This window comes from Vigna unguiculata, chromosome 1 (assembly GCF_037176805.1).
Source record: "Vigna unguiculata cultivar grain cowpea cultivar isolate G323 ecotype 2 chromosome 1, ASM3717680v1, whole genome shotgun sequence".
Taxonomy (NCBI): domain Eukaryota; kingdom Viridiplantae; phylum Streptophyta; class Magnoliopsida; order Fabales; family Fabaceae; genus Vigna; species Vigna unguiculata.
This window is the reverse complement of record NC_140792.1, coordinates 6,441,170-6,502,117: the sequence shown is the minus strand read 5'-3', so window position 1 is coordinate 6,502,117 and position 60,948 is coordinate 6,441,170. Positions and strand designations below refer to the sequence as shown.

The following is a 60,948-nucleotide window of genomic DNA, read 5'->3' as shown; positions in this document are numbered from 1 at the left end:
AATATAAAATGTGATACTTTTATACTGATTGGTGCCTTAACCAGTATAATAAATAATACTTTTTATACCGATTGACGTCTTAACGAGTATGAAAAGTAACTCTTTAAATAAAATTTCTCATTTACAATTAGATTTTCTACGTTGAATTTAGAATCGGTATAAAAAGTTTAAACTTTCTATATTGTCTATATCTATACTAATTCTAGAATAAATATAGAAAATCTTTTTTAACCAATCTAGAAAGACTTTCCTACAATGCATTGATAAATGTAACAAGCTATACTTAATTTACTTGAGCTAAATGATATTTCATATTAGTTATAAGCTACAAGTCAAGATTAAAAATAATTTGAATAAATTTTTTCTTCTACTTTCTACAACGACTTTTAAAGATAAAACTATAAAGGAGTTTTAGATTTTGTATAAAAAATGTCAATGATTGAAATACTTTTCATAGTTTTTATTAACTCCTGACGTTGAAACACCAACAATATATATAAAAAAATACTTTTAAAACTAATTTATTAGTTGAAGTACCTTTTATAATTTTTATCAATCTTAATAATGTTATCTCAATCGATTTCATATTAGAATATTATTAATACACTAAAAGTCATTAGAACATTACTAATATAGGAAGAGTCATTTTAAAAGTAATTTGCTGAACGAAGTACTTTTCATCTGTGTGGACCGGATGCATTTCTCAATGAATATCTGTAACAGCCAAATTAATATAAAGTATTATTAAATGGTTTGTGGCCATAAATTAGCAAACTAAGCTGAATTTCGTCTAATGATGTCTTTGACATGTGGAAAAAATAAGATTAAATTGAATGTAACTAGGCCAAATAACCTTCGGACATGTCTCTCATATTTGTTTGTTATAACTGTCATTAATGTCAATGCACAGAAACATTAAATAATGAAGAAGAAAATAACATGTGTGAGTAGGAAGGTCCCATTAATGTGTTTCTCACTTTATTATTTTATTGACAATAAATTTGGTTAGATGTTATGTCCAATCTCAGTTGCCAAAAGACAGCTTCAAGTAAACTTTGAGAATCTGCACCTTGTTTTCTTGCAGGATATAGTTCCATTATTATTATTTTTTTCTCTCTTCAGAATCAACCACTACACTGCAACTTTCTATCAGTGTTACCAAGAACACATGACAAAGCTAGAAACTTCTTCTCCAAGCTCACTATCCTCAAAGCTAAGAATCAACAGAGATTCACATGCGATCTCAAAGTTGAAGTCAGAGATTAGAATAGTTCATGTGTTTGCTCCTAAAATAATTGAAATTGATGCTGCTAATTTCAGAGAGTTAGTTCAAAGACTCACCGGAAAACCAGAAGAAGGGAGCGGTGGAAGCAAGTCCAAAACTGCACCAACCAAAGATGCCATGGATTCAAACCCGAAGGAGGCGTTGATGGTTCATGATGAAGAGGAGTTTCTGAGTCTGCAAAATGGGGTAGGGGTGAAGGATGAACATGAAGAGGAAGAAGGTAAAGATGGTCTATGGAGATCGAAGTTAAACGAGAAGTTCAGTGGTTTTCTTGATGGGTTCTCAGAATTTGATTCTTTGCTGAATGAGTTAAGCACTGCGCCGGAGGTGAATCATAGTTAAAGACAGGTTTTAATATGTTGTTGTTTGTGTTTCTTGACGATGTGTGAATTATCATGAAAATGAGTCGCTGAAGAACTGATGTTTCATAATGTTTCTGATATTTTGATCTAGTGCATGTGTGTTGATGTTATTCATTAACATCAGTTGCTATAAAACTTTGTTGTGTGTATATTAGTTGTCTTATTTCATCTCTTTCAGCTGGCAGGTCTTTCACATACCAATTTTCTACAAACAATTTTTCCTGGTGTAGGTTTTTTTTTCTCTCTAGACATGTTTTTTCCTTCTTGGAATCATTCCCAGTGGATCCATAAGGAATATATGCACTTTTGTTGACTAAATTATATCGGTCATTGGAAACAAAATTATAAATCGAGCTTTGACAATATTGGAGTAATAATTTTGTTTGTCATGTGATAAAAGGAAGATTTACTATACAACAGCGGTAAGATACGAACTAATTATATGCTGCTTAACTTTCTCATATTCATTTAATGTGAAACTTAAATTCACTTGTATTCATAACAATCGTTCCTTTAAGGACAAGTTCCTTCCACATTGGTACACTGCACAAAAACTTTTTCAATCACGAGTACCTTAGTGATGACCATTTTATACGCTTCCCTGAAAACCCTACCAGAAAGACTTTTTGATACAAGGATCTATGAGGGAAAACAACAATAGAAACTGGCAACAATAATTACAAAAGAGAATACTCATATTTTTAACATGGGAGCTCTCAAAGTGAGAAGTAAAATCTCACGGGTACAAGCCAATCAATCCAACTCCACTAAGATTAAATATGAATACAAGAGAGTCAAATCAAAAACACAAATAAGTGTATACAACCAACCAATACACCAAAACAATAATGCTCTCAAATTTGGACAAGGAAGAGAAACCTAAAATAGAACAATAGTGCAAAACTGATTTCTTTAACTATAATGACCTCCACTTGATGACTCCAACGATCAAAATGAAGAAATTGATCATGTAAACATGCTGTCGAAATTCCAACTTAATCCAATGGTGAACGAAGCAGTAATTGTAATTAGGTGGCTCTCTGAATGTGCCAACAAATGTTTTCCCTACTTTCTCACTTCCAAAGGTTGCGACTTTTACCCACTCTCTTAACCTAAAACACCCTTTCCACTTATGTTAATTGGAACTAAATGGGCTTGACTAGATTGGATTTTTTTAGACAGATGGAAGTCCAATCCAAAATCATGATCCCTATAATTTTTGTTGGAGTCCAACAAGTTTATGGGCTAAAAAACCATTAGTTCATGAGACACCTAAAGTATGAAAGGTATATGTGCGTAAAAGAAAGAAAGGAAATCTTCAAGTTTAAATGGCTCGAGTAAGTGGAGAGATTCTTACAAAATAGACACTACAAAAAATTTTGGGATTACCAACGAAATTTTACCGACGAATGTATTTCTATTAGTAAATTCGAAGTATCGACGAATTTTAATATTTTAACTACTGACTAAAAAATTCGTCGGTAATACAAATTTCAATTATTGACGGCAAAATTTGTCCACGCATCAGAAAAGAGAAGAAGAAGAAGAAGAAGAAGACGAGGAGGAGGTGGAGGACGAGGAGGAGGAGGAGGAAGAGGAGGAGGAGGAGTAAGAGGAGGAAGAGGAAGAAGATGAACCAGTTCGCACTATTTTACCGACATATTTTCGGTCAATAATTATCGATGAATTTTTCAATCAGTAATTACTGACAAATTTACTGATATTTTTTGGTTGGTAATTATCGACGATTTTTTCTAATAGATTTTTTCATCGGTAATTACCGATAGAATTTATCTTCCGTTGATAAAATTTACCAATAAGAGTTTTACCCACGAATTACCAATGAATTTGGACCGTCGGTAATATTAGTTTTTCTTGTAGTGAAAGTTGCCATAGTGGAAAGGTTATTAGGCATGGGAAAGTATTTACATTATTTAGTCATGAGGCAAAGGGGAGAGAGGGTGATGATCTAATTTTCTGTTAGAAGAGTTGTGTTCTGGACACTTGGAGGTTTCCTCTTTTTGTGGTTTTCTTTTTATGACAAATAACATACAATCCACTAGTGTCGTTATATTTGTTGTTTCTCTTTTTGCCAGTATAATTTTAGTTTCTAAGATTTCTAGTCTAGTTAGTCAAATCTTTCATCTTTAACGATGAATGCCAACGCCAAGGAAGAAAAGAGAGAAAAGGCAGTCAACATTGTCAATGGAAGAGAAAGAAATACAAAAAATCATAGAAGTGTGTGTTAAACAAGTGGGAGGCAAGCTTGTGAGGATGATAATAGCTATGCTTTATGAAACCAAACAGGAGTCAATCAATCAACGGTAGTTAGAAGCTCAATGATGTGATAATGCAAAGGTACAAACGAACTTGTTGAAAGTCAAGCAAAGCTTATTAATATATGATGTCTAAGAACTTAGGAAAATGTTCATCAATGAGGACCATGTTGGTCGGATTACATAAGAAGAGATATATTTTTAGGTACAAGAAACTAGTGATGTCATAATGATCAACACCAAACAATTATGCATGGAAGGTGGTACAATCCATTTTTTTCAACTCCTTATTTAACAATTGTGAGGATTTAACAAGGAATTAGTTGAAATCTAAGCTTCTAGAGCATTACAGTGGTTTGGGGAAGGGTAGAATCTTGGAGTATTTAATAGAATTGTGCCAAATTGGAAGCATGTAGAGGTATTTTCATCGATTTGAATGCTCGGTAATAGGCCTCATCCCAAAACTCCATGATGAGCAACATTTTGCTTGTTTCATCCATGGTTTCAAGGAAGAGATTTGAGCTTGTCCTCAAGGCTTGAATGTGGTAACACTTTTAACTCGAGATCATATGATGAACATGGCCAAAATCGTGGAGTTAAATTTGTCATCTAGAAGCAAGATAAGGTCAAGCCAGGGTCGTCATGACATTTGTTTGAGTTTGGGTCAAGCGAGTATGAAATTTAAGTCGATGTTTGCATGGCGATTGACTCATAATTCAAAGGGCATTAAAGGAGTAAATGTGCCTAGGGTTGAAAAAGGAGGAAGTGGGTAATGTTACAAGAGAATGAGATATTTGTCTTATCAAGAGTTATTGGATTGTAAGCAAAAGAAGTTATTATACCTATGTTGACACATTCAACCCTAGGCTCGGAATGACTCTGATAAACCCTTGATTCAAGTAGACTCAAATCAAACTTCGGCTCGAGTCAATAATTTTGACCTTCGGTCGAGGTTGACTCATCTCAACCTCTAGTCAAGGTCGACTTATCATGACCTTTAGATAGGGTCAACTCATCTCAACCTTCGGTCTTGGTGGATGGTTCAAACTCTAGCTTAGGACAACTCTACTTAACCTTTGATCACGATTGGCTAGGCTCGACCTTCAATTGAGGTCAACTCTACTACAACTTTGATCGAGGCCAATTTGGCTTTACCTTTAATCCAGGCCAACTATGCTCGACCTTAAAATATCATACATAAAACTCTTATTTTTGTGGTAGTCTAGCACATAAGAGGTTTTTTACATCTAATATTTTTTTTACATTTTATTTTTGTTAATAATATGGCGTCTATGTGGGTGACAAAATTTATGTCGAACAAAATCCATAATGTAAATTTACGTTGGACTGTATAATACCTAATGTAATTTTTTTGTGTTTTTAAAGAAAATAATCATTTGTTTTGGATTAGCAGAACTTGAAATACGAAAACATGTCAATAGCTATGACTTTGTTCTACATACATGAAACGCAAATGACAACATGTAAAATGAATGAGAACCATAATGGAGACTATGCATTAATATCTCCAAAAATAATCACGGAGATATAGAGCACATACTTCAATAAGACATTTGATCCAAAAATACTCCAATGTAATCAAAGCAACCACCACAAAACAATCAGAACCACCACGAAAAATCCTTCAACAATAAAGGGAGACATTATTGAGTTCTCAAAAAATAGTCATGATTTCGATGTGAACAAAGTAGAGGTTTTGACAACTAAGCTCGATGGAAGAATCACTCCCCACGTAAATCACCCACAAAAGATGAATAATCTTTATCACACTCAGGGTTGTCACTTAAAAGAAAAAAGTTACATGTAGAGATTTTCAATAAAAAAGAAAAGTTGCATGAAACATTTTAAAAGATCATTCATTTTTTACTCTTTTATGATCAAACATAAAAAGACTCATAAAAATATCAGTACATTTTTGTTAATATTTAATTTTTTATAGTTAAATATAAACCATGTTATATAATCGACCAGTTTTTCACCGGTTCACAAATCCCTAACAAAAAGTGTTGGGTTATATTTTACAAAACTTTTGACTCACACTTGGACTATTTCCAACAATCTCCCCTCAAGCCCTTGTTTTGTTATTTTTTTCATATGATATATTTCCTTTCAGGTGTATGAGTGACTCCTTTTTGGTTGTGGTTATGCAGTCAGTCACTTCGATGACCCATTTTTGTTATTGTTATGGTTATGGTTATGCGGTCAGTCACTCCGAACCATCGGCTTTGATACCATTGTTGGGTTATATATTTTTTCATATATATAGTTTATGGTTTGTAGTCATTGAGAGATTGTAGTTCTATATATATAGGACATTAGTCTTACACATATAAGACATTTGACACCACTTTTACCTCAAAACTTTAAAGCAATAGTGTTATGGGCTTTTATTTTTATATAGTGTTTAACTTTGTCTATTCTATCTAATGTGAAACTTTTGACTCATACTTGGACTATTCCTAACAAAAAGTCTATTACTCTTTACTATTGAAAAATAGGCAGATTTAGTTTAACCTCGTTATATAATAGCTATACAATAATTAATTAATGGAATAATCGTAACACGATTGTTTCTGTAGTTTTTATTTATTTATTTATTTATTTATTTATTTGAGATAATATAAATTATTACCCCTGAAAGCAAACGTGACTTTGACCTATATAGCTTTCTTTTCTTTTACTTTTTCAATATGATAACAGTTTGACTTTTGATGGTTAAAAGTCAATGTAGGATAAACCGATGGTAGTGGCAGTGATAGGTAGAAATTTAACTCAAGTTACCATTTCAGAAATTTAATGAAACCAATTGAAATGTGGGTAAGAATAAAAAACTATTGATCTATGGAACATAGTCACGTCCAATCTACATCAATCTAAATTAATTGAATTATTATAATTGAATAAAACTGTAAACTAAATTAAAATACCATTTAAACTAATTTATAAGTAACTACTAAATTAAGTTAATAATTATTTAGTTCATTTATTTTTGGATACATAATTAATAATTAATTATCATAAGTATTGACATAATTTAATGTTAGTACGATAAGAAAAATAAAATTACAAATGTATAATAAACATATAATTTAATTAGTTTTATTTGAATTTTATTAATGATTAACGTAATTAAATAATTGTTTAGTTTTTAATAATTGTTCATATATGTTTGTTAGGACAAAAATTAAGGTTAATATATAATTAGTCTTGAATGGAGTCTTGAACGCTTTACTTTTTACTTTAGAAATTTAAGATTTTTAGTGTTTTTTCAAAATTAATTACATAATAACCTTAATATTTTCTTTAATAAATATACATTCGGATATTTACTAAAAATCAAATATGCGTTTAATTATATTAACTATAAATCAAGTTTAAACAAAAATTATTAGAATTAAAGTTGTTGTACTAAAGTGAATTTCTTATTGTTAGATATGGAAATATGTGAATACTTATTATACGGAACAAAGCAATTATTCTTTATTTTTCACTTCTATTGTACTTGTCCTTCAAAGATCACAAATCTTATTGGGTATCTTGAGTGTCATTATATTAATCTAACAAATGAATGATACTCCAATGAACAAGGTTACTCTTGCTTTTTGATTTTTTTTTTCTTCTCTTTATGAATTTTGATTTGAACAACACACTTTCAACAAACTCTTCCATCTATCAACCTAAAAGCGATAATATTTACATAAAACAGTGGAAATTGAAAATTAAAATGGATAGCCTTCAATATTCATTCTAACAATATTAGATTTATGTTTGGATTTAAAAAATATGGATAGACTCAATTTATAACATAATGTTGAGAATTTATGGATCTAAATCTTACATTGAATTTAAGTCTTACATTAACTAGAAATAAAAAAGTTAAGCAACTTAGTCTCATACTCATTATTTTAAGATTTTGTGATGAAAGTGGTGTTAATCAACCATTACGTGGATTGAGTTCATATCTCCTTGATGTTACCCATAAATATAGTCATTGTATTGAAAGTCTTCTTAACAAAAAGTTTAAGCAAGTGTGGGATACTCAATTTCAAGTGAGTAAATAGAATTTCGTATTAAATATTATAGATAAATATAAAATTTTGTGAAAAGTCGTATGTTTGACTATGAATGAGATTTTTCATATCTTTCAAAATTCACCCTACAATGTAGTGCCAAAAAGTCAAAATAAATGATTTTAGCTCTTATACAAGTTCTAAAAAGACAAATTCCTCCTTTTATTCTCATGTCACGATGATCCAATCTATGTAATCGACTTAACATGTTGGTTAATTGTATTATTAATGTGGAAATGATTCATCCTTGAAAAATAAATTTTTGGGAATCCAAATGTGAGTTTAAATTACCTTAAGGTTGTGGGTTAAAGATGGTAATAATCCATATGAATTGAGCTTAGATCTTAATATTGTTATTCCTCCCTAGTGAATCTTCCCCTAAAAAAACCTATCACAAAGCTCTTATTGTTGGTTTTTAGGTTTTTAATGTTTAGAAAATATATTTTAAATGGGTAAAAAATGTATAATATTTCACATTATTTCATCCATAAAGCAAATGTAACAAAAATTTAGTAATATCTCAATCTAACTCTCTAAGTCTAAACAATAGCCTAACTTATTTTTCTTTATCCACTAAATAATACCTAATAATTAAAACATAAAACACTCCTAAAATCTAATTCAAATTACATATATCTAGACATATATTTAACTCTAATTAACACCTTTGGTCTCTTAAATTTCCATACATTTTGCATTCCTAGAAAGTTGAGATGTTAGAAAGGGTCTAAATGACAAAAGCATTGTATGAATGGTAGGGAGCATGAAGTGATCCCAAGCGTAGAACTTGATAACATCTAGATTAGAGTTGTTCCTTCAATTTCCGGGTAAGAGTATAAACTAAGGAAAGAAAATTGGGAATGCCATATGAAGTCTGAGAAGCAGCACTATGAAGACCTGGTCAACAACCTCACTGCATACATAGTACAAATTCAATGATGTAACAGGGCATAACCAACCTTTTCAAAATTTCATTGTCATGTCTACAACAAAACAAATAAATACAGTGCCATGCTGAAACTAAAGTTGACTGGTAAACAAACAACTTGTGAAGAAAGATTAACACACGACCCAAAAGTCATAAACCAATGAAGAAAGAGTTACACATGATCAGAAAATTTAAGCCCAATTTTGCATTATTACTCAATACAACAACAATGGGTTCTATCCAAAGGCACAACATTTAACAGTATATGTGGCTAGGTATAGTTGAAAAATCTATCACCCTTCATGTAGTGAGATTGTATCGATGAAGATCTCAGATAATACTCAATTCACGGTACTTCTCACTAGGACTACTCTGGTTGCCTGCTATGTAAGTAACTTTATCACTGTGATACCTGAAATAGAGAAAAATCATGATGTGCCTCAGTAAATTGTAAAATAAATATTTTAGAGATTGAATGGATAACCTTTATAGGAAAAATGAAAGAAAGGAAGAAGAAGAGACCTTATCCACCAATATGTATCATGGGCCTATTTGCAGTCTTTGCTATATCAAACATGCCAGCATGTGAAGCTTTCTTCTTCTTCACCTAGAACAAAGGAAAGATAACATTAAGAAATAGGATAGTACAAGACCACTCATAATATTGCTTAACTAAAGTTGGACACACAATTTCAAGTAGTCTATGATCCACTGTTGACTATGTTGTTAAAAAGCAATCAAAGAGCTTACTAGGACAAGAGCAAACAGATGGAAAATCATAGGAAAGAAGTGAGTCAGTAACATATTATTCAATGGAAATGCTCACGTTAGTCTAGAGGTTGAAGGTGATAAGTTATGATGCACTGATACCTCAATCTGTGTCATGTATTCATGTTTGACACGTATCAATATCTGATACTTTACCGATATTTATCAATAAAGTATCTAATCTATAAACCTGTAATACTTTTTGTGATAAAAATAATTTATAACTTTTTATTTTGACAGTTTTTAAGATATTTGATTTTAATTTGGATTCACACAATAACAATATATATTTATCATGTTTTAAGGTTTTTGTAAAATTTTTCAATATGCATATATAACGTATCATACCTTGTTGTTTTCAAAATAAGTGTATTGATATATCTGATACGTACCATATCCGATACACGCATCATATCCATGCATCATTATAAGAATAGTTACATTATAAGGGTCTACCGATTGCCAAATGAGGCTAAACTTCACCTAACTCTATCACCCCCACCCACTTTTTTCTCCATATATACATAATCTCTAACTAACTCCTTTTCAGTTAGGTTGTGGGGTGTGTTATCCCTTCTTGCTATGCTCCTCTTATTCCTAAAGTATATCTTTTTTAATAAAGGTTCACTACCATGTTAAATTAAAATAGCAGTGAGTGAAATTCTATTGCAGCAGCATCATTATATTAAAAGGATGATAAATCCTGGTAAAGAAATAAAAACATTATAAATCATTACAACACAATTGAGATTTAGCAATAATAATCAGAAGAAGTGCATACCGCTGCTCCTATTATCTCCCTAAGTTCATGATCCTCTGCACCACATCTCAAAGGATCTCTTAAACTAACCTGAAACACAATCCATATAAGAAAATCACAAAAATCTTTTAATGAAGCTCTCATTAAAGATGCTATATGTATGCCATGACACGTTTTATTGTCCCGACTGATGTCAACATCCATGCATACATCAAGCACCTTTAACTTGAACATAAATGGTAGAGATAACATCCATAATGACCGGCATGTCTTGAATAGGGAAAATGTTTATCAGTTTCATTGATAAGAAAATTTTCAGAAATGTTAAGAATTCAAAATAATGATGAAAGTATATTAGTGCGCCTAAAAAATCAATTACAAGTAATCAAATAAATAGAATATCAAATGAAATAGCATGTGCAATGGAAAGAAGGGGCAAGACAGTGCATGTTCAATCCAAAATATTGTATGAGGTAGAGCCATATTTTAATGTTCGCAAAGACCATGTCCTAATGTGTATCAAATCTTCCATTTATAGACAAATATCAAGATTCACTACAGGAATCCACTTTCTGCAGGGAACTTCAATCTTTGTAAACAAATATTTGAAGTTATGTTTTTCTATTATGAGTTGGCAGATAGTTTCCCTTTTCCCCATTATCGAGTATGTACCATATCAAGAATTCAGAACTGACAGTAGACATCACAGTTTCAAAGTTCTAATCCAAAAGTAAACAACTCCCAGAACCATACTCAGCCATTGAAGTAGCTAACTGCAAGAAATCAGTCACACTCCTTAAAAAACAAGACTGCTAAAAGTTTGCATAGAAAGTCTTGATTTTACTTGCCAAAAAAATTATAGGCCTTAAATACCAATTTCTTAATCCCGAGTCCTTCACCCTCATCACCAAACTATCCAATTCATTTACCCATACATTTAGAAGGCCTGCAATTAATATGATCTACGATGCCCTGATACTCAAAATGGAAACATCAAGGTGTTTGTTCCCATGTCAAATACTGATACTTCTCCATTCATATCAATTTTTTAAATTAAATTGCGATCATCATAATCATGAATTAATGAGAAATTACCCCCACTCTCTCTTTCTTCACCGATATTATGCATCTATAATGTTTTGCTAAGAATCCAAAACATAGCATATCCTAAATTTCAAAAAGATCATCGTATTCCTGTAGTTGTACGTACTCATGTCGTACTAAGCATCTAGACTTCATATACTATCATCAAGTTTAGCGTTACAGATTCACCAAAAACATTAAGTATTCAAATAGAAGTGACATCACAGATTTTAGCCCAATTACCATCACCAGGTTTAGGGGACAAGCATAGTACACTGAGCTTTGATGATTTGAATATAACTTACCTCCGAAGGACCAAATAAACAGACTTTGAAGTTTCCATCAGCAAGTAGCCGCAATCTATTGCAACCAGCACAGAAATGCTCAGTCATTGATGTGATAAACGAAACTCTACCTTCATGCCCATCTATTGTGAAATTTTTGGCCGTATCTGTAGGGTGATCCTGATCTCTTTTTAAGCTTGGAAACTGTTTCATCTGTTTGGTAATGATGGTTATAAAGGGTCTCTATCTGCTATAAGAGAACAACAAAATGTAGTATAAAAGTTAGGCCTCCAGTCTGAATTCTACCTTACCACTGTATCCAACATTTCTGAGTAGGGTACAAGTTTCTTGACATTCCAAACATTCCCATCAAAAGGCATGAACTCTATAAAGCGAACATCAATTGGCTTGTCCCGGGTCAGCTCAACAAAATCACAGATCTCATCATCATTGAATCCTCGCATTACAACACAATTGACCTGAAATGCAGAGAAACATCAAAGATACCTTAAAATTCATCCATCAGTGACATGAAATTTACCTGAGGTTATGCACCCTTGTTGAAAAATTCATTTGATTAACTTAATGAATTTGAGCAAAAGGGTAGCTGCTCATGGGAAGGTGATCAATGAGAAACACTAGCAAAAAGTAATGATATGTAACCAAGAAATACCTTAACTGGATTAAATCCAAGGTCTATGGCAGCATTAATTGAATTCATAACTTTTTCATGCCCTCTGCGTCTGGTCATAAACTCAAACTTTGCAGGTACCAAAGTGTCTACACTAATGTTGAGGGAAGTAAGCCCACAATCTTTCAGCCTTGGAAGTTTTCTCGTTAAAGCAATACCATTGGTAGTCATGGACAATGTTCTCAGTCCCTTCAAGTTTGATAATTCCAAACATATGTCTTCAATATCCTTTCTAACAGTTGGTTCCCCACCCGTCAAACGTATTTTAGTTACCCCGGAGCTTACAAACAGATTTGCCAATCGTAGAATCTCAGTTTTTGTCAAAATTTGAGGGCTAGGAGTGAGTTCCACACCTTCTGCTGGCATACAATACTGACACCTTAAATTGCACCTCTCTGTTACAGATATTCTCAAGTATGTGTGAAGCCTTCCAAATGAATCTACCAACATATCAGAGACGGAATTATCCTTTGGCAGATCTTCAGACACCGAAGCATAAGATGTAGTGGCCAAAGCTCTTGTGGCACATTCATTCAAGTGTCCACTGAACAAACCTTGACGAATACTATTGGCAGCACAGAACGAACTCACATCACATTTCAACTGCTTCAAGAAAATTAGTGTCACATGCCAGCCACATTTTCATAAACAAAATTTGAACACATATAAACTCCACCAAACCCCAGATTAATAAATTCTTACACAACAAAAAATAATCATCTGGGTATCAATATTTAATCCTTCAAGTACGCATACGGTAAAAACTTAATTTATATTAAAATGGAACAACTAAGTGATTGATTTTTGCATTTTCTAGGTTGGTAGAACCAGAGGAGGAATACAAGTTTATTACTGAATTTGCACATATATTAGTACCACCACACCCCAGATTAACACACAAAGCATGAATCTAGCACAGGCTAACCAGTACTCTTAGGACAAGAAATAAAATAACAGTTCTCATCTGCATGTAAATGGGTATCACTATAACTTATCATTGAAGTGAGCATTCGATAAAAAAGAAACTGAATTGAAGTACAATGAGGGGGTTTTCCATGATCCTGATAGAACAGGGAAATTATAAGTTTATACCCGAAATTTAACATGGCATGAACGATTCAGTTAACTTCATGGATGTGTTCCAAAACGTCAATTTTCAATCCATTACAACCCACTTGATTGACCAGTTACATCACCAAAAGAATAAGCTAAAACAAACCGAGAGAGAGAGGGGTCTCACCGGTAAGGAATTTGATAGGTTAAACCCAATTGGGTAGTGAAAGAATTTTGATAAGTGTCGCCTCATGGTTGACGCTGAAACAATGAATTTGGACAAAATATTGAGTTGGGGTTGGAAAAGTTTTTCTCTTCTTTTAATAATTTTTGTCTGGGACACCAAAGACTCATAACATATGTATATATATATACAAGGTAAGAGGAAGTTCTGAGATGTTGTCGTGTTTGTTCTGAAGGGTAAGGTGACAGACACTGTGTCAAAGAGACCCGAAAGTGCAAAGTGCCGACTCCATTGTAATATATTATATTCTATCCACACTATTAAAAAATTATTTTTCTTAAGGGCCATATGACCCCAAACATTTTTTTTTTCCTAAGGGATTAGTTGGTTCCAGTTTTAGATATCCACCACAGATTATCTTTTCCAGATTTTTTAAGATGTGGAAGTATATGGTAGTTTTCAACTAAGGATGTAATTGTTGATTTAATTGGATTTTGAAACTTAATTATTTGAATTAGTTTTTCAATTAACTATTATCATAGAAAATTAATTATGAATTGATTTTCATTTAACTATTGTCATAAAATATTAATTGTGTAATTATGTAAATTTATTGAAAGGTTGTTGTAAATAGAGGTTAGAATGTATTCACACTCCTAAATTAATCCAACTTATCGCAAATTCGAATCGAACTCACCACTATAGAGAAATTTTAGTTTTACATTTAAATTTAGAATTATAAATATATTTAATCTAAAAAATTAAATTTATTTTAATTATAATATAATAAATATATAAAATAAATTAAAAAATATTTTTTAAGTAAGTCAATCCATTTAATTGTTGGGTTAAATCAAGTTACAAAATTTTTAATTTATCAAAAAATAAGAATTGAATTAACTTATTTCTGATTCAACTTGTTGTGACTTATCCCATTCACTCTTTACAAGTGCTTAAATTGAATTGTGAATTGAAAAATTATTTATAAAAAGGTATTTGAATTTAGTGAACTTGTAGGGGAGAAAAAAAAAATCTGAAATAACGATTGCAAATTAAGGAAAATATATGAATTATAATGGTGATCGAAGCTTTAATCATATCTCCCCACGATGGGAAAGTTAATCGCATCCACTGGCTTTGATAAAGGTAAACTTAACGGATGAGAATTTTTGTTATTTTATTTTGTTTGGTATATTATAAAAAAATCCGTAATTTTGGTTATTAAATATTTTTGTCATAATTTTAATTGTTTAATTTTTCATTATATATAACCTTAGTTCCAAATCTTTGTTTTAATTTTATATTATAATTTTGTTTAATTTTTAACTTTAAAAATTACTAAATCACTATCAATGCACATTTATTTAACAAGTCTTTGTGCTACTATTTCAATTTTTCAAATACAATATGTCTTTTTCTTTAATTTTATTATGTTATATTTTACAAACTTTGTATATAGAACTTGTTAGACCGATGAAAATAATATGTCTTGGTCTTGAGAAGTCTCACATCGCCTAATATAAATTAGGGAGTGGGTGTTAGTGGTTATACAATGGGCTTTAAGTCCATGATGTTCTTTGTCTTAGTTAAAGATATTTTAAGCTTGTATTTGACTTTTCTTATACTCTTGTAGTAAAATATTGTGAGGTTTTGTTAAATTCTTGTTTTGGAGAGTGTGTGTACTTGGAATCAAAAGGCATAAGAGAGTAGTCTATGTGTTGTACAAATTTTCACATAGTGTTATTCTCTAGTTGTCATTAGACAATGGTTGTGTTTTTTCTCCAATTTTAGGTTTCCATGTTATATTTGTGTATAATATTTTTTTTATCTTATTTCTCTATTAGTAAAGTGATTCTCATGGATAAATACAGTAATGTTCTTAATTGATAATGCTTTTTTTCCAACAAGTGGTATCATGGCTATGGTTTGGTAGAATTTTTTCTTAGTATGCTTTGTGGTTGCAGCTTAGACCCATACTCCACATCAGAAAAAATTAATTCCTTATTGTTGGAGAATCATTCTTATTTGTTGAAGTTGCAATGAAAAAATTGATGGAAAGATCATTATATACGTCATGTTGGCATGGTGAATTTGCAGTTGGGTTTGTGGAGGCGCAAGGATTGTGAGTCACGTTGATCTATAGTGGAGTTCGTGTTTTATGGCGAGTATGCTCTTGGATTAGCAAAAGAGGTCGTTGGTGGTGCTTGTGTGGCTCAATGAGTGATGCACGATGGAGATCTGATATGTATGAGTCGCGGTTTGCGGCATGTGCGTAGAGGAAGTGTTCTACCGGTTATAGGTATTGTTCGTGTGGTGTAGCTTACATATCCGAGCTTACATGGAGTGCGCTTGGAGGTCTAGTGGTTACTATTGTCGTGAAGCACGATCTGGTCTAACGAGTGGTGTAGTGGCTCATGCATGGTGCAGTAGAAGTCCTATATAGTGATGACATTTCGTGGCTTGTGCGACAGTGGTACATGGTTGGCGATTGTTGCATCTTGGTGTTATGACAATGGAGGCCGGTTCTCTATCAAAGGCTACTAGGGCAGGGTCCGGTGTTATTCCCATGGTGGTGGTGTTGTGAAGAATGTTGGTTTTGCTATGTAAGACCCCAGAAATTTAAATAATTAATTAAATAATTATTTAATAAATGCGGGTAGTATGAGCCTTTAAGGCATTTAATGCGGATTGCTATGATGTGGAAAAGTACTAGCTCTAGTGGTTGAGAGTACTTTAATTGTGTGAAAGGACTTGGTCCTATGTATGCCAATTGTGTGTTACTTATTTGTTTTTATTTTTAAATATATGTTGAGCATGAGTATGAAATGATATAATCATTTAATTATATTAGTCATCACGAAACATGAATTGGTTAAATGATTGAACATTGATTTGGCATTTGTATGGTTATGGGTTGAACCCTTCGAGAACCCAAATTGAACTTTATTTTTATTTTTGCTATTTTGGGTTTTGGCTTGAATTTGAGGGGTTAAGGGAAACCCTAGATGCATGGGCAGCCAAGGGAGGCTGAAAAACAGACCATAAAGAATCAATGAATGATAATAAACATTGTCATTAAACCTTAAATTCGTTTTTGGTAATTATCTAGCTTTAAGGCACCTTTAAAAGGCCAATGTGAGGTAAGAAGAAGGGTTTTGGCAAGTTGTGAGTGTACTCAGAAAACAAAACACGAATTTTGAGAGTAGTAAGGTTGGAGTGAAGCTTTGAAGCTGAATTGGGAGAGGAAGCCAAAGGGAGATCATTGAGGATCAAGAGAGAATTCACAACAATTCCAAAATTTAAGCCAAGGGAACCAAGTTAGGGGAGTTATACTGCGTTTAATTGTAGTTCTATGAATAATTGCATGATTTATAACTCATTATGTATGATTTATCCCTTGCATTGCTTGAGAATCGTGTTTCTGGAATTTTTCCAGAAACCGCCTGGCGGGTGATGAATTTCCGCCAGGCGACTCATACCATTTCAACTGCATTTTTGGGTTGCGAAGGGAAACTGCCTGGCAGCACGAACGGGACCGCCAGAATTCAACCCAATTCTGGTTTTTTTTTATGAAGGGCTTGGCGGTATTGATTGAACTGCCAGGCGACGCGAGCCATGAGGCTTGATTTTGATGTTTTTTTTCTGGATTTTGGGCAGATTTGGACTAGTAGGAAGTGTAACAAGATTATTAATTAACCAAATCGAATTGAAAACTTGTGAAATTTGGGGCGTGATAAGAATAAAAATTGGGGGAATGAGACATACTCACATTTTAGGGTTTCATAATTGGGAGTTTCTATAGTGGCAGCAATCTAAGGGGAAAATGTGAATGAATTCATGAATGGGAAGTGTTAGGAATGAATTGGAGTCCCAATAACTGGGTTCCTATCCTATGGACTCAGAAATTGATGGAAATTAGAGTTGTTGTGAAGGGGGTAAGGTTCGTAGGTGTAGGAATCGCCTGGCGGCACCCATTTGGCCGCCAGGCGCCATACCAGGCGATACATGTGGTGTTCTATTCACGAAAAATGCTATTTTTCATACTTTTCGCACAAAGAAACTGTCGAGCGGTATTTAAGTCCCGCTAGGCGCCACATCCTCCCTTTTGGGCGCTAGGCGCCACTATGTTCTTCTAGTTCGGGCAGTTTTCATAAAACTACATAACCTGATTCGTTAACCGTCTGATTTATGTGAAATTTTGACAGGTGGTCCATAACATGTGGTTCTTCACTTTGAACGGTGGAGATTGGATTTGGAGGCCAGTAGCTAGAGATATACGTTACTCAATATTGCTGATTTTGGAGTCGTTAAAATGCATGAATAACCTCTTGATAAGTTATAGTAACTTCTAATGAAGCATGATTGGGTTATGTGGTATGTCTCTATCAATTTGAATGTTCCTTTGGGTTAGTCACATGTGGAGAATTGGTTTGGTGAAGGCATGGGTGTTAATATTAAATTGCATTGGTGCATAAGATCATGTGCTTAAAATTGTTAAAATGCTCCAGCTTATATTTTGTTTGAGCAGCTTGGGATTGTCTATATGACTACAGGATGAATGCACATGTGAGGTACTATAAGGCCTGGAACATTATAGATGGCAATGTCTTTCATTAGGGGTACTCTAGAATGAGAGCAACCTGTGTGAAGTGTGCTTGAACCTAAACTAAAACCAGTACTGTGCAAGTACTAGTGTAGCGCCTGACGGTGGTGATCGACCCGCCAAGCGACAACATAGAAACAGGGGGTTCAGGATCACGGTGGCGCCTGGCGGTAAGGAGAGGTGCGTCAGGCGGAGTCTGTAGTTTAGTAAAAACTAAGGCACGCGGCTCCTGGCGGCACAGGAAGTCCTGCCAGGCAATAGTTGCAGTGGTAGTGAAGATTAAGGCGCTTAGCGCTTGGCGGTACGTGTCCCCCGCCAGGCAATTTTGTTGCAACAGATTGGTGTTATACTTGCTATGATGTGCGTGATCTACAAGGCTTCTAGGATATCTTAAAGGTCGACTTGCTGGTGTTCCTTGAGTTGAGCTCATAACGTATCCTTTGAGTTGAGCTCGGGATAGGGGTTAAGCACGTGACATTCCTCGAGTTGAGCTCGGAATGACATCCCTCGAGTTGAGCTCAGGATGGCGGATGAACACAAAGTACCCTTGAGTTGAGCTTGGGTTGGCGAGTGTTGCCGGTGTGGGTGTGCTGGTTGTGGCCAATACGGATGGGTCTAGATAGATTGTCCTCCTCAGTAGTTAGCTGACGAGTTTGGTAGTCTTAGGACGTTACGAACTATGTTCATATTTGGAACTCCACCTAGCGTTACGGTGTATGATCCGTAGCAATGGTTTCCCGCACGTGTTCTATCGGTTGTGGTCGATAGGTATGGTAGCAAGACACCTTAGGGTACTCATTAGAAGACGTAGAACACGATTAACATGGTGGTGGCCATGTGATGGAATATCAAGGGATGGATTTCCTTTGGTGTGATTGTGTGATTGTATATTTGTGCCATAAATATATATGTTTATTTTGTTAGCTCACCCTATCTGCTTCTGTTTGGTGATGATCGTGTACGCAGTACACGGGAGCAGATTATGTTGCAGGTGAAATTCTTAGGATGGTTTAATTACAAGTGAAAATTCTTTGGATAGTTTAATTCCAAGTGAGTATGCTCTTTATGGTGGAGTATGATTGTTGGTATAGGCAACGAAGATGTATTTATTTTAATCAGGATGGAGAATGTTGGGCAAATACGTCTTAAAAAGTTCTATATTGACTAGTATAAGCTGGGGAGTGGGCGTTAATGACTATATAATGGGTTCTAAGTCTATGATGTTCCTTGTTCCAGTCAAAGACACTTTAAGCTTGTATTTTACTTTTCTTATACTCTTGTAGTAGAGTGTTGTGAGATTTGGTTAAATTCTTGCTTTGAAGAGTGTGAGTGTACTTGGGGACAAAGGGATGGGAAGGTAGTCTATGTGTTGTATAAATTTTCACATAGTGTTATTCTTTAGTTGTCATTAGACAACGGTTGTGGTTTTTCTTCGATTTTGGGGTTTCCTTGTTATATTTGTGTGTATCCTTATTTTTATCTTATTTCTCTGTTAGTAAGATAAAGACGATAATGTTCTTAATTGATGTATTTTTGCCAACAAAACTAAACTCACACAAAATTCTCATGTGTAATTAAACTCGAAAATTTGAGTCACATTGGCACTCAATCTTAACTTAATTTTAGTCTAATTTTAACTTGATGGAAATAGTTTTAGTATATTATTTAGCATTATTTTTATTTAAGATTAATTATATAATATATTATTTCAATCTTAGTCTTGTTTATGTTTATTCATTTTTATTCTTCTTATTGAATATATTATATGTTTAAGGAATCTGTAAGTTAACCGATAACATAATGAGTTTAATTCAACATTGATGTCATGAGAGCAACTTCAATTCAAGTAGAAAAATATTTGTGTATCAAAAATGAATGTAGGGTACTTCTAAGTTAATTCTCTCTTAATAAGAATCAAAATAGCATAGATAAAGAGGCAAAATGGAAAAGAAATCTTGGTTTACAATTCATGAAATATGATCTTCAATGTAAAGGGGAAATAAATTGTATAAAGAAAGAAAACATAGAATTGAAGAGGTGAAAAATATTATTTTTTTCATTATTACATATATATGAGTACATATAATATATACAAAGAAGGAAGAGAGAGAAAATACATAAGAGAAATAACAGAGTTTACGTAACAAAATAATAGAATGCAAAACATTATAAAATATCAAAACAGAAATATATATTGTCACTAGACACGTTCAAAGTCCCCCTCAACTCAAGGTTCATGAAAATAATCAAGAACATTGAGTTTGTAACACAAGTGACACAACCATATTTGAGAAAAGGGTTTAGTGAAAATATTTGTTACTTGATCACTTGTAGGAATGTGAGTGATATTTAATGATCGGTCAAGGACTTTTTCCCGCACATAGAAGATGTTTGGTCTGGGAGTGTAAAACAAGGTTTGACTTAAAATAGTAGTGCTTTGATTATCACAATAGAGGATAAGTGTAGCATAATTCATGTTTAGCTCTTTAAGAAGAGACTACAACCACAAGATTTTTGACCAGTGACAATAAGACTACAATATTTTGCCTTTTTGTCTTGACCATGCAACCAAAGTTTGTTTTTTAGACCACCAAGAAACAAGATTATTGCCAAAGAATATACAAGCACCAAAAGTGGATCTTTTGTCATCAATATCGGATGGATCACATTTGCTGTGAACAAACCCAAAACCAATCAAAGTAGAAGTGAGTCTTTCATACCATGCTCATGGGGCATGTTTTAATCCATATATAAACCTGTGAAGTTTATAAACCATAGTACAATCTACATATTCAAAGCTAGGAGGTTAAGCCATGTATACATCTTCATGGAGAATTCCATTTATGAAAACATTGTTTACATCAATCTGTTGAATGGACAAGTTGTTAGTAAGAAAAAACCAAATATTAACCGACTTGACAATTGGAGAAAAGGTCTCAAGATAATCACACCCAAATTTCTGATGAAACCCATTTGCCATTAAATGAGCTTTGTACTTATTAGTTGTGTCATTCATATTTTCTTTAATACGAAAGACCTTTACAACCTATTGTAGTCCATGCAAGAGGAAGAATAATGAGGGTCCATGCATGATTAGCCCTTAAAGCATCATATCCATGTTGCATTGCTTGGCATCAATGAGGAGAAATTAAAGCTTGTTAGATAATGTTTGGTTCTGCAACAATGAGAAGGTAGGAAAACGACGTGGTTTGACAATACTTGACTTTGAATGTGTTTGCAATAGATGAGTAGGTTTATAAGATGAAGAAACACTAGGGACCAGAGGAATTAATTGAGTGGATGGATTAGAAATAGTGGAAGAATCGACATATTGAATGAATTAGAAATTGTGGGAGAAATAAACACATCATGAGGTTCATGCTAAGTGATAGGAAACTAAGAATTGGATCCATGGATTGGATGAGACTCATCGGAAAGATTAACAATAAGAGATTCTTAATATTATTCATTAAATATAAAAATATTTTAGTTACTTATATATTTGAAATAGTTCATTTTTAACATAAAAAAAAACAACTGCTGAGATTTAAATTTAGTATGACTGAGTTAAACCTAAACATATTTCCTGAAGAAGAATATTGTAATCAATTAATATGAAATCGGAAAAAAAAAATAATCTATTGAAATTTCAACTCATTTATTTAAGCTTTTAAAATTAAATATTTAATATTAATTTAATACCTCTGTAAATTAATAACATTACTCAAGTAACACATTGCACAACATATTTTGAGGTAACGTAGTCGACAAATTGAATTTTCACTTTTTTTTTTTAGTTTTTTCTTTTTTTGTTTAGTTTTAAGATCTAAATAGTAGGAGACCCGTGCGTATCGTGTTTTTTGTTTTTAAAATTTGGTTATTTTGAAAAAAAAAAGATCTTTATATTTTTATGTATAAATAAATTATTAGAAAAAAAATATTTTCAAGACTTCAATAGTTAATTTAATTATATGTACCGATTAGATTGATTTAAGAGATATATTATTGATATAATTAGGTTGAATTAATTATTATTTTATGTTATATTTTTTTAGTATATTTCATGATGAATTGGTGATAAGGTAGGATTTAATTATATCTGTAATATGTATTTTTATTTTTTTGTAATATATATTGTTATTTAATGTTATGTATATAAATCAATTATTTCGATTTAAATGATTTTAAAGGATTGATTTGGTAATTTGAGTATATGTAATTATTACATTTATTAAGTAAATATAATTTTGATATAATAACGTAAAATTAATTAGTTTGATATATTATATTTAATTTTGGTTATATTTGTAATGTTATTGGTTTACAAGTTTATTAATTGCTGCTAAATTTTAATTTAATGTCATTAGTATTAAATTTGATATATAATGTCATTCAGATTTTAATTGTTGATTGAATCTATTACTAGATAATTTAAATTGTATCAGAAATGTAATTTTTTGGTTTAAATTAATATCATTAAATTCCAAATAAAATATTGATGGGAATATGAAGAGATGGTGGCGAAAGGAATTATTGTATGTCTTATCAACGTGTATAAACTAATATTCTGGAGCATTTTAATCTAAATGGTCAGGACGTTTGGATTTGGTGGAGACATTTCCTTTAGTTTGCTTAAAAGGAAGTTTGATGACTGTAGGTTTTTTTGTTCAGAAACGAAGAAAGAAAACAATCTTCCTCATGAGTTACAGAAGGGTCTGACGATCGAATGTCTAACTCCAAGGCTTCTAGCTTTACCAATTTCTACTAGAACTCTGTCATGGTGATGGAACCCTTAGAGGTTGGTTCGTTTGCATGTTTGATTTTTTTTTATGTTTTGTGTGTTTCATGTATACAGTTACTTTTTGGACGAAAGTTTTAATTTTTCTTTGATCCTTTGCATCAATCATGTCCATTATATTTTGTACAGTTCTTATTTTTATGGATCGTTGTGGTTTTGTGTATGATAGGAGTGTCTAGAGTTTGAAGAAGGTTTTTATGAACAGTGGGGGAAATCTCTACTGATGGGGACTAACTTTTTCAATGATCCGAGAGGAAACGTGATCAACATAGAGTTTAAAGAAAGTCTTCTTGCTTAGAGACAATTTTGTGCGGTTGAGCAGATAATGTGGTTTTATGAGCTAAACGATGTGTATTACATTTGTAGTCTTTATTGTGGAGATCGATACTTTCGCATAAGGGTGTTCGATCTAGACTGGAATGAGGTTGTGTATCCTGGTAGAAGAAACAATGGTCTTGCATGTAACCCTTTATCCTCAGTCAGATTTAACCAAGCATTTAGGGTGTAGTTCATTCCAAACACGGTATGGAACTTTAGTCCATTTTTTTTAATTTGTAGTGTAGATTTGTAGTTATTGTTACTAATATAAGGTTTCTGTTGATTGTTGTGATAGTTGTTGATAATCTTGCCTGATTACTTCCAAATCTTCTGTGAGCATAAAGTTTCGTTTAACGATCCAGTGAAGTTGTATGATCCTTTGACAAAAAAGTTTGAAATATATATGGTCACAGATGAGGGTGAGAGGATGATATTATTTGGTTTTTATCAGTATGTTGCATACTATGGGTTCGTTTCTCCTTGTTTCCTACATTTAAATTATGTAGGAAACAATATCTTTGTTCACAGGATCTTCTCGACAGAAGGAGTTGAAATAGATTATAAGAGAGATTTGGACAATGCTTGCAAAAGCAAAGTTGAAGTTGGTTCTGTTGATTGTAAGAAAATATTAAGTTCTTATGATGTTCAATCATCTTCTTTAGTATGGTTGATAGTTATAGTTATGTGTTTATAATTTTAGTTTATATTTATGTGGTTAACACATTTTCTTTGAATGTAGTATTTGGATGCGAAGTTTGTGAAAGAATGCTTGGTGAAGGGGAGAAAAAATTACGTGCTAACAAATGGCCAATCATAATACTGGAACTGCAAAATTCGATGGACAAGCAGGAGTTCATTTAAGTGTTATCTGACATGTGATTGGAAGAAATTCTATAAGGAGAATGGGTTGGTTGCTGGTGATCGTATTCGATTTATGGTGCAGACTGACAAAACCAACGTGATCCATATTCTGAAGATTTACCATGTATAAGTCTTTGTTGTTATTTTGGTGTGTAAAACAAATGTATTGGACTTATGAACAATATCTTTATATTTGGTTTTCTTTATTTCAACTTGTTTAATATTTTGTATGTCAACATTAATATTTTTTGGTATGTTGGCATGTATGTTTATGAAGACCTAAATATTTACTATTAAATGGAGTATGTCTTCTACTTATGTTTACTATTTCTCATTGGTGTATGTTAAATAATTTTATTCTAGTACTTTATATTTTGTTTAAGTAGATTATTAGAGAAACCAAAAGATTTGAATAAATAAAAAATATATATTACCAAATTTAAATTCTGAATGGGTAGATTATTTGAATAACCAATAACTTTGAATAAATTAAAATAATATATTACCAAATTTTGCATTATATCAAACGTAGTGCAACAAAAATGAAACGTTAATCAACTCATTCTAAATAACAATTGATAAATAAAATTGGTAATTTATATAACTATTATTACGTAAAAATCCATCCAAGTTACATAGAGTATAAGTATTCCAGTTTGGAAATATTATTTACTAAAAAAAGTTAAATTAATTTAATAATGTTAGTTATAAAAATTAATAATTGAATATGTACGTTTAAGATTGAGTATAATGTTATAGTAATATAAAAACCATAATAATTTCAAAATAATAATATTAGTTTAAATTATTATACAAAACTCAATTGAAGAACTAATTGGAAAGGTCATTATTTGATGTAGTTAATATAGGTTAGGATAGTCAGAATTACAATATCTTCTTAATATATGAAAATGGATCACCATTTGTAGAGCTTATAAAACTAATAATGTCAAATATGTGGGAGGTGCGCTAGAGAATGATGGTGGTTTCGTTAGTTAAATACTTAGTATTAATTGGGCTGGTTATAGGTTTGAAAGTCTTGGTTGACCTGAAAAAATTAATAACGTCACAGTTGTGACAGGTCCATTGCATAATTATGGTGGTGTGTTTAGTAAAAATATTCAGTATGAATTGGGCTAAATATATGTTTCAAAAGTGATTATTTTGATAATTAATTATTATATGAACGTACGTCATGAGCTTTTTGACTTTATTGTGGTAGGTGTACCAAATAATTATGTTGGTCTCAATAATAACTAATAACATCAGTTTGTTGAATCTCTGCATATTATTAAATGTTGTTGTGTTTTTGGTGTATGGTAGTTTCGAATTTTAATGCATGTTGGCAAATAAGCATTTCTTAAAACAATATAATGGTAAGTTAAAAACATGATAAAGCAACGTATATGATGACAGCAGCAAACCATTTACTTGGATCTCCATCTTTTCCTGCAATGCATTCTAACAAAAGCTCAAAACAGGACACCAAGACAACATATGAATGCACCACAATGAAGCATTCATATCTTTATATGTAGTTTCTGACATGTATTTTTCACAAAATACAGGCAGCTAGGTATGTTAACATACATTACAGTTATACATTGTTAAAAACTTCTTTGAAAACTACATTTGTAGTAGTAGTCAAAGGCTTGTTTTCATTGTCATGGATTAAAATCTTTAATCCTGACTTGCTTTTAACTCTAGAAGCCGCAACATATTATTGACCATGACTAAAAACTGGTGTTGGCAAATACAGCCCAACACAATCTAAAAATTGTCCTTGGGATTTGTTAATGGTCATAGCATAAGACAACATGATGGGGAATTGTCTTCTAATCAGCTTGAATTGCCAAGGGGACTGGGATGGTGACATGAACATACGTGGAATGTAAATTTGTGTTCCTTTTGATTTTCCAGTAATAATCTTGGCACCGATTACATGGTTTGCAAGTTTAGTCACTATTAATCTGCCACCATTACACAAACCTTGAGATTGATCGAAATTTCTTAAAAGCATAATTGGAGCACCAACCTTTAGTTTGATTTATGGTTTGGTAATCTAGATGTTCTTAATGAATTTAGAAATTCTGGTGCAATACCATCGTATGCTTCAACTTTTGTTGGCTCAGATGTATCAATGTAGTCAAAGCTTAGGTATTCTTTATGTTCACCTGAAATACATGAATCAGATTAAGTTCATAGATCTTAGTGATGATTCAGTAAATTTTTAATTATGAATAATGCCTAACCTGCATTTGATTCCAAAACAGATTGATTGATTTCATCAACTGTTTCAATTCGACTGGCTAGAATAGCTCTTGATATGAGAAAACCTTCATCTTGGAATTTTTGCATTAATCCTGGATATGTGCTATTGACAATGGCTTGGATAGGATCATTATATTCTGATATTAGTAATTCTGATGGGATTTCTATAATAACTAATCCATCGTTTGGTTCATTCAATTTCAGCAATAGTAGACTAATGTAATCCATTTTGTAACAGTCGCATGTTCTTTGTCAAATTCATAATCTAGAAATGGTCCCACAAATAGGATGAGTTGATAGTAGCATGAACAATATCATATCTGTTTCCCCGTGGAATAACAAGAAGTATTTGTCTAAAATCTCTTCCAAAAACTACTACTTTGCCACCAAAAACTGAATTAGATTTGTTCTTTTTTCTCATGATGTCTTTTAAAGTTCGATCCAATGCTTCAAAACAATACTTATGTGCCAATTGTGCTTCATCCCAAATTATTAGGTTTGCCAATTTCATTAGGTCTGATAGTTCACTACCCTTTGTAATGTTGCAGACAAAGTGCTCTAGTGTAGGAATTGGAATCTTGAATTTAGAATGAGTTGTCCTACCTTCAGGCAATAACAAAGAAGCTATGCTACTTGATGCAACTGTGAACACTATTTTTCCTTCAAATCGAAGAGCAGAAGATAAGGTTGCCACATAAAAGTTTTTCTTATTCCTCCATAACCATATAAAAAGAACATCCCCCTTGTTCATGATGGAGAACATCTATAATCTTTTCAAAAATATGTCTTTGCTCATCTGTAATTCATCATAAATTATTATGTTATATTTTAATGCGTTGTATGAATAATGCATGTACAAAAGAACACAAACCTGTCATACGTTAAAGTTAGATTCAAATATATGTAGCTCATCATCCTTGTTATAATCAAGTTCTGCATATACCAATCTATTTCCACAATAATTTACCACAAAATCATTGGGATAAGGCATAGACGACCATTCCTTTAATGTTCTCCTGTTATTCTGCAAAAGCTTCCCTCAATCTCTATCAAGGTCAAATTTTGAAGAGTTTCAATATTGAGATTGAGTTCTGCAACAGAAAAATTCAGTTAATATACTTTAAACATGAAACATAGATTTTATATGGTTTAATTGATTATACCTTGATTTGTAGCAATAATCCTTTCGTTGTATAATATTCCATCAGACAGCCATTGCCATGTTTTACTCCACAACTCTTCAGGTTTTAAGACACTATTTGACATGAGGATAGTTACAAATAATTTCCTTAAGAAGTGTCCCGATCCCCAATCTTTGGCTTCCTTAATAGCATCAACATATTTGGTATCCTCTGCTAGAAATCCATAAGTTTCACACGCTTTTCTAAATGTAGGATAGGTTATGTTGTCAACAGTTCGAAGATCTACATGTGATAGTGGACCTTTTACTATTGTTAACATCCTCCTAAAGTAGAAAAGTTCACCAGTTGCTGGGGGAACCCAGATAAGTCTTCCAATGGTGTTGCCCTTTTGTCTTGGTTTCCAACATCTTTGATTCTCATTATAAACATACTTAGATACAAATTGTGGATAAGTTAAATTCCGTGCATCAGAATATTTTTTTTTGCACTTCATCCAGGTTGTAAACATTGACTCCTTAATTGCTGGTTTTGCCATGATTTCATCAATATCATCATCATCCTTGAAGTACACTGACTGCTCACCATGCAAATGAAAAAATAGTCGTTCTACAACTGGATTTCTTCCGTGAATAGGAAATGAAAATATTCTTCAACATGCTTCACATGGTGAAAATATTCATCTGTTGTAGCTTGAGGTACATTTTCATCATTGCCATTGGAAACAATAGCAGTTGTAATTCTATCATATCCTTTATTGATGTACTTAAATAAGTACTTGATAGAATTGGAACGATTACACCATTCAACATTAACATGAGCTTGATATTTGAGCAATATTGTAGGATTGTAAGGCACAACAAAACGATTATCTAGTTCTATGTCATTCTTGACAACAGTGATTTCGTTGCTTCTTCGACGATAATGAGGAAAACCATCTTCTGCAATTGTGATAGTATTTTGGAATTTCTTCAGATAAAATTTGGAACATGATTCATTCTTCATGCATGGAGATGATATATTAGCTAATCCACATGGTCCGTGTATCATATGTTCTTTGACACAAGCATACAATTCTGGTTCCTTTTTGGCACATGGTATTTCAGCTGAAATGACCTTATTTATATCCAATGTTGTTGGATATTTGCTAGAAGGATGCAAGAATATTAGCAAATGAGCATGTGGTAAACCACGTTTCTGGAATTCAATACTATACATGTCTGCCAAAAATAAATTAAGAATTTTGTTGTTAGAATAAAAGAATAATTGAAATTTTTACATTCAATCATAAAAATATTAATACTTACATGCTATTACTCTGTCCAATATTTGCTTTTTTGTTAAATCTGATAGCAACTCATCAAATTTGATTCTAAATACTCTTGCAATAATATTTGGCCAGTCTGAAGGACTTAATTTTGAAGTCTTTAATATTCGAGAAATCTCTGGCCATTTCGGGTTGCAAGTAAAAGTTGCAAATAGATATGGGAATCCTACATAACCACATATTGTCATTTCGTCAAAATATAATTGATCCATAAATCTTTTGCCACCAAAGCTTGATGGAAGCACAAATCGTTTTCCTTTTTCAGAGGCATCAGTTTGGCTTTCTTTACTTTGTTGACAAAGGTTATTATACTTATCAACCCTAAGCTTGGATTGATTGTTTCTAATGAATGATAATCTCTCTGACTCAATCATTGTGTATCCATCAACAACAAATTGTTGGACCAATCTTCTAGATCTAAGAATAGTCATTGCCTTACAATCTCAAGTTTGAATTATAAAACAAAACTATTCTCTAATTGTTAACCGGTTACATTTTGATGCCAAAGAATCGCGATGACTAATATCATGCTTATAACCATCTTCACCATATGGAAACAATAGAGGATATTGATAACCCAAATAACGGGTGTGCAACTCGTTTATTCTTTGGAGCTTTCATGTTCTGCTTTCCATAATAATATCTTTAGGAGAAGCGGTATCATCATCGCCTACGATTAATGCAACTACTTTTGAAACCATTGTCATGTTGTATATTCGTCCATCTTTTTGCCTATCTGCTATAAGCATTAATTTGAGATCATGAAATAGTTATTCTGCATATCGATCCCTTGCCATTCTGAAAGATTTGGCATGCACATTGTACTTATCGAGCATCTCAGTTAGTGTTCTAACAATTTCAGCATCAATATCATTATGGTTCCTACATCGACATTGAATTTCAAATCAAAACAATAGCCTCATTATATAATATAATCTGGAACCATAATAGTACTTTACCTCAAAGATTGAATTCTATTGTGTATCTCGTTATCAGTATCATATATGTATAACCGAGCAAACTTTGGTTGTTTTCCAATTGGTGGCAAAAGACTACCAATTCGATGACATGATTGGCCTTGAACTCTTAAATTTGGTGGTCCACATCCATTGTTATATTTATTATCAATTTTTGCTCTAGGAGATGTGAATGCAAACATCATGTTGTATGTTCTAATGTGTTGTTGATAACTTCGACTTTGTTTGGAATCAGATTGAAACAGAAGTTGTTGAAGCTCATTAGTGGGGTCTTTTAACATTGGCAATTGAACTTTTCCATTACCACAACACAGTTGAAAGTTGGGATTGATATTTCGATGAGTTTTGTCAATACGTTCTTGATACCACATATGACCTTTGCAATGCTGACAAATATAGATTGGATCCCCTATATTTGCATACAACTTCCAAATGAATACCTTAGTTAGTTTATATTATCATAGATGATTGCAAAAATATATTACAATAATTGTTTTTAGAAGCCTTATCTTTCTTTGTGATTGACGAATTCGTAGTTCATATCATACTTTTCATGATTGTCTGCAAAATAAGTATTAATGGAATACAATTGAACTCATACTGAAATAATTATAGTATTTGACAAAGTATATCAATATTCATTTTCTTATTATAACTTACTTTTACCTTGTACATGAGAATTACATGAATCTGACTTATCTGGGTCTAACTCAAGTTTATCAATATCTTCCAACTGCACTGATTGAGTTGGCATATTAGAATCATTGGTTGTTGTGACCTTATTAACAGTGGCTTCAAACCTCCGAAGAAGATTTTGTTGCTTTCTTCTGCTTCCAGCAATATCTCTTTAGTCATTGATGAAAGTTGGTTGTGGACCTTTGATTGGTAATTCCTAATGAGACCTTTCTTCATTCAGAAAACAACTTGTTACATCAACTAATGGTGTACAATTTCTTCTTTTGTTGTATGCATGTAGCATTCATCCTCTTCTGTTGGATTATTTGTTTCCTTTTTAGTCTTGCACTTATACTAGACTTGGTATTTTCATTATCCATCCTAATAGATAAAACAATACATAAAAAACATTAACACAACAATATAACATTTGCAATAATCTGTAAACGTTATGCAGAGGTATTGTAATAGGTATTAAAGCTTTAAGACGAACTTTCTAGAAAACACTTGTACATGAAATTAAAAAATCATCCACGAGCCAAATGATACTCTTCATTGCTCAAGTATAAAATTTGTCTGCTCTAATTCATCAGTAGCCTCACAAATCTGGTCTTGTAGCATATTTGACATTTCCTTTACAAAATTCTTCATCAGATTACCATTACTCATATTTTGTTGTGTATATGTTACTAGATGGAACAATCCAACAATTTTTACCACCAAAAATAAAACTTGTGTAAACTAATATTAGTATGCAAGATATAATTATGGTTATTAAATGGAGGTCTTTTCACCTTAACATGTCTTATCTATCACTTACCCTACATTTTCAATTTATTATATTATATATGACATTTTTAATAAGACAATCAAATATTAGGGTCAATATTTTTCTTAAGAGGGAAACCCATCAACAACTTCTCCGTAATAGTACATTCCATACTTCACTGTCAAATTAAAATGTTGAACAATAGTATTACTTTTAAATGCATGTCCTCTCAATCAATATATGGATGTCCTTTCAAGAAATCCTAAAACATCCCATCGAAAACCTAAACTTTCTTAAGTTCTAAGTATTAGAATTTTCACCCGTGTGTTTTATTATTATATTTCATGAACGTCATCTTTATTGACACAATATATTGAATAATAAATATCAATGTATTGTTATAGTTGTAATGAATAACTCTATTTTGGGGTGCTTATTCATTGTCAATATTCTGATAGTATCATTATTATGCTGCATAGTAATGTCAATTAATGGTAGTAGTTAGTAATAATGATCTTTAATAAAGCAAATGTTTATTATAAAGCATAAACAAAAAGTGTAGTAGTCATTATTATTTTTTTCATCTAAAGTCATTACTAAATATTACTTCAAAACAGATAACACTAATTTCATAATTTAAGAATATTGTTACTTGTAAAAAATGAAAAGATCTAAATTATAATAATAATAGTCACATTATATTAGCATTCTTCGAAATTGTCTTCTACAATTTTGCACACCCAAAACTATTAATGGTGTTTCAGAACATTCATAGTTATAATTTCTCAAAACAGGACCAGGAATGAGTTACCATAGAACTTACAATATGGTTCACAAAGATAAAAAGGTTTTCAAAAACATTTTAACATATTTTTCCTGACCACCTTAATACATTTATAATTTCTCCTTTTTAATATTGTTGATTGACTTTGTAGTCTTTGTAGCTGATAACTGAGCTAAAGGAATGTCCTCCAGAAAATCGAACTCCATGATACTTGATGGAATGTCTTGAACATCATCAATGCTAGCACAAACATCCTTAGTAGGCGTCATACATAAAACTATATCAGGTTCATCATTAGCTGTGGAAGAAAGGCACATCTGCAATGATGAACATCAATCATGTTACAGATTCAAAGCATCAGTTATATTAGTATGCTAACTCAACTAAAATTATACTTACCAATGAAGTATCAGTATCATTTGTTAAGTCACATGCAGCATTACCAATACATTCAGCAAGTTCAATTGTCTGACAACATATATATATATATATATATATATATATATATATATATTCAAACATTGTATAACATTTTATCTCACAACCAGTATGGTCAATTTGAAATACTTACTAAAGAAGTCCCGCTAGAAGTTGGTAAATCACAAACACTAGCATTGATACATTTACCAATAACCATTGCCTGCATAATTGATTTACTATTAAAATTTAAAAACACAAACAATCACTGTTCTCATTAATAAACAAAATTAAATTAAAGTATACTGACTGAGGAATTGCAAATATCAGGAACTATGTCAGATGAACCACTAACCATACATTCACTAACTTGGCTTGCCTGCAAAGTGTTATAAACAAAATAAATTAGTAACAAAACTATGATTCATATTTCAGGTTATGACTACAAAAAATTCCATTACTACCTCCTCCTGTCCAAATAGTGCTTTAACGTGATCAATAATTTCCACGTTAGTAGAAACTCTCATAACTGAAACAGGTCAGTTCTTTCCTTGTAGCTTAACCTTAAAAGCCCAAGTACATCCTAAAATAAAATCTAGATCCTCTGGAAAACACTTAGGATCGTCTTCCCCATGCTAATATAAACCAAGTACAACGAAATAAAATATTACTAAGTTGTTTACAATAATGTTTTTCTGTAAAATAAGTTAAGTTCTCAAAGTTCATTATTTCTTTTACCTTGATCATTTTCTTTCTCAAATCAGCAACAGATACACAAATTAAATTCATGCAATCTTGGTCCCAAAGCATGAATTTGGCCACCTTTTTCCCATCAGTAACTTGAATTTTGAGCTTGTATCTACAAAAGTCATTTAAATTAGAATTAACACTATGACATAAGGCCTAACATATAAATTTAACATTTACTAACCTGATTCTTGGATAATCGTTAAAAGCATCACAACTAAGACACTTAAAAGAACCAACTTCATGAGTTCTTTTCGTACATACGTTACACACCAAATAATTCCATCCATCATTTCCTAAATTAAATTTAAGTGTACGTGCAACAGTTACACAAGAAATCTCCTATATGAATAAAACAAAAGTAAATAATATAATGAACAATTAGAAAATGGACTTAAAAGAAATTTACAAAGATGAGAACTACCTCTAATACAGTGATAATCTCTGAAACACTTTTAACAACAGTTTTATACATAAACCTATCAAGATGACTAATCTGCGAAGAGCCACTATACTGACTTCCCTCCTCAAAACTTTCACTGCCAGAGGTTCTACACATTACACATTAGTTAGTGTTTATGAAGACAACTTTTAATGAATAATAGATGGCTAACATATAAACATACTCTGCAAATTGCTTCTTAAAATCAATCAGCTCAGGTATGTCATCTTCTGTTATCAGTTTTGAACCATTCCAAGAATTAGACAGTGACACTCGCCATGGACCTATACAAAATTAATTACATTAGATTAAATAATAATGATAATCTAAAAATATTAATGACGTTATTTAAACCTGATGCAGCCTTTATCTTGGCCTGAGTAAGAATAATAGCAACATTAGATGTTTCACTACGTGTCCTCCAATAAGTCAATAATTTCTCGCAATATGAATCCCACAATGTGCAACAGATTATAGCACCACTGCATTAATGAGATAACAACACAACATTACAAAATAGTAATCAAATTATTAAAACACTACTGTAAATATAAAAGAGCATACATAATGAAACAAGCCTCAAATCCTTGAGGTCAAATACAACATTTTTCGAATGTACTTTCTCCTCTACATTGTCCACCACACCAATGACATCTAACATGCAAAAATAAAAATAAATCAACAAAAATACAAAATATAGGACACATACATGATGATACAACAATAAACTTACCAACCAACAAATCATCATAATACTTTCCATCAATGATATCCTTTATACTTTTGAACTTCCAAAGCTTTCTAGGTATGCTTGCAATGGGTTGTGGTCATATAGACATTGCTCCTATAAACAACAACTTAAATGGATGCTCACAAACTCTCTATTGAGCTTTGTTCTTCAACAATTTAAAGTTATGCATTATGTAACTTTCACCCTCTTTCAGCTTGTCTTCCCAAACACCCATATCTTCCTTCTTAATCATTGCAACAATAAGATCATCCTGAAGAACAAATTAACATATATATGGTTAAATATAGTTCTCATCTTATAAAATAAAATATAGAACAATAAACTTACCAACCAACAAATCATCATAATACTTTCCATCAATGATATCCTTTATACTTTTGAACTTCCAAAGCTTTCTAGGTATGCTTGCAATGGGTTGTGGTCATATAGACATTGCTCCTATAAACAACAACTTAAATGGATGCTCACAAACTCTCTATTGAGCTCTGTTCTTCAACAATTTAAAGTTATGCATTATGTAACTTTCACCCTCTTTCAGCTTGTCTTCCCAAACACCCATATCTTCCTTCTTAATCATTGCAACAATAAGATCATCCTGAAGAACAAATTAACATATATATGGTTAAATATAGTTCTCATCTTATAAAATAAAATATAGAACATGCTAAAATATGCTACTTTACATTACCTTTTGATCCATTAGAATCATTTTCATATTTCGTTTGGAATCCCATGACTCAACATTCCACAAATCTACGATTTTGACAGCAAGTTTCAACGTTTCTCTTCTTCCATCAATATCCTTGATCATATCACATTTTTTTGCCATCTAATACATTACAATAAAATAGGTGTTAAGTTTTAACCAACAACACAACGACTTCAAAATAAATAAACGAAAAATAAAACAACAAACATAAAATCAAGCTACAGAAACCAACTAACAAAGGACAAATCATCTTCAACAAAATAAAGCGCAAAAAAATAAAAATAAAATTTTCATCAATAAAAAATGTGCATACACTTGAAAAAGACTTTCAATAAATACTAAACAAAAGGAACACAATAATAAACAAAAAAAATCTACAAAAAAGAAAATCTTTTAAACAACAACATCTGAATGTCTGCTAGAAACGTTGAACAAAAAATATCTGAGAAAAAAAACTTCTATAAGCGTCTTTTAAACTAAAAAAGAAGGTATAAAAACAAAATATTTCATCATCGACAACATACAAAAAGGTTCAACATAACAATAACAAACGATGAGGAAGAACAAAAACCATGGATAAAGAAAAAAAATGCATGAAGAACAATAAATAGGAAATAAAAAATATTTAACTATTAATCAAAAAAATAAAAAAAAATCAACAACAACGATCAACGGAGAAAAAGTAGTTAAAAAGTTAATAAAATGAACCCATGGAGAATAAGCAGGAATGAAGAAGAAGGAGAAATAGAGAAGAAGGAGGAATAGAGAAGAAAAGTTACCTAAAGAAGAAGGACTCAACTAACTTGGCTTGGAGAAGAAGGATTTTGAAATCTCACAACTAATGTCTATCAAACCATTTAACAACTTGCACCGCTAAAACACTACAATAGCAAAATGACAAAAATACCATTCTTCTAATACATGTGTCAATAAAGGAGAATATATAGTTCGGTAACTTCATGTGAAAGCGTTGTACATTTTCATAATCGATGTAACCTTTTATTCATTTTTATTTTACTTTATATTTATTTTCATAGAAGGAAAGTGCAAAAAGAAAGTGAAAAGTGTAATAAGCAAAATCGAGAAATCCAACAATGCAAACGAATCAGATGCGGATACCCAAATCGCATCCTGACACTCTTCATAAAGAATAACCAACTTTGGTTCTTACTTTTACGTGAGAGAATATATTATATATTATATAAACAACCATAGCAACATTAAAACTTTATGATTGGAAATTTAAGCCTAAAGTATTCAATAATTGTTTTCGTATCAGATACCTAAAACATCTTGGTTTTAGTTTGTTAGTTTTACAATAAACATATTTGTTGAGTTGAAAAAAAAAATTCGTTATTATATTGCAAAAACAATTTAAAAAATTAAAAGAGAACTATAAAAATAATTTAAATTAATTAAAAAGTCAATCTAACAATATAAAAAATATATAAAAAAATATTTGTTAAATCAAAATTTTATGTACATAATTTTAAAAACGTCGATACACAAAACAAAGATCAACTAACACTTATTTTTATCAAATTTTAAAATTTACGTATTATGTTTTATTATTAAGTTTTATGAGACTATTTTGTCATTAACAACTTACTTTTATAGAAAAGAACTATAAATTTAATTTATAATTAATTAAAAAGTCAATCTAACAATATAAACAAAATATAAATAAATATTTATTAAATCAAAATTTTATGTACATAATTTTAAAATGTTGATACACGAAACAAATATCAACTAACACTTATTTTATCAAATTTTAAAATTGACGTATTATGTTTTATTATTAAGTTTTATGAGACTATTTTTTGTCATTACCAATTTACTTTTATAGAAAATTAAATATTAATTTATAATATTAAAAACCTATTTAGTTTTTAAAAGGAAAAATGATTTATTTTAGTTCTAAATGAATAAAAAATCATACGTCCTATTATTACATTTTTAATTTTTTTTATTAGAATAAAATTTTAAGAGTCAATTTTACAGTACATTAATTATTATTTCGACATTAAGGTATAATATTAAGAAGTTATTTAAGTTTTTATCCATTTAAAAACTAAATTAAATTTTTATTTTATTAAAGAATAAATTGACATACGTCATACATTTAAAAGATTAGATAACAAGTAGATAGACCGAGCTGGGAAGAGATAAAATAAAGGCAAAAAGACATAGAAAAAGTTTGCATTATTATATTTTTATTAATTTGAAGGCACGTGTGGTTTGTGTGAGTAGCCAACCATTTTAGACAGGTCAAAACAAAACCTTTGTCGTCCAGTTTTGTGTGGCCTAACTAACCTTCTTATATCACTTGCCATCTTTATGGAACTTTCAAGGAAAATTTAGGTCTAAGTAAGAACTAAAAAACGCAGCAGCCACATTTTTTTGACAACTTTTTTCAAAATATGTCAAAAGAATATTATTTCAATGCTATAAATAATTAAATATAAACTTAAATAATTAGTACTTTTGAATGTATAATTGTTTCTTTTTTATCTTGATTAGTTAATATTTTTTTAAAACTAAGTGCCTAATAAATTAAGAAAGTTTAATTTAAGTATATTAACTATAAATTGAAACATGAAGTTTCCAAAACTAAATTATATGTATTTATTGAGTAATTTTTATTACTTCATCTACTAGGTAAGCAAATAAAACTCGCCTAACTCTAACTCAAGAAATATAAATAAATTTGGATACTTTATAATATTAAATAAATAAAGTTGTTAAAATAGGTAATAATAGTTGCAGAAACTAAAAATATTCGAAAGTATTTCAGTAATAAAGTACAAACTCGAGCATAAGAATAAAATCGAAATCATTAGATTAGAAAAAAAATTGAGTTCTAAAAATGATTTATGTAGTCTTAAATATAACCTTTCAACTTACTATACAAATCTAAAGTTTTTTTTTTAATATTTTTTTTTTATGTTAAACATAGTTGAAACAGTATACAGTATTAGTTAAGAAGTAGAGAAACTAAACAACAAGAAACTGGTGAATATTATCTGTCAAAATAAACGAAATAGTGTTTTTAACTTTTATCAAACATTTAATTAATTATTAGTTTTGAAATAAATATAAATCAATAAGTTGTCGTGATGCTTAGTTTTTTCAGTAAACGATTTCATTCACACTTGATACGTGTGATAAGGTAAGAGAATTTGTAAAACCTTTTATATTAGTTTTTTAAAATTTTTATTTTTAATTTATATATAAACTAATTTTAATTTCCAAAAAAGTTAATTTATATATATATTTTTCAAATCTCATCCAAATAAATCTGTATGTATGTTTAATTATACGATAATTACCTTACACACGTTTTAACATAAGATCGAAGGTACTATTAGTGTACGCTATATTTGATTGACGTGGCATTTTCATACTTTTTCTCAACTATAATTTACATTTAATTCAGTCAATTATAAATCAGACACAAAATTATTATGATTAAGATCATATGTTGGATTCTAGACTGAATCAAGTTATAATTCAATAAAAATTTGAGAACAAAAATATTTGAAATAGAAAACCACAACTCAAAACAGAACCCCTTCAGTTTAATTAATTTTTACTTTTAAATCATATTAATACAATGAAATATCTGTTAATTTTATTAAAAAATAATCATTATAAAAAAATCTGACTAATTTTATTTGAATCTTTTTTTCTACTCGAAAACTTAATGTTATTTCAGGTGGCTTTTAATTTTAATATGACGTCATGACCGTCATTGACTAATACCAAAATAATTGGAAGAGCCTGAATACCAATTTTCACGCAGCACCATTTTATATTACATTAAGAAGCCACGCTTCATTGCATAAATGTCTTTATAAAGACCAATTCTGTGCGCAAATTTTCTGGATCCGCGATCTTTCGTCCCTTTCTCTTTGACCATTTACCGGTACGCTCTTCTTCCGATTCAAACCCTAACTAGTTTGGTTGCATTTCCTTTTTCTTTCATCATTCAACGTCGCCATTTGTTCCGATTCACGATCCCTCACCTCTTAGCTTTTTCTTCTTCCGATTTTTTGTGAAAGATTTTTAGTGCTTAATTCATGCGTTCCTGACACTGAAGAGCTGGTACAGGTTATTGTTGCGCTAGTGCAAATGGCGTTCTTCAGAAGCGTATCTGCACTTTCTCGGCTTCGCTCTCGCGTGGTAACTGAGGAAAACAGTAACTAACTATTTTGCTTTCAGCATTGTTTGTGTTTGATTATTGTTTATGTGACTTGCTGATTTTTACTTTTGCAATGGAATGACAGGGTCAGCAATCTAATCTCGCGAATTCAGTTAGATGGCTCCAAACTCCCAGCTCCAGTAACACTGTATTTTCTTTCTTTCTCTATCCTTATCACTGTGTCGTTGGTGCTTGGTGAAAAGTTTACCCTGAACAGTGTTAGATGCTATGTTTTATCTGAGGAGGGTGTTGCTAATACTGTTATTGTGGTGAAGTTTGGAATTGGGTATTCTAGTATAGTTTCTCTTTGGACTTTGGGAGGAAGGATACCTGAGACCAATTGTTGTTTATTATAGAAAATGAAGTTGGCTATAAATTTTGAACTAAGTTTTACTTTTCTTTTATGTGGGTTATTGCAGGATCTTTATTCTGAGTTGAAAGAACTCGTTCCGGAGTATCAGGTTTGTTTTCGATTTTAAGCTTCCCTGGTGACGCTATTTTATATTGGATGCATTAATGTGTAATCCATATTTTTCAGGGTTTATTGATAATTTTCGGGTCTGCCTTGAAGTGTGTGATAGTTTTGTCATGTTTGTATTGTTTTAGGTTGGATGTGTAATACATATTTCTTGGGGTTTATCGTGTCTGCATCTCATTGAAGTGTTTGATAGTTTTGTCGTGTCTATGTTGTATTTTTGGTTAGTATATTGGTGGGTGAGGGATAATGTGAATTAAATTTTTGTTGTGCTCAACTTTCAATGCACAATATAGTTGCAGTGATTTGTGCCGTGCATGTGCTATTACAAGTCTGAGATTCTTGGCTAATGCCTTACCTGTTTTATAATTCAAGTTATTATTGATTTCATAAGCTATGTTTCCTTCGTTTCATTGTTTCTTTATGTTAGCTTGTAACATGCAAAAACACTAGTTAATTCTTGTAAAAGAATGTTATACCTCTCTACCTTATGTTTTAATCTATACGTACAAACCTGGTTGCAGGAACGGGTTAAGAAGCTAAAGAAAGATCATGGAAGTGTTGAGTTGGGAAAGATCACTGTTGATATGGTAATTATATTATCTTTTTAAAGTTACTAGTGGCATTGGAAGTCATCCTTTCTCCTGTCAATAAGCTTGTGATTAACTTATTTTTTGAGCACCCTTTTGTCACAATTGAAAGGTGCTTGGTGGAATGAGAGGAATGACAGCTTTAGTATGGCTTGGGTCAGCTGTTGACCCAGATGAGGTAAATATCTAAATTAACTCAGTCTTCACACTTCAGATATTTGTGAATTATTAAAGTGATTAGGTCTTGCTTAGGACTAATTTGATCAATCTGTAAAATCTTTATTGTAGCATTTTTTTGTTAATGTTTACTGTTTACCAAAGGGTTCTCTGAGAGCAGCCTGTTATATCTTACAGGGAATTCGCTTTAGGGGAATGTCCATTCCTGAATGCCAGAAAAAGCTTCCAGGTGCTTTTCCTGGTGGGGAGCCTTTGCCCGAGGCTGTACTGTGGCTTCTATTGACAGGAAAGGTATGCAATAGTTTTGGAAAATAAAATTGAAGTAATTATTTTGAACTTTGCTTATTTGTGACATAATGTATTACAATCCTTGTACCAAGGTGTTTTTATATCTGCTCTCAGTTAAGATTATGTTGTATAATCTTTGACTCATGCACTTTGTCACAGATACCAAACAAAGAACAAGTTGACTCATTATCCCAGGAATTGCGAAGTCGTGCAACTATCCCAGGTTCAGTTTCTTTTGCTGTCATAACTTGGTTATAATTACCTTGAAGCTACGTGTTATTCATCATTGCGGTATAATGGTCTGTCTCAATTAAGTGAATTGACACAACATTAATAGTGCATGATAATATGTTCAGGATTATATATATGATTATAACTTAAATTCTCTCTTGGTAGCTTGTGTGTTGTTTAGAACCGTGGCTGCAAAGGAACCTTATGGCTTGCATCTTAATTGTCTTTCTTTTGTATGTTTGGTTCTCTTTTTACGAATTGTACATCTGTAACTGCTTGTTGCTTAAAATATACGGACAAGCTTTGTTGTATTTTGTCTGGGTTGTGAACATTCACCCTTTGCTTTTGCTCTTGTTCAAATGTCACTCAAGGTGTGTCTAGAAATTTTTAACATAAAATTTGCTGGCTTGTTTCTGCTGTACTTGAGTCTGTGTTCATTCTTGGACTTATTATTAGTTTTTATTGCAGATTATGCTTATAAGGCTATTGATGCATTACCTGTTTCTGCTCATCCAATGACTCAATTCACAACTGGTGTCATGGCACTTCAGGTCAAGCAAAAGATTCCTTCATGATCTTTTTAATTTATGTTTTCTCTCTGTTCTTTTTAGCTGTAACTTTTCTTCTATAATTCAATTGGTTAATCAATCTGACTATTTTGCTAATACTTTAATAATATCAAGACTGAGCAAAGAATTTTGTTAAAAGTTTCATTTGGACGACAATGGATCACAGTTTTTCTCATAAAAAGCTGAAAATGGGAGGGAAATCATTTGATAACTGTGAGCTATATTTGACTGGAAATTCATGATTAACATGTCTAACATGTGCTTATACAAGGTTCAATTTGAGCTGCTATAATCTTCAATGAACCATATGTGGTTGCTTGCTTCTTTTGTTCTTATCCCTCTTGTTGGAGATTCCATACTGACTAGAGATATGACCAAATTATAGTATATAAGTGAGTGCAAATCTCTTTTTTCAGACCAATTTTGTAGGGTTAAATTGGATCTAAATTCGCTTTATAAGATGGTATCAGAGCTTATCCTAATAAGGTTTGTTATAGTTGTGTCACCCTTTATTAGGTCACTATCATACCACCTACGAATATCTAGTTTCACGTTTGAGATGTTCATTCATTAGCATGAGGGGGAGTGTTGGAGATCTCTCATCGACTAGAGAGATATGACTAAATTTTAGTATGTGAGTGCAAATCTTGACTTGTGAGTCAATTTTATAAGATTGAGTTAGAAATAAATTCACTTTCTAAGACCTCATCTAAGACGATATAATCTTGAGTATTACTTATGCTAGGTGTTGTTTGTTTTGCAAAAGATGAAGTAATTGGTGAGTATCATAAAATATTGGGTTGTGGTATATGCCTTTGGAATATAATGAAATCATGACCCCTTGGAGCTCCTTTGTTTCTCTTGTTGTTGACCCTCATATCACCATCTCCAACCCTCCCAACAACAGCCTTGTCAAGGCTGTTGTAGAATACAATGGGAAAACAAAAGTTAACTAAAAAATAAACTTATCATAAGCTCCAAAACTGTGTATAAAGCTATTTCCTTTTTGGAGATTATTATTTAATATACCAAACACATTTGAAGAGTAACACCAAAAACTTTTTCCATCAATCAGATAGCAATCTTTGAAAGGATTTTAATTTAAAAATGTTCTCAATATCCATCTAGATTTAGACTCTTCTCAAAATGAAAAGGAAGATGAAATTAGTTTATAATATCCTTGTCAATAAGGGGCATGATGCTTGGGGATCTATTTACATTGAACTTAATATCTAAACCGCTATAATAAAGCAGTAACAGCACTGTATCAATGTGTCGGAATGATGCCTACACTTAGTGAGAAGGATTTCTGGATGGTGGGAAATCTGAATCAAGAAGCAGCCAGGCTTTGGAAGATGGACGGAGGATACTCTTGAGGTATCTCAAGATTTGAGATTTAAGACATGAAATAACTATAGGTGGAAGGCAAATTCCATGTTGTACCTGGATACTATGACACTAAATTCTTATCCATTTATCCTACTCTGGAAGTAATTTACACCTAAGTTGAATGGAACCCATATTCCTTTCTTTGAAAATGGTCTGCCTCCTTTAACATGTCAGAGTCTATATCTACATTCAATAAAATATTAATAATCAGACAATCAATACCTTGTTTCATCAATCCAGATTAAATGTATCTGGGGTCATTATGGGTTTTTCTCAGGTCATTCCTCTTTAGTCACAGTGAGGGCTCTATCTGTTCATTGCTAAGCTGGACAGATCAGAGGATTTTCCACCTACTACTGTCACATAAGTTTAAGAAGCTCCTAACCTCTTTTCTATGATAATTGTTTCTCTTTACGTTTTCTTGTAAATAGAAACAATTGATTCACAATCAATTCATTACATTTTTCAGGTGCAGAGTGAATTTCAGAAAGCTTACGAGAGTGGGATAGCTAAGGCAAGGTAAAATTCTAAATGGTGTTTGTTTTATTTCCAACATTATATGTTACTCTAGCTGTTTTACTGCTTGGATTTAGGTATTGGGAACCAACTTATGAGGACACCTTGAATTTAATTGCACGTTTGCCAGCCATTGCTGCTTATATTTATCGACGGTATGTAAAGCATATCCATCCTAATCAAAATTACACATTTGATATTCTATAGGATGTGTATTATATTATACACACACACACACAAAAGAACAATCAGAGATATCATAATATCATATATTTTGTGCGATGACTTGATCAAAATTGACAGATTCATACTGGCATCTGATGTTTGAATTAACTTGTTATTTTAAAGGAAATACAAGGATGGAAAAATCATACCATTGGATGATTCTTTGGATTATGGTGCAAACTATGCTCATATGTTAGGGTTTGATGATCCAGAAATGCTGGAGTTCATGAGGCTTTATATTTCCATCCACAGGTTTGCATTCCAATGCTAATGATGACTTGTTTTATGATCATGATCTGTTGTGTATGGCTCCTGTAACTACAGCAACCCCAGTTATTGCTAATGATGACACATCATTGATAGTGACAAGTTGTATGGTTCTCTTCTAATTACAGGCAATTGCAATTTCTTATGTTTGATTTTTTTTTTCCTAAATTTTGTTTACAGTGATCATGAAGGTGGAAATGTTAGTTCGCACACAGCCCACCTGGTAAGTTACTTCCTTTAATCAATCTCTTTCTATCCTGTATTATTTTTTCTTTATTAAATACTAATATGTATTTTTAATATGAATCAAGTAAATGCCTGCGTTTTCTTATATTTATTGTTTTAATGTACTGTACTGTGTTTACCCCTCAGGTCGCTAGTCCTCTATCAGATCCTTACCTTGCATTTGCGGCTGCTTTGAATGGTTTAGCTGGTCCCTTGCATGGTTTGGCCAATCAGGTAATTTTGTTGTTTGGTTTTCCATTTTTATCTGTTTTCTGTTTATCTGATATAAAATTTTCTTTAGTTCATCTTTCTGTTCAGAAATCGTATGTGGTTTTAAATTTTACTCATATCTACATTTTTACCATTTTTAGTGACACTTCTGCTTTACTATTATTTTGTTCTGTTTACTTTAGTCAGTTTATATGCAAATTCATATAGGTTTGATTTTTTTCACTTTTATTATGATGCTACAGGAAGTTCTGCGATGGATCAGGTCAATAGTTGCAGAGTTTGGAACTCCCAACATAAGTACAGAGCAATTGGCTGACTACATTAATAAAACATTGAGTAAAGGCCAGGTAATGTCATAACTGATAGGAATCTGGATGCTAAATTGTGATTTTTTTTTTACTTGCGTTTTGCTCAATTTTTATTTTTGTATAAACTTTGAAGTAATGAAAATTATTATGGAAGAGCTGAGGATACGAATTACACTTCAAAAAATGAAAAGAGAATCAATTGAACAAAGCATGCCACTGTGTCCAATGTGTTATGTTCAAAGTGTTTTCCTCCTGAGGAAAATCATATGTTGGCTGGAGGGCATTATGGTTCTTCAGTTCCCTTTTATGTATTTGCACATGCACACACCCAGCCACAATTTTTCCTTTTACAATACAAGCCTTCCCTAACGGGAAGTTTCTACTAGAAAATTTAATCGAGGTTTTAGTAGACCTTCAAAATAAGGAAATGATATATTTAATAAACATATTATGCTTTATTAGTGTAAGTTTTTTGTATGTGATAATATGTATATCTTTGCTCCAAATGATTTAGAGAGAATACCACCATCTACTTCTAAGGTAATATAGGCTTTGGCTTTTTACTTTTGGATCTTCAGGTTGTGCCTGGATATGGGCATGGGGTTCTGCGCCAGACAGATCCAAGATACACGTGCCAGAGGGAGTTTGCTTTGAAGCATTTGCCTAATGATCCACTTTTCCAGTTGGTAATCACTTATTTCCCAATTCCAGATTGTGTTTGCTTTGGAGTGTCTTCTTGCTACACAACCAACCCTCTATTCTTGCGATTTAATTTCTTTATGATCTAATGCGACTGTGACCCTTTCAGGTGTCTAAAATAAAAGAGGTTGTGCCGCCCATTCTTACTAAGTTAGGAAAGGTAATGTTTATGTTTTCATTTTTCAATACGTTTTATGGAATTATTTATTCTCAACTTCGTTCAGACTTTAAATAGTTTCATTATGATGCAAGTATTGACTTTTTCCAGGGTAGTCAGTCACTATTTCTTTACACAATCATGTGAATTTGTATCTGATCCTTTACATTCTAAGTTGAATCTGTTTGCTTTATATTTTGCCACACGTTTTCATGTAGTCCCTCCCACATTTAATTCGATACAGGTTGAACTATAATAAATGTTACTCATTACTCTCTTTGCTATTAGTGGGAATTTATTGCTGATATGGTTGAACTTTTCGTGTAGGTTAAAAATCCATGGCCTAATGTTGATGCTCACAGTGGAGTGCTACTGAACTACTATGGTCTAACTGAGGAAAAGTATAGTGTTACTTCTCGCCTGTTGGATTTGAAATAGTTTTCTTTTTTCAATAAATTTAGGGTGAAAACTGAATCTAACGATCTGTGAAATTGTTGTCAACAGCTATTATACTGTTCTATTTGGTGTATCGAGGAGCTTTGGAGTTGGCCCTCAGGTCTGTCGTTCCCCATTGTTTCCTTGTTAATATTTCTCTTTTTGTTACCTTGCGATAGCGTTTCTCTTTTGATGGTTTCAGTTGATATGGGATCGGGCTCTTGGAATGCCACTTGAAAGGCCAAAGAGTGTCACACTGGAGAAGCTCGAGCAATTGTGTGCCAAATCATCCTGAAATTTAAACTGCCGTTTCTCTGTTAATAATGACTAAAACACACTGCGTTAGATGTGTGTTGTTGAGTTAAAAAGTTTGGTATGATTGTAATGAGCAATATTCATTTCCCTCCTCCATCGTTTCTATTTTAGAAGATTTTTGTATTTAGGTCGTTTTCGGGTGGATTTTCACCCTCCAAAGTTGTCTTTCCACATTTTTGAATAAACTAATTATTAGGTTTGAAGGAGCATATATAAGAATAAAGGCATTTAGTGTCCTGGGGTTATCCCCTTGTATTCTTTCCACAAATGATCGACAGCACTTATATATTTTGAGCCTTCCCTATGGATGAATGTAACTTTCTCGTATTAAAAAAATAAAAAAGACAGCACTTTATTCTTTCAATACTCTCCAATACTTTTATCGGCTGAAATTCGTAAGAGTATTGTCAAGTTCTAGTTTTGTGCTCTCAAATTTTCGGGATGCATTTTCTTATGAAATTTTCTACTCATTCATGCATGTAATTATAGACTCATTAGGAGTATTGTATAGGAATTATGAGATTGGAACTATGTAAATTATGATGATGACGGTGATTTAGTTTGAAGAGTGTTTTAAAATGTCACTATCAACGATTAATTTGTTAAATTATAAACCAAACGTTGTTTTACACAATATATATTTAATCTGTATCCATTTTAAAGAAGTTGAATTTAAATAAAACATGCTGCCGATTATGACACTTGCGAACTGAAACGATGAACATATGGTCTGAAAAATTGAAAATAAAATATCTTAAGATTTGACTTAGCATTATTTATGTAGATTTTATTAATTTCATGTTTTTGTTCTTTTTTAGATTACCATATTAAATTAACATAATACTAAGGATCCTAATTTTATTCATTAAAGTATAGCAGCGATGGTTCTATGCGTATAGTGTGATGTTCTTCATTTTATTAGTTATGGTTTGTTTGTATTCATATATACTGGGGTCAGTTTTTTTATTAACTAACTAGATTATTACCTTACCTTTTTTTTTATCGTAAATACTTTTTTATACAATTTAAATTTACAATATAGATTGTTTCAATATATAAATGATAACTTATACAAATAAAACTTATGATAAATAATATATCAATTATTAATTATATGCTAAAGTTACAATGAACCATTAGGTTAAATTTATCTATTAACAAATTATTTAAAGAAAAATGATTGAAATTCAAAATAGAGTTTAAAATAAAAGATGGTAAATTGTACAAGATGCGAGATTAAGTATGATAAAATTAAGGTTTAATAGTATTTTTATTTAGTTTAATTTAATTACAAATTTAGTTTCTAGGATTCCGTTGGTGTTAACTAAGTCACCCATACATAGGAAAAATATGTGATTTTAATCTATTATATATAAATTGTATCATCCGGATCTTTCAAGCATTGTAATTTTATAATTATAGTTTTTTAATCCATCGTTAAGCAATGGTGCATATAAAACTCTTCTTCCATTTTTCACTCTCTTCTTGCATGTAAACTTTTCTTTTCCTCTTTTTTTTTTTTTCTGAGATTATTTTTGCCCTCTCTTTACTTTCATCTCTTCAAACTTCACTCTTTTCATAATGTCATCCTTTTCTGTTGGAAGATTTTGGAAGTTTTTTCAATTGAACATGAACATAGAGTAACAAGATCAAAATGGAACATTTCCTTATAAAGATCCTTGTAGCATGACTCCTTATAGTCTAGTTGAAAATATAAGGAGATAATTATTTAAGTGTAAAGGTGGTTAGTATTAAAGACTTCATTTGAATCACTAAGTGAAAACATCATCTAACATCTCACTTCTTCTTGTAGATAGTTTTAAAGTGAGAAAAAAAAATGTTTTGAAAATACAATCTCAAAAAAATATATTTATCATGTTGTATCTTGCAACATTTTTTTTCTTCTTTTAGATGGATAAAATTATAATTAAATTCTCATAATTATACTATTAAATAGAAGATTTTATAAAGTAATTTTACCTTTGCTATAATTAAATAACGGCCCTTCACGTTTGTCATATTGTAACGAATAAATAAAAAGACATTACGAACTTAAGTAATAAATCTCTTCGTCGAAAATAAAATTTCTAGAGCTGTTAAAATGGGTTGGAACCCGCAAGCCAACTCGGTCTATCACAGGTTTGGACTGCGTTGGATTGAAATTTTTTTATAAATTTTAATACGGGTTAATTTTTAACCCTGATCCACCTAGAACCTGGCTCACCCGGGTTGAACCTGTAGTGAGCCCGGTTGGCTCACCAACTTGCAAATAAAGGGTCACACAATTGTTTTTTTATTATGTTGAACTTTGCATCTGTGTCGGATTAGGTTGTTTTTTAGCCAACACATTGGTATTTTTGTTATTTTGGTTTGTAGATTGAGTTTAACATATGTTTGGATTGCATTTAGATTCTATTGAAGTTTATTTAGATTTTAATCGTAATTATAATTTAGATTTTTTGAGATCGAAGAAAAAAAAAGTATTTTTTTAATTAAGTGAACGAGTGAACCAACTCATTTATTCCACCAACCCGTAGTGAGTCGATCCGGGTTCGAATTTTTTTGGCTCGCTAATAAGTGAGCGGGTTGAGTTGGCTCACTCAGTGATAAACCCGTGGTGGGTCAAGTCAGACCAGACCAGGTTACCCTTTTTAACAGCTCTAATTCTTATACATACGATTTTTAACATTTTTATAAAATAATAATTTTACTATTTTTTTACTTTTATAATGTGTTTTTTTAATAGAAAAGATAATTACTCTAGAAAAAAAAAATCAAAGTTTTAAAATCTATTCCAAACAATTTCTTTACAAAAGATAAGTTTTTAAGTTAAAAAAACTTAAAAATCAATTCTTGTAAAAATAATAGTTTTCAAAATCTCATTCTTAAATGACACTGATAAATGAGTTATCTCATAAAAATTTTAAACCAGAAAAAAAATGTTATAATATTTATTTAAGAAATTGATGGTCCTTGTTTGTTTAGTGTAGTGTGAGTGCTTGCGAGAGTGAGTGAGAGAGTGATATGGCGTGTCTGAGATTCTTACACGCAGCACTACCACAGGCTCAGCTCACACTAGGGTTTCCTTCGCCACCTCAATTTCTCACCATTGCTCCACCTCTCAAATTCTCTCTCTCCTCTTCTACCTTCAGGTTCACACTTTTCACCTTTTTCATTCAATTTTTTATCTCTTCATTCTTAATTTTTACATCTTAGTTCTCTATTTCTTTTCTGTACATTTTTCTTTGCATTTGCTCGGTTTGTGTTTTAAATTGCTCTCCGATTTCAACATTTATATGTCGGTAGAAACCATTGTTTGGTTTTGCAGTCTTCTGAACTAACAGAATTGTTGGTTTAAATTGTTGTGATATAGTCTTGCTTGTTCTTTTTTTATTTGTTAGGTTTTTTTACAGAACTTAGATGCAGTCTTTTAGTGTTGTTCATTGGTCAGGATTGGAGTTTAATTTCGATGTTCTGTATTTATCATTTAGCGAACATTGTCATGTAGTTAGTTTGATAGAACTCCGACTTTGATAAGAGAACGTTACCAAAAACCACTTTAGGAATTGCATGTAAGTTGTCTATAAGTTTTTGTTGTTTTGCAATGATAAAAATTGTGCGGTAAATAAACAAGTGCAGACCTAAAACCTTTGTCTGTATATATTGTTGTTTTTTCAATTAAAATTAAAGTTTTGCATCGTTAATCTACACTTATCTTTAATGCAAACTATTAATATATGCATCTTTAATAGACGAAACTTCAAGTTTGATTGGAGAACCATACCAAAAGAAAATATGCAATTGCATCAAAATTGTTTTTAAAATTTTGTTGTTTGGCAATGAAAACAAAATATGGGGCTGTCACTAAATAAATAAGTGGAGGCTGGATTCTTCATTCTTCAATTTTGATTGGACAACTTGTACAATCGTGGACTTTGCTTTTTTAATGGTTTTTTTTTAATCCTTTTCTTATTTTTTAATGAAAAGGTTTCTCATTATCCTCCTGTTTGTCAAGCAACTGAGGTTTTGAAGTTATTGAATAGGCACATATTTATGGTGGAAGAAGAAATTGGGCTAAACTGTTTTCATACCAGTTATAAGTTATTTTCAGAAACTATCTAGAGAGCTTATTAAAATAAGCCAAAAGTTTTCATAAGCTTTTCCAAACCCGTGCACGGTTGTCAGAAGATAATTCTGAAAAAGTTAAGCTGTATGTAAGTCTTTCTAACAGAGACCTTTGCAGCTCATGGTTGGGTACGTTTGTATGGAGGAATTTGGACGGGGAGGGAGAAGAGGATTAATTTTGATTTCAAAATTCAGAAAATGATAAAAGTATTTATAGAAATCAACAAAGAACGTTTGGAAGTTTACTTGTTAATTGTGCTTTCTGTTCCTCATATTTTAGAAAAATTAAATTATGAGAAATGTTTACCTAAAATGAAACAACTCGCCTCTCTTCCATTCTCTCATGTTACTTGAATGAATAAAAGTGTGTGTAATCTACATTGTTGTAATAATTGCATTCTTTTTAATCACAGATGTTTTATCTTATTTCTGTAGTAATATATCATCAGACTGAGACTGTATATATCTTCTGGTCTTGATTGTATCCAGGTGCAAAACTTTTACGAGATTGAAAGTGAATCAGAGGGTGTTGACTGTGTTCGCAGCAAACCCTAACTCTGTAGATGGGAAATCAACCAAAGAAGGATCAGATGTAAATGAAAGTAGCAATGCTGGTCAGGGACCTCCTATCCTTACTATTTTGGCTGGATTTTTTGTCCTTTTCGTCGTTTGTTGGAGCATTTGGTCCATTATAGCGTGGCTGATAAGTTTGATAGTTACTGCACCTGCTCCGAAATAAATTTGATCATAATGTTTGTGTTTGTATTTTAAGCCACTGCATTAGTCCTTATGAATTTGTCATAGTTTCTTTCTACGCTTTTCGACTTAGTAGTATTTTAGTGCTAAACATGATAAAGTGAGCCAAAAGCTGGTAAAGGGAAGAAAAAGAATTGGTAACTCCTAATGCTGGTTCTAAGTGGGAGAGAGCTTATGTTCAAATATTTGTGTGACTTTGGTATATATTTTGAAGAACTCTGTAGTTGCTTAATCTTTTGAATATGTCTACATATATTTTGGAGAACAGTAGATCCATTGGGTCAGATATTTTGACACACGGCAGAGATTCTGGTATTTCTAATTCAGTCTTTTAAAAAAAAAATTGGGACTCATATACTTGTTTTTATCTCGTGCTACTATTTTCAATTACAAGATTACCGCTTTCATTTTTTTTAAGATTTGTATATAAAATAGAGTAAAGAACAAAATAAGTTGTTTGTCATGTTTTTTAAGCCAAATATTTGAAGACTGAAAGTAAATTAAAAACAATGTGACAAATTTATAATTAAGAAAAAAGACATACAAGTAAATGTTCTTCTTTGTGGAATGTCAAAATATACCATGATGTTTAATATAAGTTTTATAGAGAAAAAAAGTAAATGTTCTTTTGGAAAAGGAATGAACTTAACTAAATCACATGGGGTAGTGTTTTTGGTTTTTATACAAAATGCAATTTTTGAGTATGTTGCTATAATCTAAATTTGTGTATTCTCTTATGAACAATCCCTCTATGATGCATATGTCCTTGGATTAAAAAGAAATCCTATGTTTGGATAGGAGTAAACAATTTAAGCTTAGTGCAAAATTAGAGTAAAATGATATGTCCTCAAATACAAGTTAAAAATGAACAAATTGATCGAACAAAAGAGTTGTGACGAGAAGAAGAGTCTCGATACAAAATTGTAAAAACAATGAATAATAATTTAAAAATTAAATATATTTTTAGTATCTAAATTTTGATGCAAAATTATAATCCATCATTATTCCATAAATTGATATAGATTGATCTTTAAATTTTAATAATAAATAAATATAATCATCCTAACTAATTACATTTCATTTTTTTGATGTGTTAAATGTGTTTTGGGATGACGTTTGAATTGTTTATATCGTTTTGATAAATTCTAGTTCAGATATCAGCCTAGAACACCATTTAACAAACTCAAAAAAGTTAATGTCATTAAATTAAAATAACTATATTCATTCATTTTTTAAATTTAGGAATCAAAATGTTTCAAAATTTGGGATATGACCGAGTTCCAATTTTGCGACTAAGTTTAAAGACAAAAAAATATTTAATGCAAGATTTAATGAACACACTGATCCAAAAATCTAAATGTACTTATGAAAATTTTTGAAGGTTTTTGATGAAAAAAAAATGATAGAAATTATCATTAAACAAGGTATATGAATAAGAAATGTTATTTTAGTTCACCAAATTGTATTTTTGATTGTGGAAAGCAGACACATCATGATTGAATGTCCAAACAATCAAAGCAAGGATCTAAACACTATCAAGAAAGTTAAGAAAGGAGGCAAAGCTAGAAAAGCTTATATAGCTTGATAAGATAATCATAAGTCTACATCAAATACCTCATCCAGGGAGAATGAAGAAGTAAATCACTCTTTGATGGCACAATAAGATTCTTCAATTGATATAAGTTGACTTTGAAAATGATGCTAGCCATGATTAACTTGTGAGTAAATTTAATGAAATGCATGAAAAAGCACATGAGTTGACCATTTCAAATAATAGACTAAAAGGAATTAATACTTGACCTAAAAGTGAAGTTTTAAAATTAGAGGAAGTTTTAAAATTAGAGGATGAATTGAATGTTGCAAAAAGTGATTTTGAGATTCTTGAAATCATTTACAAAACTTTATCTTGTAATTATGTTGAAATAACTTCATCAAGTATTGGAGAATGTGAAACTCTTGCAAAGTTTACAATATGAATAACTAACCTTAAAACTCTCGTAAGTTTTAAAAAATTGAGTTTTCAATAGAGTTAGAATTGATTATAGTTAAGACTTTCGAAAGTGAACATAATTCATAGAAAAACTTTTCTTCAAATAGAAAAACATCTAACTCTCCATTCATCACTTTCCTTCTCTCTCACATGCGCCTTTTGTTTATCACATTTTAGAGTAAAAGTTAGAACCTTCCATGACTTTCACTTATGTATCTTTTTCTTTCTTCAACTATGGATGAATTCAACTTTGCTATTGTAGCCTCTTTTCAGCCACACTCCTTTACTACCCTTGTTTATTTGAAACTTGATGATGACAATGATGTCATTTGGCAACAAGTTGTTGCCATGGTCAAAGGACTCAAACTTCATCACTTTTTTTAAAATGGCCTCCCTCTAGTAGGATTAAGAGTGTCTTGGACAATCTCAACAACATCATTCGTTTAAACTTTCATCATCATGAACAACAAAACAAGTTAATGTTCTTGAGACTTGATTTCTTGCATCTATATCTACACTTGGTCTAACACACATGCTCGTTCTTTATTTTTCACATCTAAAGGACAATACCATGATTGCTTATCTCTAGGAATATTAAGAAGATTGTTAACTTTATTTGCAGTTGGTGCTTCTATATCTGAAGACGGTCACACAATGTTGAGCGGATGAAAATAATGTCTTAGAAAGTTTTACATCGCCTAGGATAAGTTAGGGACTAGGTGTTGCTGACTTTATAATAGACTCTAAGTCTATGGTGTTTCTTACCTCGATAAAAAACACTTTAAGCTCTTATTTGACTTTTCTTATAGTCTTGTAGTAGAATGTGGTAAGGTTTGGGTTAAATTCCTGCTTTGGAGAGAAAGAGAGAAAGAGTGTGTGTGTGTGTGTGCGTGTGTGTGTGTGTTTGTGTGTACTTAGGGTTAAAAGGCATGAGAGAGTGGTCTACATGTTGTAAAATTTTTACCTAGTGTTATTCTTTAGTGTCATTAGACAACAATGTTGTTTTTTTTCCAGATTTGGAGTTTCCACGAATATTCTTGTGTACCCTTGTGTTAATCTTATTTATCTGTTATTAGAGTGATTCTTGTGGGTAATGACAATAATGTTCTTCATTAATGATGTGTTTTTCCCAACACACAGAAAAGATTCTTGATCACTTCAATCACCACGTGTCTTGATCTTCTCCTAGTTCAAGAGGAAAAGTTTGAAAAACATAGATGTCTTGAATTTGATAGTGTGCTTGCAAATATTGCTACTAGTCTTCTTCAACCAATTTCAACGCTTTTAATCGTGGACGAAGCAACACTCAAAATGGACATGATTACTACACAAACAACACAATATGATGAGGAGGTAATTCTTTTAATATGAGAAGACAAAGAGCTATCAATAATGGTTCTATTAGAAAATGAGACTTTTATTTTCTTGTTTGTTAAGTCAAGTCAGGTTGATATTAATTATAAACATTGTTTTGTGGGAAAATTGGTTGTATGATTAATGATTAGATGAGAAAGAGCGGTAGTATTTATTTTATGCAGATTTACACCCCTCTCATTAATTAGATAGAAACCTTTTGTAGCGTATAAGCTACTACACTCATAATATTGTAAGGAGACTCTTGGTCTCCATTCTTCCATAGTGTATCTTCACAAGAAAATCCCTCTTCTATGTTTTTGCTCTCGTTTTATAACCTTTATACTTTTTCTGATTTTATAACATGGTATCAAGAACTCATTGACTTTAAGGGATTGTGAGGAAGTGAAAACTAGTTAGAAAGTCATATACATACTATAGAAAAATACCTACAAGAAAGGATGACATCAAGCAACAATTCTTTACATCTAATAATGTTAAATTGTACCATTATCTAAGTCTTATTTCATTAACAAAACCAACTCTTCCATAGCTTTTAACCTACTTAATCCTTAATTTTACCTTGCTTTTGTAAATAAATACATTAATGTTAGAATCTTTGTTTCTTTACTTAAGGCTTGCTTTGTTTTAACCATTCCTTGCATGATATTTGGGTCATTAGGTATTGAAAATAATCTATTGAAACCTAGATTTGGAACAAGATACCTAATGGAACTTGTATCTAGGAATTGAGCTTATTTAGGATTCAAGGAATTGACTCTTAATAAGGAAACCTAGGCTCATTCAACTAAAAGATTAAGGTTTGAGTAGACTTGTGGATTGACATTAGTAATTTAATGGAGAAGATTTTTAGTGTTTTATATGCATGAGGGTTAAGTCGGTGAAATCTAACCCCAACAATATCAATCCATTGCATTTCTAGTATTTTCCATATTCTAGAGTTTCAAATATCCAAGTTCACCTTTTACTTGTTTATGCAATATTTACTTACTTGCACAAAAACCCAAATTATGGATTCATTCTTTAGTTTAAATTAGTTATTAATTACACGATTATTTAGTATACACGAGTCTTTCACAAAACAATATCCCAATCTTACCAGTTACTACTTGCGCGACTTGGTACACTTTTTAGAGTCCTAACAACATAGACCTCTTTTTTTTGTAGGAGAAAATTATGATTTGTTAGCTGGGAAAATGAGAACTTATTTAAGAGCTCCAAATTGAGGGAAGTGGTAGAAAATGAAATTAATTTAGCCCCTTTATAAGAGAACCCAATAGTTGCTCAAATAAGGTTCCACAGGGAAGAAGTGCCAAAGGAAGGCGACACTTGCCATTAATCATGCAACAATACACGATGATATTTTCAATCAAGATATTGGATCTTGAGACAACAAGAGGTCTGGGACAAGCTCAAGAAAGAGTTCCAAGGCAATGAAATAACAAGAAGGATGAAGGTGTTGAATTTGAGAAGAGAATTTGAGGTAATCAAAATGAAGGAGTTTGAAATAGTAGAGGAGTTTTTGGACAAACTTTCTAAAGTGGTTACTTAAATTAGATTTCTTGGTGAAGCTTAAAGATCAAAGAGTTGTGGAGAAAATTTTGGTGTATCTTCCAGAGAGGTTTGAGTCAAAAATCTCATCTCTAGAAGAAAATAAAGATTTTTCTTAAATTTAATTTGCAAAACTTGTCAATACTTTGCAAGCCACTAAACAAAGAATACCCCTAATAATGGAAGAAAACATTGAATGTACTTTTATGGCTAACAACAAAAGCAAACCTCAAGGAAGAAACAACTATGAATAAATGCTTGGTGGGAAAAAGGCAAAGGAAAAAAAAGGAAGAAGACAACAACAAAATGGGTTGGAAAGAGAAGTTTTCATCTTGCTCTTATTGTAAAAAAATAAACCATATAGATAATTATTGTTGGTTCAGACCTAGAGTCAAATGTAGGGCCTATAACCAACTCAGTCATGTAGAAAAAATGTGCAAAAATAAGGCAAAACAACAAGGATAACAAATTCAAGTTGCTAAGCACCAAAAGCACATTGAAGAGTAGTCATTTGTTACTTCTTGTTATTCTACAAGTAGCAACAAAGAAGTTTGGCTAATAGACAATAGGTGCACCAATCATATGACTCCTGATGCAAGTTTTTTTAAGGAACTTGATCAATCCCACATCTCAAAAGTTATTATTAACAATGGAGAAAGTGTTGATGTTAAAGGTAAAAGAGTGGTTGTTGTTGACACTCCTTCAAGTACCAAATACATTTCATATGTATTTTTTGTGCCTGATTTAAGTCAAAGTCTTTTCAATGTAAGACAAATGCTTGAAAGAAATTATGCTTTGCATTTCAAAAATATGAAATGTACCATATTTGATCCCTATGGATGTCAGTTAATGTCTGTTAAAATGATAGAGAAAATTTTTCCTTTAGATTGAAAATAAACTGTTGCCCAAACTTTTCCAAGCAAAGTAAATGATTCTTCCTTACGACATTTGAGGCTTGGTCATTTTAGTTACTCAACTTTAAGGTTAATGAAGTATAATAATCTAGTGCAAATATGGAAATCAAAGCAAGTTGTCATCACATGTTGAAGCAAGCTAAAGAGCTACTAAAAAATTACAACTTACACATATTGATGTCTATGGCACAATAAGCATAACATCCTTAAATGGAAGTAGATACTTTATGTTGTTTGCAGATGATTTTACAAGGTTGATTTATGTGTTTTTTCTAAAACAAAAGTTAGAGGTGTTTAATGTTTTTCAAAGCAATTCAACATCAGTTAATTGTTTCTCACACTCCTCAATAAAATGGGGTGAGTGAAAGGAAAACCAGGACGATTATGGAGATAACAAGATGTTTGCTCTTTGAAAAAGATCTTTCAAAATCTTTTTGCATAGAGGTTGTTAATACCTCTGCATACTTGTTGAATGTTACCTACCAAAGGTTTGAAAGGAAAAACACCTTTTGAAGCATGATATGAAAGAAGCCTTTGGTGGAGCAACTAAAAAAGAGACAAGCTAGATCACAAGTTAGAATGTGGTATTATTTTAGAGTATTGTAATGGCTCCAAAGGTTACATGACAATCCTTTGACAAAGAATATTTTAATTAGTAGAAATGTAAAGTTTGTTGAGTTTTCTAGATGGAATTGAGGGAACTGCAAAGTAGAAGCCTCAAGCATAAAAACAACTTGGAGTAGACAATCTCCAAGAACAATAGTTAGAAATCGAAGATGAAGATTTATATATGATGATGATGATGATGATGATGATAATGATGATGATTTTCTAGTTAGAGACACTAAAACTTTGTTGAAATTTATGAAAGGTGCAACATTGTTGCACTTGAACCGAAATAATTTGATGAAGCTACTGAAATAGATGGGTGGAAATGTGCTATGCAAAAGGAGATGAATATGATTGAGAAAAACAAAACATAATAACTTGTAGACAAGCCAACTAATCAAAAGGTAATAGATCATAAGTGGGTTTATAGAACCAAATTCAATCTTGGTGGTTCTGTAAGAAAACTAAAGGCTAGATTGGTTGTTAAAGTCTATGACCAGCAACACGAAGTTGATTTTTCATATACATTTGCTTTTGTGGCAATGCATGATATAATTAGGCAACTAGTTGCATTGGCAGTGAAAATGAGATGGAAAATTTATCATTTTGATGTGAAATTAGGTTTTTTAAATGGTTTGCTCGAAGAGGACATATTTGTTGAACAACCTATGGGATTTGTTGTTCTAGGCAGTGAAAAAAAAAAGACCTAAAAACTTCAAAAATCTTTTTATGGATTGAACTAAGCTCCAAGGGCCTAGTACCATAGAATGGATGGTTATCTACTGCATAAAGAATTGAAAGTGAAGCTACTTTGTATGCAAAAAGGTCAAACAATGAAGTACAACTCATTAGGTCCTTGTATGTTGATGATTTCCTGGTCATTAGCAATAGTCCAGATTTCTTGAGCAAATTCGAGCATGACATGGAAACTCAGTTTGAAATGATTGATTTGGAAGAATTTATGGTAAATGAGAATTTGTCACTTAATGATGCTAGTGGCAAAGTAGAAGCTTTTTGCTTATATAAGCTTAATTGGTAGTTTATTGTATCTTATAGCCACTAGACAAGACACAATGTTTACACAAGTTTGTTGTCCATATTTATGCATTGTTCTGGTTAAGCTCATTATCATGCAACAAAATGAGTGTTAAGATACATAAAAGGCACAACTGACTATGGCATATGGTTTTCAAAGGATGAAAGTGGAAATCTTTAAGGATATGAAGATAGTGACATGACAGGATGCCAAAAGTACCTCAGGTTATGTTTTCTCATTTGATAATGGTGTTTTCTCTTGGAATTCAAAGAAACAAGATGTGTTGACTCAATCCATAACTAAAGCTGAGTATATATCAACTAAAGTTGAGTATATATCAACCTGGAGTATTGCAATTCAAAAAATTAGATTACAGACATTATGACCAAAGCACTCTCTCCAAGATTAAATTTGAAGTGTTGATATCAAAGCTTGGAGTATCCAAGAAAAATCTCAAGGAGTGTTAGAAAATGAGATTTTTCTAGATACTCCAAGATCTTTTTTTTTTTTGTTATGTTAGGTCATGTTGATATTAATTAGAAAAATTGCTTTGTGGGAAAGTTGATTTTATGATTAATGATTATGTGAGAGCATTTATTATTACGCAGACTTACATCTCTCTCATTAATTAGAGAGAAACCTTTTTGTAGCCTATAAACTACCGCATTCATAATATTATTGTAAGAAGACTCTTAGTCTCCCTTCCATAGTGTATCTTCACAAGAAAAACACTTCTTTGTTTTGCTCTGGTTTCACAACCCGTATGATTTTATAATAGGTTCTTACTCATCCCAAGTACTCAGCACAAGAATTCAATGCTAAATTTGTAGTAAAATTGGCTTTATTGTCAAAGATTGTTAGCATAGTAATGGGTATGATATTCAAGCTAATAATTCTCATCATTTGACTAAGGGTGAAACTACAACTCTGGCTACATGATTCACGCTCTTCAACCCTCTTTGGTATTCTGATAGTAGTGCATCACATCACATTACCTATGACATCAATAATCTCGATTCATCAAACCTCTTACACTAGCATTGATAGTGATGACAAAACTATTTGTACATGTGGGTATCCACAAATAAAATATGTGATGGATAGTTAGTACATGCGTGTATTTATTATCCGTTGGTAGCGGGTAATAAGTATTTTAATACCTATTTATAAACGGATCGGATATAGGTATCATATTATTTGTTCCTGCAGGTATATGTTACCTACAAAAAATTAAAATTAAAATTAAAATTTAATTTATATTTTATTAAGTTAAATTTAATTAAAATTAAAAGTTAATTTATATTATATTTTATAATTTTATAATTTTATTTAAAAAATTGATTTTTTTTATATATTCGACATTATACGAGTATCCGCGGGTTTAAAAAAGTTTTGTAGATATTTTTTAAATAAATATCAAGTTTTTAAATAAATATCAAGCAGGTAAATAGACGGATAATAGATGAATTTTTCTGTACAAAACATTGGGTCTGCCCAGAAAAATATGTTTCTTTGAATAAGCTAGTGCAAGTGCCTAACATAACAAAAAATTTGGAATTTGCGAAAGATAACATTGATTTCTTTGAGTTCTTTCCTATCTATTGAACTGCCGAACACTAGGAAACCAAGGAAGTCATCCTCCATGACAGACTTTAGGATGACATCTGTGTTTTATGTTCATTATATGATAAATCTAACATTACTGCTCATCCTACTACCATATTACCTATGCTTTGTCTATAATTGTTAAATATGTAATGAATTTTTTCAATGTTTCATATAGCTCAAATAATAATTTCTATGAATCTTGTGTTCTGAGCAAATTACACTACTCCAATTTCCATACATGGATTCTCTGACTAAATATAATATGCCTCTTGATCTCATTTTCACTAATATTTGGAGCACCACTCCTACACGATCTCGTTATTACACCATA

General features: G+C 31.5%; 5 protein-coding genes and 1 pseudogene across 8 annotated transcripts; 3 read left to right on the top strand and 3 right to left on the bottom strand.

Moving 5' to 3' along the window:
• The first annotated feature begins 1,043 nt into the window (after positions 1 to 1,043).
• Positions 1,044 to 1,810, top strand: LOC114163225 (VQ motif-containing protein 17-like). The gene has a single exon (XM_028047407.2). It carries the CDS (start codon positions 1,169 to 1,171, stop codon positions 1,625 to 1,627), a length of 459 nt encoding a protein of 152 aa, XP_027903208.1. The 5' UTR covers positions 1,044 to 1,168; the 3' UTR covers positions 1,628 to 1,810.
• A 7,140-nt stretch (positions 1,811 to 8,950) lies between these two features.
• Positions 8,951 to 13,925, bottom strand: LOC114177971 (GTP 3',8-cyclase-like). Its single transcript, XM_028063602.2, has 7 exons — positions 13,769 to 13,925; positions 12,511 to 13,131; positions 12,149 to 12,316; positions 11,859 to 12,050; positions 10,492 to 10,560; positions 9,465 to 9,549; positions 8,951 to 9,354 (listed from the first exon to the last, which is right to left on the bottom strand). Exons 1-6 carry the CDS (start codon positions 13,832 to 13,834, stop codon positions 9,466 to 9,468), a joined length of 1,200 nt encoding a protein of 399 aa, XP_027919403.2. The 5' UTR covers positions 13,835 to 13,925; the 3' UTR covers positions 8,951 to 9,354; position 9,465.
• Positions 13,926 to 25,942: 12,017 nt separating this feature from the next.
• LOC114187620 (uncharacterized) lies at positions 25,943 to 30,813 on the bottom strand (annotated as a pseudogene).
• A 1,386-nt stretch (positions 30,814 to 32,199) lies between these two features.
• LOC114180570 (uncharacterized) lies at positions 32,200 to 36,243 on the bottom strand. Of its 4 annotated transcripts, none has more exons than XM_028066901.2 (13): positions 36,133 to 36,243; positions 35,333 to 35,473; positions 34,972 to 35,239; positions 34,627 to 34,894; positions 34,458 to 34,547; positions 34,248 to 34,375; positions 34,078 to 34,177; positions 33,876 to 34,002; positions 33,636 to 33,793; positions 33,443 to 33,563; positions 33,015 to 33,083; positions 32,859 to 32,927; positions 32,200 to 32,604 (listed from the first exon to the last, which is right to left on the bottom strand). In XM_028066901.2, the coding sequence occupies exons 8-13, from the start codon at positions 33,924 to 33,926 to the stop codon at positions 32,398 to 32,400; spliced, it is 675 nt and encodes a 224-aa protein (XP_027922702.1). In that variant the 5' UTR covers positions 33,927 to 34,002; positions 34,078 to 34,177; positions 34,248 to 34,375; positions 34,458 to 34,547; positions 34,627 to 34,894; positions 34,972 to 35,239; positions 35,333 to 35,473; positions 36,133 to 36,243; the 3' UTR covers positions 32,200 to 32,397. The 4 variants fall into 4 exon arrangements, 3 of the variants coding, with proteins under 3 accessions (XP_027922702.1, XP_085532398.1, XP_085532395.1); XM_085676272.1 differs by having other exon boundaries at positions 33,060 to 33,083; XM_085676269.1 differs by lacking the exon at positions 34,458 to 34,547.
• A 2,900-nt stretch (positions 36,244 to 39,143) lies between these two features.
• Positions 39,144 to 47,018, top strand: ATCS (Citrate synthase family protein). The gene is made up of 20 exons (XM_028082598.2): positions 39,144 to 39,281; positions 39,467 to 39,538; positions 39,643 to 39,705; positions 39,977 to 40,018; positions 40,557 to 40,622; positions 40,735 to 40,800; positions 40,977 to 41,090; positions 41,247 to 41,310; positions 41,787 to 41,869; positions 43,746 to 43,795; positions 43,870 to 43,947; positions 44,141 to 44,269; positions 44,465 to 44,507; positions 44,657 to 44,743; positions 44,983 to 45,087; positions 45,627 to 45,734; positions 45,857 to 45,907; positions 46,232 to 46,305; positions 46,409 to 46,460; positions 46,542 to 47,018. Exons 2-20 carry the CDS (start codon positions 39,488 to 39,490, stop codon positions 46,632 to 46,634), a joined length of 1,419 nt encoding a protein of 472 aa, XP_027938399.1. The 5' UTR covers positions 39,144 to 39,281; positions 39,467 to 39,487; the 3' UTR covers positions 46,635 to 47,018.
• A 2,604-nt stretch (positions 47,019 to 49,622) lies between these two features.
• Positions 49,623 to 51,805, top strand: LOC114177888 (uncharacterized). The gene is made up of 2 exons (XM_028063481.2): positions 49,623 to 49,806; positions 51,269 to 51,805. Exons 1-2 carry the CDS (start codon positions 49,679 to 49,681, stop codon positions 51,516 to 51,518), a joined length of 378 nt encoding a protein of 125 aa, XP_027919282.1. The 5' UTR covers positions 49,623 to 49,678; the 3' UTR covers positions 51,519 to 51,805.
• Positions 51,806 to 60,948: the final 9,143 nt, after the last annotated feature.

What these genes read in the sequence shown, in the direction of transcription:
- LOC114163225 (XM_028047407.2), top strand. Translation starts at nt 1,169, where the DNA reads ATGACAAAGCTAGAAACTTCTTCTCCAAGCTCACTATCCTCAAAGCTA.
- LOC114177971 (XM_028063602.2), bottom strand. Translation starts at nt 13,834, where the DNA reads ATGAGGCGACACTTATCAAAATTCTTTCACTACCCAATTGGGTTTAAC. An exon ending in ACCTATCAAATTCCTTACCG is followed by an intron (nt 13,132 to 13,768) that starts GTGAGACCCCTC and finishes TTCTTGAAGCAG; the next exon opens with TTGAAATGTGATGTGAGTTC. An exon ending in CAGAAATGTTGGATACAGTG is followed by an intron (nt 12,051 to 12,148) that starts GTAAGGTAGAAT and finishes ATTACCAAACAG; the next exon opens with ATGAAACAGTTTCCAAGCTT.
- LOC114180570 (XM_028066901.2), bottom strand. Translation starts at nt 33,926, where the DNA reads ATGTATAAAACTGTTGTTAAAAGTGTTTCAGAGATTATCACTGTATTA. An exon ending in TGAGAAAGAAAATGATCAAG is followed by an intron (nt 33,084 to 33,442) that starts GTAAAAGAAATA and finishes AACACTTTGCAG; the next exon opens with GCAAGCCAAGTTAGTGAATG. An exon ending in CTTCTAGCGGGACTTCTTTA is followed by an intron (nt 32,605 to 32,858) that starts GTAAGTATTTCA and finishes TCATCATTGCAG; the next exon opens with ATGTGCCTTTCTTCCACAGC.
- ATCS (XM_028082598.2), top strand. Translation starts at nt 39,488, where the DNA reads ATGGCGTTCTTCAGAAGCGTATCTGCACTTTCTCGGCTTCGCTCTCGC. An exon ending in GCTGCTTATATTTATCGACG is followed by an intron (nt 43,948 to 44,140) that starts GTATGTAAAGCA and finishes GTTATTTTAAAG; the next exon opens with GAAATACAAGGATGGAAAAA. An exon ending in TGCATGGTTTGGCCAATCAG is followed by an intron (nt 44,744 to 44,982) that starts GTAATTTTGTTG and finishes ATGATGCTACAG; the next exon opens with GAAGTTCTGCGATGGATCAG.
- LOC114177888 (XM_028063481.2), top strand. Translation starts at nt 49,679, where the DNA reads ATGGCGTGTCTGAGATTCTTACACGCAGCACTACCACAGGCTCAGCTC. An exon ending in CTCTCCTCTTCTACCTTCAG is followed by an intron (nt 49,807 to 51,268) that starts GTTCACACTTTT and finishes GATTGTATCCAG; the next exon opens with GTGCAAAACTTTTACGAGAT.